We start from the raw sequence: 70,207 nt of genomic DNA on the forward strand, positions 1-70,207 counted from the left end.
GGAGGTCCACATATACACAGATTTTTTTTTTTAAGATTTTATTTATTTATTTATTTGACAAGAGAGAGAGGAAGCAAGAGAGGGAATACAAGCAGGGGGAGTGGGAGAGCAAGAGGGAGANGGAGGCTTCCTGCTGAGCAGGGAGCCCAATGCGGGGCTCTATCCCAGGACCCTGGGATCACGACTAGAGCTGAAGGCAGACGCTTAATGACTGAGCCACCCAGGCGCCCCATACACAGATTTTTTATGGTACTGTAAACATACTTACTTTTCCTTATGACTTTCTTAACATTTTCTTTTCTCTAGCTTGCTTTATTTTAAGAATACTGTATACAGTACATACAACATACAAAATATGCGGCAGTCAACTGTTTATGCTATTGGTAAAGCTTCCAGTCAACAGTAAACCGTTAGTACATTTGGCCCTTGAACAACATGGGGCTTAAGGGCACCAACGCTTGTGCAGTTGAAAATCAGCATATTAACTTTTGACTTCCCCAAAAGTTAACTACTAATAGTAGTAACTTTTAACTATGCACAAGTGGACCCATGCAGTTCAAACCCATGCCGTTCGAGCGTGAACTGTAATTAAGTTTTTGGGGAGTCAAAATTTATACACAGATTTTTGCCTGCAAGGGGGTCAGTGCCCCTAAGCCTCATGTTATTCAAGGGCCAACTACAATTGATAAGATCAACTTCATTACAATGAAAGCCTACAATTCAATGGACTATAGTACGTTCATAGGGTTTTGCAGTCATTTTAAGTTTAGGACATTTCCATCACCCACAGAAGAAATCCTGTCCCCATTAGCAGTCACCCCTCACTTCCCCATAGCCCTACACAACTGTTAATCTGCTCTCTGTCTCTATAGATTTGACTATTCTGGACATTTCATATAAATGGTATCATATGGCAGATGGTCTTTTGTGAATAGCTCCTTTCACCTAGCAGCATGTGTTCAAGTTTCATCCCTGTTGCAGCATGTATCAGTACTTCGTTCTTTTTATTGCCAAGTAATATTCTATCGTATGGACACGCCACATTTTATTTACCCCTTCATCATTTGATAGACATTTGGCCTGTTTCCACTTTTTGCCTATTATGAATAAAGCTGCTCTGACCATTGGTGTACACATTTGTGTGTGTGTGTGTGTGTGTGTGTGTGTGTGTGTGTGTATACATATGTTTTCGTTTTCCTTGGGCGTATACCTAGGGGTGGAATTGCTAGGTCATATGGTAACTGTTTAACATGAGGAACTGCCAAACTGTTTTCCATAGTGACTGTATGACTTTATGTTTATACCAGCAATACACAGGGTTCCAGTTTCTCCAGGTCCTCTCCAATACTTGTTTTTTTCCGTTTTTTTGTTTTTGTTCTGTAATAGTCATCCTAATAGGTGCAAAGTGGAATCTCATTGTGGTTTTGATTTTCATTTGCCTAGTGATTAGTGATGTTGAGCATCTCTTCATGTGCTTCTTGGTTATTTGTATATTTTATTTAGAAAAATATCTATTTAAACCCTTGCCCATTTTTTTTGTTTTTTAATATTACAATTTTATTAGATATTTCATTGAAGAGAGTATGTTTTTTAAATTAGCAGACTTTGTTAGAGAAGTTTTCGGCTTATTACAGAAAATTGAGGAGACTGCACAGTTTCCTCTCCCCTGGTCAGTTTCCATTTATTACTATTTGCATCAGTCTGGTGCATTTGTTACAACTGATGAGCCAATATTGATACATTATTATTAACTAAAGTCCATAGTTTACATTAGGGTTCACTGTGTTGTAAGTTCTATGAGTTTTGACAAATACACAATGTCATGTATCCAGCATTATAGCATCATGGAGAGTAGTTTTACTGCTCTAAAAATCCCTTGTGCCCCACCCCTTTGTCACTCCCTCTCTACTCCAAGCCCTTGGCAACCATTGATCATTTTACTATCTCTATAGTTTTACCCTTTCCAGAATGTCATTTAGTTGCAATCATATAGTTAGCCTTTGCAGACTGGCTTCTTTGACTAAGCAATATATATTTAAGTTTCCTCTATGTCCTTTCTTGGCTTCATAGTCATTTCTCTTTATTGCTAAGTAATATTCCATTGAATTGATACACCACAATTTATCCATTCACCTTTTGAGGGACATTTTGGTTGCTTCCAGTTTTTGGCAATTATAAATAAGCTGTTAAGAACATTTATGTGCAGGTTTTTGTGTGGACCTAGTTTTTGGCTCATTTGGGTAAATACTTAGAGGAGTGTGATTGCTGGATCATACAATAAGACTATATTTAGCTTTATAAGAAACTGCCAAACTCTCTTAAAGTGACTGTACCGTTTTGCATTCCCAACAAAAGATGAGGGTTCCTGTTGCCCTGCATTCCTGCCAGCATTTGGTATTGTCAGGTTTTGTTTGCTTGCTTGTTAGACGCTAGCCATTCTAATAACATGTAGTGCTAGCTCAGAGTTTGAATTTGCAGTTCCCAAATGACATATGGTGCTCGGCATCATTTCATGTGATTATTTGCCATCTGTATATCTTCATTGGTGAGGTGTCTGTTCAGACTTTCTGCCCATTTTTAAATTGGGTTATTATCCTTTTATTATTGAATGGCAAGAGTTATTTTTTATATTCTGGATTCCCGTGTCCCTTATCACATATGTGATTTGCAAATATTCTCTCCTGTTCCGTAGGTTGTCTTTTGATGGTAACATTTGCATCACCAAAGTTACTTTTGTGTGTTCCAATGGCTTTGTCTTTATTCTTATTGTTTGCAGGCAGAATATGCAAGGGCAGAAACAAAAGTAAGAGGAGGGGCAGTAGAAGGAGCCAGGAGAGGTGCCTGCGGAGAGGCATTGCCACAAAGCCCTGGGTGAAGAGAAGAAGGAAGAAAGAGGATTGAGGAAAAGGGGCACCTTTAGCTCTGGGAATACTCTGCCCAGGTTTCTGTGGTGGAGGCTGTTTGCTTCGTAGCCCTGTCTTTTCTCTGAGAAAGGTACATACACGTAAAAGGAGTTTTTGAGGTCCCTCTAAAGAAAGTACCAGTGTTCAATGTTCCTCCAGGGCAGGGACTCTATTTCCTTTATCTTTTCATCCCTCAGCACCTAATACAAAACCTGGCACAAAGACTTTCCATAAATGTTTGTTTACAGAGTGAAAGAGGTGAGAGACAATGCATCAGGCCGGAGGGGCGGGTTTATTAGTTGTCGAGCGTGTTTGAATGCAAGGAGTCTCAGTCCCAGCTAGGAAAAAGATGTCTCTGCGGACAACCTGGGAGGCAACTCAGTAATTTCTGATTCCCACTGTGTACAGGAGCTGATGGCTCCCAACACAGAGCTAGGGACCCGAGAACCTTCTGGGAGTGGAGACACTAAGCTGATGCCATCTCTGAGCTGTCCCTGGGAGAAGGAGCGAGGGGAGGAGAAAGGGGAGCGTGAGGAGGCGGAGCCTCCGGGCCGGCACCAGCCAGTGGAGGTTGGGAAGCCTCTTTCCCCTCCCTTGTTGCCTCCACCTGGCTCCTCCCCGCGTTCGCCAAGCTCCCCTCCCCCTTCCCCAAGGACAGTCCGCAAAGAAGCCGTGGCGGAGGAGAGCTAAGACTGAAAGGCAAGGGGGCCCTTGGGTAAAGACCCGGGGGGAAAGCCTAGAGAGAGGTGGGGATGACCGTGCTGGGAGGAGGCGGTGGGGAGGACTGGAAGGAGCGGACGGAAAAAGCAGAGGTGGTATGGCCGAAGAAGCTGGAGGGAAGGGGGGATGGGTAGGGCCGTCGTAAAGAACCCTAGCCCTTTGGCTCATCTCCCTCTGCTTGCACGCACAGCCCCCATCCCTGACAATCAGGGATGGGTGAGTGGAGCTCAGACCTCGTTGCCCTTGGCTGCCCGACTCCTTTCCTGGCACTCATCCAATTCAGATCGGTGCACCTCTGATGTTGCCTCCCTGTATGTCTCCCTCCCGCGTGCTTATCTACACACACGTGACTTTATATTTAGATTTTGTGTCTGTGTATTCTACCTATGTGTCACTGCGAATCTGTAAGGATGCTCGTAGATGAGTCTGCGTGCATGCCTGTATCCCGTGCCTCTGTAAGTGGTTTAGAGCCGCAGGAGAGGAATCTGAGCTGTGTCTGCAGGTCAGCACTCCTAACCTTCCCCTCGTTCTGGTGACTTCTCGTCCTCACTGAAGCCGCCAGGGGTCAAAGAACCCCGTGTGGGTTTGTAAGGGATGAGCTCCCAGAGTGAATGAGAGGAAAAAACTCAAGGGAAATGGGATCAGCACACTCATGTTTTGTTCTTCCGTTCCCAAATTTTTACCTTCCTATTTGCACCAGCTAGTTAGTCTTGCTTTTTTTGAGAACAGCGGACGTTTGGACACTAGGGAACACTCGAGTTAATAGGAGAGTGTCTCTATCCGGGTGTGTTTATTGTCTTCTTTTGCTGTTAGTCGTTACATGCTGTCTGAAGTCCTATTTGTATCTGTATGTGTTAGAAATAGAATAGGAAGCTATGTTTGTATCCAAGCATATTAAATAAAAGTTTCCATATGTCTGTGTGCATTTCGTATTGTTTGTCAGTTCCCTAATGCTTTCAACAAGGATTTATCGAACTGTTTTGTGCATAGACTTCACCACTGGCTTTGGTCAGCTGTGGGAGAGTTTTTAAAAACCGAACATGATCCCTCCCTGGAGGATTGTTCAGTCTAGTTAGGGAAAATGGCTTATAGCAATCATCTGTCCCGGGGTCTGCAAATGCTTTCTGTAAAAGGCCAGATAGGAAATATTTGAGCCTTTGCAGGCTCTCTGGTCTCTGTCACCATAATCTACTGTGTTGTGGTAGCACAGAAGCAGCCACAGGATGATGTATGAAAGAATGAGAGTGGATGGACGCTGAAAGTTGAATTTCATGTAATTTTCACACGTCATGAAATTGTTTTTTTAACCATTTACTTTCTTAGTTTGCCGCTGTATGAAACCATGAAAAGGGCTGGATTTGGTCTGTGTGCTCTATAGTTTGCTAACCCCTGATCTAGTCTGACATTATTTTCAATATATAAGAAGCAATTTAAATACCACATGGGGCACCTGAGTAGCTCAGCTGGTTAAGCAGCTGACTTTCGATTCCGGGCCCGGTCATGATCTCAGGGTCCTGGGATCAAGCCCTGAGATGGTCTCTGCCCTCAGCAGGGAGTCTGCTTCAGGATTCTCCTTCTCCCTCTGTCCCTTTCCATTGTGAGTATGCTCTCTCTCTCTATCAAATAAATGATAAAATTTAAAAATACCACATAAAGTAGTGATTAAATGCTAAATGAATGATCCAGTACCAGACAATGTGATGAGAGGAGGTCGAAAAAGAAACTCTTCTTGACCTGTGGTCATCAGTGAGGGCTTAATAGACTTAATATTAGTAAGGTTACAGTTAGGACTGGTCTTAAGTGATGGAGTGGGCTATCAAGGTATGGAAGGGCCAGTGTGGCCTCCTGGACGTGGGACGCAGTGTACCCAAGTACACACGTGGGGAGGGGCAAAGTAATGTTCAGGTGACGATGGAGCGGAAAATGCACAGGAGCGAGGGGTGAAGCCCTAGGCAAGGGCTAGATCCTGGCAGCTTTGACTGCCAGTCCAAGTCAGCACGGATTATGTGTGGTGTGTCTGAGAACCTGTGTCCCTTAGTACTACTGTGTGTGTCCGTACGTCTTCATGAGTGTCCCATTGCATGTATTTTATTGCCACGTATGCGGACTTGTGTGTTTATGTGACCTCTGTCTTTATCAGCAGCTCCCCGATTTTCCCAGGTTCACGGCAGAAACAGGAGCTGTGCTTAAAGGTCATCAGCTCCTGTTCAAGCGAATGCATCCTCTCTCCACGGAGGCCCCAGTGTCCGGGGACCTTCCCGTGGAGGTTTGTTTTGTGTCTCTGATAGAGTGGAGAAGGGAAACAAACAGAGGGAGAGCAGCTATGGTGGGCAGTTCGGGTGGAAAGAGGCAGCGAGGATCACAAAGAAGAGAAGGGCAAGGGAGGGTAGAAGGGAGCACAGGATTTGGTAACCATTTTAACTCTGAGAATAAGGAGGAGATACATTTAAAAATTTAGGTTTTAGCCTGGGTAACTGGGAGAATGATGATTCCATTGACATTTTAAGGATATAAAAGTGTGTCTTGCGCGTTCCTGTGAGAGAGAGAAAAAGCCTAGCAGACAAAAATAGGAAGGTGGTCACATGCCATGTGTCCATATCTATGCAAGTGTGGCGATGATTCTGTTCCTCTTCCCACCTGATAGCATGTGTGAGGCGCAAGGCCTGAAGATGAGTCAAGAGATGCTCGGGAGGCAGGGAGTCTGGGAGGACAGGAGAAGCCGTAGAATGTCTTTAACCGTTCCTGAGCCCGCACCACTGATTTGCGCAAGCTCACATGTGCACATAAAACCTCAGACTCCAGTTCCAGCTTAGGCCAGTTGTATGTGCCATACAACTGAACCCTAATCTTCACCGTAACCCAGCCCACCCCCGCTTTTCCACTTTGCTGGCTCTCGGTCTGTGCCCCGAACCTCCTCACTCCTGCTGTCTGCAGCAGCCCTTCCCTTCATCAGAGCAAGGAATCCTTGCGGCTAACTTAACTTTCCTTCCTCCTTTCTCATTTCTGTTCGGTCAACGGCCCTTCCTCTTGACCTTAGCTTGTTCTCCGAATAGGCTCCAATTGAGGTGGGAGGGATTAGGCAGGACCTCTGCAGTGTTGGGTTTGATTACTGTGACATTTCAGCTGGTCACTTTGTGGGGGTGTGGCCCTCTTCTGGAAGAAGTCCAAAGCAGCCAGGCTGTAAAGCCCAGACTTGGCGTAGTGAGAGAGCCTGACTGCAGTGGCTCTCACCAGTCTCACAGAGCCCTTTCCCGAGCACCTCGGTCTACTTGTGTCTTACCGGGTCATTCCCTTGAATTCTAGAGTGGATCATGACCCATGAAGAGCACCATGCAGCCAAAACCCTGGGGATCGGCAAAGCCATCGCCGTGTTAACCTCGGGCGGAGATGCCCAAGGTAAGGAGAAGGCCCTGCGGGGGTGGGGGTGGGGGACAAAAATCATGGCTGGTGGGCGCTCTGGAGTTTCCTGACTCCCTTCGCCTGTAGAGCAAGACTGTCCTCTTTCATGTCCTCCTGCTGTAGATTCACGCTGGCATCCTGGGCCTTCCCAAAAATCTCTGTCAGGTCTAAGTCCCCAAGTGCTTCTGGATATTGTTTGCTCCAATGTACTCACAACTTCATAAAACTTCTTTCCAGGTTTCTCTGAGGATTTGGGACCATTTGGGTCCTTTGGTACCTAAAAGACGGGTGTTTCCTCAAGCCACATTAGAAAGAGACCACAGAGATAAAATTGTTGAGAAAGCAGTAGATGGATTCCCTTCCAGCACCCTATAGTGGTGCGGAAAGGGAGGGACCCAGAATTGGGATGTGGTGGGTCCTAGAGCGTCTGATGTTTGTAGAGTTCCCACACTGACCAGGGTCCGGCACCTAGCTCCCACGGCGCATTTCCTTCTACTAGGCACAGTTCTGCTTCGTTCTCTGTTTTCTCTGGCCTTTTCTTCCCCTTCCATTCCTTCAGCCCCCGAACAAACAGGAACAGCAGCAGTTAATCCGTACAGACCCATGGGTGGTATGTGGGGGGGTGGGCAGAGAGCAAAGCCAGAGAGAACCCCTTTCTGGGTTGAGTCCCAGAAACCTGGAAGTCAAGAAAATCAGGTATGTGGAAAAATGAAGTGGGAGATAGAGAATGTGTGATTTTCCTTCCTCCTTTGATGGTCTTGTATATTCTAGTTCATAATACCTTAAAGAGAGGCAGAATCTCTTTGAGAGGGACACGAGGACATGGACACTGTGCTGGGACAAAGAGAGAAGGAAAGAGATTTCAGCTAGTCCCCCTTCGCTCTCCTCCGCTCGCCCTAGACTCCTAGACTTTGTGTTAAGCACCCACTTCGTGCAGAGCCCTGTCCTGTATGTTGTGAAGAAGTCGATCTCCTTGGGGAACTTGTAGTTTTAGGAGAGATAGCATCCGTTGCTAGAGTTCTATGTGAGGCTCCGAAATCACAGTAGTCAAGTGCGCCTTAAGCAAGTAGGACCCACTTACATAATGAAATGCTAGGCCTCAGTAGGATTAACCAGGGTAAAGTTCCCAGACAAGGTGGATTTCCAGAAACCGAACTCTTCATCAAATGAATTCTTGCTTCACCAGTGCCTGGTACATAGTAAGGGCTAAATAAACGTATTCCTAGTTAAATGCAAAGGGAATTATTGAGCACCTGTGTAGCAAGCAGGATGGTGGGCACTAAGGATACATCGATGAAAAGGTCACAGGTCACCTTTGCTCTTATGATCCTTCTCATTGGTGTGATTAGTAAATCTAGACTTTAAATATGCTTTTAAACTAACGTTTATTGAATTACACCTGTGGTATATATTATGAACAAGAGAATGCTAGAACAAAGACACTTAGGGAGGAGGGCAGAGAAGTGTGAGTTCAGGAATGGTGGCCAGATTAGGAATGCAGAGCCCTGCTTGAGGCTGACCTGGCTTCTCTTGCTTCTCTGTTCTCTCCTGGAAAGAACCCCATGCTACATGAACTCTGAGTGTTGACCCTAAAACCTTGGCAGGGTGGCCTGTGAAATTGGATTAAGTGTAGCAAGAGCCTGCTAAAAATCCGAGGGAGGTATATGAAGTTGGGAAATTATGAAAAAGAAGAGCTCTCTGGAGAGGGAAAGAGGTAAAAAGAGAGAGAGACAGAGAGAGAGAGAGAATGATCTAGGATTTAATTTGAGTCTAAGAGCAGCAGAGCCCTTCCAGCTTCTAATCCTGAGTAGCGAAACCCTCATTTTAGAGGGACTATCACCTGCTTTAAGGGACGATCGCCCTGCATGGAGGCAAGGGCTAGCATACGCTGATTTCTGAAGGGCCAGCTGGACCGCGGCCTGTGGGATCCTGTGACAGGCACAGTGTCCCCAGGCAAATATCCCACTGCGAGGCCACATAACATCACAGGTGCATGGGAGTAGTTGGTACAGGATGAAACTAAGAGAGGCAGGGAAGCAAAGTAGAAAACTCAAAGTAGAGCTGAGAGGTCCCAACTGAAGGAGCAGCTCAGAGATAGGCTTAATGATCTTTAGTTCTCCCAGGGAGAGGAGGGCATGGAAATGATTTTCCCCCAGAGGCTGTGGGCCACGTGGGAGAGTGAGGTCGGGCTCTGTAAAATCCAGAGAGGCCACAGCTCTGTCATTCCCTGGGTTCAACAAAGCTCATAACTTCTTAAAGTAGAAGGGAGGCCAGAAATCAGACAGCCTGAGTGCAGAAGCTGGACTGAGTTGATATGAATCCTAATTCCCACTTCAGCCCAGGAATGGCCCCAGCTCTGCTCAGTCATACCACGTTTGGCCTTATGACATTGGTATATTCTGCTGGAAAGGATCTCAGTCGTCTGCTCTAGCCCTCTGTCTTCAGATGGATGCCTGTTTATCCTGTTTGTAAAGGTTTTAAAGGTTTACAGGAACAGGGATTCCATGACCTTTTTGGATTGCTGTTCTAGGACTTGTAATTTTAATTACATATTCAGAAGTGTAATTCAGATCTAACATTTATTTCTCATGTTGGAATTAAAGGTTTTTTTTTTCCTATTTAAAGTTCAGTTAAGGTAGAAAGAAACTTTTTAACATCTGCTTTCAAAAAGGTAGTGACTAAGTCATTTATTAGTTTTTTCTGTCTCATGTCATAGGGACTCATCACCCATAGTTCTCCCCAAAGCCTCTTCCCTACAGGCTATAATTAGAAACTCAAAGTACGTGCCTTGATGTTCTCCAGAGCCCCTCCTGGCTGTACCCAGAATACCCCCTGGGTGGTGCCTGTAATCTTATCCTTCGTCTTGCTTCTAAGAAGTCAGACAGCTGCGAATACAGGGTTATTTAGGGCAACATGGAACAGCCAAGGAGAGCCTGGCCAGGACTGGTCTGGGGCCAGAATAGGCCAGCAATGTTAAGTAGGAGAGTACAAAGAATTACTCGGACTCCCTAGTATAAGTTACGCACACATCCCAGTCTGTGATTTCTAGGGAACGGGGGTTTGAGACACAGGTATAGGGGACAAAGGGGTCCTAAAACTTTGTTTCTAGGAAAACAGCTATCCAACTTAGAGGCAGCAAGGATGACCTCTGGAGGTTGATAGGATTGAGGTAAGAAGGTAAAGGGAGGAGAGAAGAGAATCTTCTTTTCTTGTGGGATTTTTCTTCTGCTCAGTGGATTTGGATATTTCCTACCTGCCATCTATTGTTTACTTTACACTTAAAACCTTTTAAGTCATTCGTTTTTCTTAAATCTTTTCTCCCCCACCCTTACTCAGGTTGGCAGTGGGGAACAGCATTCCAACCTATACATTTCAGAAGTATGTTTTTTCCTTATCTCTTAAGATAACAAATTCATACTCCAGGACTCCAGGTATCCCATAGAGAATCCCATAGGCCTTGTCAAAGTCTAGAAAATAAACAATAGTTTCATTTCTGTTCTGATCTTACTGACTTATTCCTCCTTCCTAAGTCACTGATGGCTTTTCGTTGACTCTGACTTTGTTCTTTTCATACATACAGGCTTTTCCTAAAGCTTCTGAGAAGCCTGCTCCCATCAAAGATTTTTCCGTTTTGATCCCTTCAATTTGAGGGTGTGAACCTAGACTTGTAGACTTCATGTGGCTTTGCCTCAGTGGGGGCGGAAGTGGGCTTTGACAGCAGTGCTCACCAGGGACCTCTTGTAGGCAAGCCCAGTCTTTCAATTCTTACCTGAGATCAGTTATCGGAAGCATTCGGCCCTGTTCCAGCTCTTGAAACTGTCCTCTTTGGCTTCCAAGATATCACTAAGACCTGGTTTTCCTTCTGTCTTTCTTGCTGCTCCTCCTCAGCCTCCTTCCTGGATCCCATTTTCCCCTGCCCGTTCCTTCAGTATTGGTTTTCCTCCGCGTTCCATTCCTTGCCTTTCCCATTCGAATTCTGTTAATTCTCTTGAGACAGCCTCTTCCAAGTCCATGTGGATGTCCCGCAAGAACTTCAAGCTCAGCATCTCCCAATATGAAGGTGTCATCTGCACCCCCACCTGCCCGACTCAAAACCCGCCTCCGCTCAGTTAATCACACCACCGTTGTACCCAGCGCCTGAGTCATTCCTGGGGCTTTTCCATCCTCCTCGCCAGCACCTTGAAATCTAACCACGTAGCTGTGCTTCTGCTTCCTAGGTGTCTCCTGTCTGGTGTTCTCTGTTTTTTCCCAAATGCCACCCTCCCGGTCCAGGCCCTCATCATTTTTGCCTCGGCTGCCAGGTAGCCATCTTATCCCAGCATCCTCCGCGTTGCTGCCACAGTGATCTTTCTGATACGCACAGAGCATCGTGTCTCTCCACCCTCAGAATTCTTCAAAGATTCTCCGTCATTTGCAACTTGTTTTTTCTAGGTCACAGACCCTTTTGAGTATCAAATGAAAGCTGTGGACCTTCTCCCAAAAGAAATTCCTGTGCCCAGAAAACTCTTCACACAGTTTCATGGGATTCATGGATTCCCTGAAACCACCACCCATGGGTCCCCAGTCAAACCCTGGCCTACAGAATAGGGGCCACAGTTCCTCGTGTGCCTGCCTACCTGTGTGGCTTCATCTCTCACCGCTGCTGTCTTCCTGTCTCACAGTTCTTCGTAGTACTGAATTTTGTAAAGATTTTGTTTACCTATTTGAGAGAGAGAGAGTGAGTGAGAGAGAGCATGAGCCAGGGGACGGGCAGAGAGAGAGGGGGGAGCAGACTCCCTGAGGAGCAAGGAGCCGGATGTGGGGCTCGATCCCAGGACTCTGGGATCATGACCTGAGCCAAACGCAGATGCTTAACCGACTGAGCCACCTACGTGCCCACCTAAGGTTGTTTCTTGACCCTCACCTTCAATTTGTGCTATTCTCCTGCCTAGAATGCTCTCCCCCAAAGTGTCCACCTGACAAAAAAGATTTATAAGGATATTGTCCTTTAGGTCTCAGGTCAGATGCTGTCCTTTCTGTATAACCTGTCCCGACTTCCTCCTGACAGCTGAGATGCTCCTTGTCGTTGTTCCCACTGTGCTTTGTACAGATCTCCTTCATACACATCCATGTTGTGACCATATTATATTCTTTGCAAGTCTTGAGGACCGTTACCAAGTCCTTTATCTTCGTACACCCAGACTGTATCATTCACTGCTGTTTCCCCAATCCCTATATAGCGCCTGGAGCATGGTAGGTATTCAGTAAATATTTGCTCAATGAGTGAATGGACCTTCGATTTGATTTGGTGCTTATAGCCATCTAATACCAACTTTTGTCAGCCTGCAAAACTCCCCCTCCCCCCCCAAAAAACCCCAGACATTCTGGTCTTTTTTATTCTATTCCATTCTGGGTAGTTTGGGATTTTGCAGTAGTTCATGATGGATTTTAGTCTGCTGCTGCAGATTTTTCTAATTACTGGTTTCTCTCGTGCTCACTGGTATATGATATTTCCCTAGGCAGGATTAGGGACCACAGGAATAGATTTTAGGTTGAAACAAAAAAACGGACTGGGGTATCTGAGGGAAGATGGTTAGAATGGTTCACAAGTAATTGATCTATCTTGGCTCTGAGATTCCTCGAGCATCCCTGGGAGCCCCTCCTCCCATTACAAGGTAGGAGGGGGTTACCGTGCTCAAGACCCAGGACTGACCCAGGACCGTCTTCCATCTCTCACCAGGGAGGCTCTGTTTCCTTGGCACAGTTATCAGTAGCATTGGTTCTAATGCAGAGGCCTTTATAGCTTCCGCCGGATGTTGCATGTTGTGCAGGGTAGTTCCTCCACAACACTCATGGGAGAGACGGGTCTCGTCATTGAGTAGCCACTGGAAAGGAATGATACTTCTATGGGAGAAAGGGAAAAGCCTCTCCTCTCTGTTTTATTCCCAATTACTTTTAGTCCTAATTGTTTCTCCCAGTGGGGAGACTGGCTCTGTGACCATGACGTCTTTGAACTTCAGTTTCCAAATCTGTAAAATGGAGGCAACTTCAGGGCTGTGGATGGGATTAAACGAGATGAGGTTTGACAAGCATTTAGCACTGTCTAACACTACAGTAAACATTCAAGATTATGATCCCCGGATTGCCCTGGCAAGGAAAGGTCTTAGGAAAGATGGGGTTTGAGGGGAAGGGAGAGGAATCGGGGATATCTGGAGCTACATAAACACTGAATGTGGTAATTCAGCGTTAGTGGGGAGGCTGGAAGACTTGGAGGAGAGGAGTGTTCTAGATTTGGAGAAAAGCCTAAGAAAAGGACTGAGTCGTGTCTTGTAGTCCAGGTTGCTTTTCTGAGGACTAACCTCTCCCTGTCATCTTTCCTCCCTCCTTGCAGGTATGAATGCTGCTGTCAGGGCTGTGGTTCGAGTTGGTATCTTTACTGGTGCCCGTGTCTTCTTTGTCCATGAGGTTGGTTCTCTACTTTGTTCTCTGCCATTCTTTCTCTGTTTTCTGCTCCTCCCTTCCCACTTCCTCTTTCTTCACCTCCCAGTTACATGCTATGTCTGACCTGTGTCGGCTCCCTGTCTCCATGACTGTCCCCCACCACTTTGGTCTCTGATAATGATGGTGGGACCTAGGGGTTTGCAGACTGGGTCGTCATGGTGCCTGTCCAATTTCAAGGGAGAAGTAACTCTCTCTTCCCCTTACCTCTATCAAGACAAAGAGAGAAGCTGAAATGAGTATTTCACAGAAAATTTGTCCAGAGATAGAGCCTTTGGAAGGAAGAGTCTCGTCAGATTTCTGTAGTTTCCCGAACCTTCTGAGGCTCTAACTCTTCTTCCCCTCTCTCCCTTCCCTCTCATTCTTTGTCTTCTCTTCTTTCTGTAAGGTTTACCTGCCTTTCCCCCAATTTTATCTTTTCAAGTCCCACTTCTATCCCGCCTTCCCTCCAACGCTTCTCTTTTCCCTCTACTGTTATCAAAGCCATCTGTTATCTAGTTCCCTGGGAGGCAGATTAGAGGACATGGGATGAGCCAGAAGCAAGAGGAATTAGGATGAAATATAGGAAGGACATCCGCCCTTTTGAGATTGTGAGAAACTAGAAGAGGGTATTGAAAAATTGACGTCTTCTTCCTTGGACTATGTTAAATATGACAGTGTCATGGGCATCCAGGAATCAGTAATGGGAGGAGGTGACTTGATTCTCAGAGAACTTCTTCCCAGGATCCTGTCTTAATCGTGGGGGTTTAGGGAGAACTGGACTCGTGGAGGCCGAATGGGTGTATTGTGCCCCACAGGGTTACCAAGGCCTGGTGGATGGCGGAGATCACATCAGGGAGGCCAGCTGGGAGAGCGTTTCGATGATGCTGCAGCTGGTACGTTCCTGAGGACTCCCGTCCCATGTTTGTCCTGTCTTTGTTGCCCCCCTGGTTTGTTGCACTCTGGTTTGGCCTCACGGTTGCCCAAGCCCCCCCCCCCATGTGAATCGACGTGAAGGGTTCTGTGACAAGAGAGGTGCCATGATTGCCCTTTACCCTTTGAGTTTGAAAACATCACCCTATGTTCCTAGGGTGGCTTGGGGACGGGAATGCGGTCACAGGACAGTTTGCTCTTTATAGAAAGGTCATAGGCAAGACTTGAGGAGCCGGTACGTAAGCAGGACCTGCTCTGGGGTCACGGGGAAGGTCTGGCCATGAAAATAGCCTTACCAGAGGACTGGAGCCAGACCCACAAGTAGAGCTGAAATCTGCCAGTCCTCATGTGATGGTGATAAGGTCACCTGAAACCAGAGTGTTTAAGGGAGGAAGGAGCAAATGCAGCATTTTACAGTTTCCAAAAACACCCTGAGATTATGCTGATTGTATCCACAACCCTTTGTGCTACTTTCTCTAAGTCATATACCTATTTTCTGATTTATTGAAAAATCTGCACATTACATTTATATCCGCATACTTTACCTCAATCCTCTACAAATCTATGAGAAGAAATTTTAATGTGCAGTGCTTTGCGGAAGGTTCTTTATAGGCAATAGTGCCTGCAGTAAAGTGGTCTGAGAATGAGCCAGAATTCTCCATCAGTACTCCCAAAAGCATGGATGCCAGTAGTTTATATGATTTGTGAAAACGCTAAGTATACTTACCTCTCTCGGGGTATCTATAAGCCCCTGGGAATACTCGGAGCTATTTTTCCTGTGAATACCTGGGCATTGTGTCTCCTTCCACTAACCACAGATCCTGAGGAGCAAAGAGGAAGGGATTGGCAGTGCCTGGTTACAATTAGAAATCAGTGAGTTCAAGAGGGAAAAAGTACTACCAAGCACATTGGGATGAACTCCTAAGAATAGTTTGGACGCAGTCTGATAAAGTCAGGTCGCTAGGGAGAATTTCCAGGACTGAAGCCAGTGCTATTTCTTACACTTCTAAGAACATGTGAAAGATGGAGACGATTCCAAAAGCCCACAGCATGTATGGATTCCTTTACTCTCCTCGAGGATAATCACTTTGATGACAAAGCCTTCAAGGAAATGGGTTGATCTTAGTCTTCAAAGAGGTGTAGCAGAATACAAGGACTAGCCCTCTGATAGCTCAGCCAGTATCATTTCTCTCTCCCTTAGAAAGAACGAATGCCTTTTAAGGATGTCAGAGCATTTCCTATAAGCCCCGTGGTTATGACAGCCCATCACAGTGTTGGAACAGGGGAAATCTTAGCACGTTGAGCCCAAATTTGGCTGTGTCCTCTGGGGAGCTGACTTCTACCTCTTCCCCACAGGGAGGCACAGTCATTGGAAGTGCCCGGTGCAAGGACTTCCGGGACCGAGAGGGGCGACTGCGAGCCGCCCACAACCTGGTGAAGCGTGGGATTACCAATCTGTGTGTCATTGGGGGTGATGGCAGCCTCACTGGGGCTGACACCTTCCGTTCTGAGTGGAGTGACTTATTGAGTGACCTCCAGAAAGCGGGTGAGACGTTGTTGTCGTAAGTATGGTTTGTGCCCGTGCACACACATCCCTCTCCTCCCGGTGGAGGCAGTCACTCCCAGACACAAATGGGCAGTCTTTGCCCTCCTTGTTCTGCCATTGCTTATGGTTCCCATTGGCTGCAGGTCCTTCTCTCCCCAGTCACCAGCACCTCACCCGATGGCCCCTGGTTTGCTTCTCTTTGTCAGGTAAGATCACAGAAGAGGAGGCTACAAAGTCCAGCTACCTGAACATCGTGGGCTTGGTGGGCTCAATTGACAATGACTTCTGTGGCACCGATATGACCATCGGCACTGATTCCGCCCTACACCGGATCATAGAGATCGTGGACGCCATCACCACTACTGCTCAGAGGTAAGGGGGCAGCATAGGAGGGTGGCAGCTGGGACCGGCTAAAGGGCTGGGGTCTAGAGAAGATGAACGCATTGGAGCTGTAGACTATAATGACCAGTTTTCTGGGGCCGGAACACTGTTTTTAGGGAAGAGTTATCCCTGGAGCCCTGAAATTGCACTGCCATCTAAATGCTGTAGCTTTGCCTCTTGTCACTGTCTAGCCCACTGTCCGTGTGTAGCTCTGAGGGCTTTAATACCCATGGGGTCTCCCAAATGATTCGTGTCCAACCTGAGACCAATCTGGGGAGCCCCAAACCTTAGCCACCCTTTCAGCCGTGTCATAGCGATCCTGGAGGCCACCGTTGCCACTGCTCAGAGAGTGTGAGAACAGGAGGACAGAAGGTAACAGTTTGCCAGGGTAATCCTAGGGGATTCCAGGCCAGTCGAGTCTTCACTTCTTCCCTTCCCTTCCCTTTCTCCTTGCCTTCCTGAGCCCCTGTGCTCCCTGGAACAGAGCCGCAGGACCAACACTTTTGTGTCACTGCTGTGTTTTAGCCACCCTGTGGCTGATGTGTTTCCCCTGGGTCTTCCTGGTCTCACAGGAAGCCTGCTGGAAGGTCTAGCAGCAGAAACGCATCTCCCGGGGACGTTACGTGGGCTGGATGTGGGTGGCGGCTTGATTCTGGCCATAGGGACACTAGGGCCATGTAAGCCCTTCGTCTCTCTCTTGCAGCCACCAGAGGACGTTTGTGTTAGAAGTGATGGGCCGGCACTGTGGGTAAGAGCCCATCTTGACTCATTGATTCTGTAGCTCCAGCAATAGCCTTCTCTTCCCCGGAGAGTCCAAAGAGGTCTCCCGGGGTAGCAGATCTGGACGTGTACATGCCCCTCTTGGCGTGGGCCCCTTTCCCTGCTTCCACCCCCACCCCCTACCTACCGACACGTGCTGGTGTGTGCCTATGTGTATGTGCCCAGGAGCACTCCAGTGTGACAGGACACACAGTGCTCTGAGACTAGAAGCCACTGTGGTAGGTGAGCGTGACTGGAAGGTGCTCCTCAGGGACAGACCCCCACTGAGAAGCTGTCGCAGCGGTGTTCTTACCCTCACCCCAAGAATGAAACCATGGATCCTCAGACCTTTCACCGACTATGGCGACAGGCAGACCTGCTGGGTCCGGGTGAGGCTGTTCGTGGAGTGTGGCTTCTAGCTTCTCCCTCTCATCTTAGATACCTGGCCCTTGTCACCTCCCTCTCCTGTGGGGCTGACTGGGTGTTTATTCCTGAATGTCCGCCAGATGATGACTGGGAGGAACATCTTTGTCGCCGGCTCAGCGAGGTACTGGTACTTTATTTTGCCCTTAAAAAAGCCCTCGCCTATTCCGTTGATGCTGCCCTTCCCATCCTTCCATCCGTTTCCCTCCAGTGACCGCTCTTCTCTTTGCTCTCGACCAGACAAGGACCCGTGGTTCTCGTCTCAACATCATCATTGTGGCTGAGGGTGCGATCGACAAGAACGGGAAACCAATCACCTCCGAGGACATCAAGAACGTTAGTAGGAATGAAGCCAGAGAGGCCTTGGCTACCATCCCCCGCCCCCGCCCCCTCCCGAGTGATTTCTGAGTCTCTCCTTAGTCCTTCTGCACATCTCTCCCAAAGTTTCCTGCCCCTGGGTTTCCAAGGAATCATGACAAGATAAGAGGCTAAGCCATTGGGGTTTATCTTAGTTTCTGCTTGTTTTCGGTCTTTGACTCTGTATCCCTCTCTCTGTCCCTCTTTTGGTCTCTTCAGCTGGTGGTAAAGCGTCTGGGATATGACACCCGGGTCACTGTCTTGGGGCATGTGCAGCGGGGTGGGACACCGTCAGCCTTTGACCGAATCCTGGTGAGTCATGGGGTCCTGGGGCTCTTGCGTCTTAGAACCCACAGCCTGCACAACTGTACTTCACCACGACAGGGGCGCACCCCACTGGCCATGCCGCCCGCCCCCAGCCTCTGGACGGCACCGGCCCTCGCCCCATTCCCGTACATTCACTAATTCTCTTCTGTTGCAAAAACCCATGGGAAACTCTATGCCCCCCAAATGGTGAGCTCCCAGATCTCTGCTTGGAGCATTAATAACATTATTAAGATCTAACCTCAGACACTCAGGTTGAACCCTCATCCTACTTTCACTGGAAGAGAGAAGCCATACTCTTCCTTATTTTATCAGTAAGAAGGGAATATTATTAAGCCTCAGTAACCTCCTTGATTACTACAGTGGACATGTTTCACTGGAACCAAATAGAATTCTAATGGCAAGAGGATGAGGAATCATCAAGCTTAGATGAAATCTGAGTAGGGAGGTAAAGCCTAGTAAGTTCTTGGCTATAGTCCTCAAATATGCGGCTCAACCCTGTGATCCGGAAGGGCCCCGAGTGCCCTGGCTCTCCAGGCCGAGTCCAGGTGGGGAGGCCTGAACCAGACTGTCTTTGCTCCCTGGGCTCCTGCAGGGCAGCAGGATGGGTGTGGAAGCCGTGATGGCGCTTTTGGAGGGGACTCCGGACACCCCCGCCTGTGTGGTGAGCCTCTCTGGTAACCAGGCTGTGCGCCTGCCCCTCATGGAGTGTGTCCAGGTGGTGAGTACTGACCTCAGCCCCCTTCTAACAGCCCCAAGCCTGCCTTTGAGCGGGCGCTTACGGGGAAAGAGACCCACTTCCAAGGCCGCGGGACAGGAGCAGATGGAAAGGCAGCACGGTGCAGTCAGTCAGACGGGGCAAGAGCACAGTAGGCTTTGCATAGGAGCGACACCTCTCTGAGCCTCAGCGTCCCCATCTGTACGTGTTCCTAAAGAACGTGAGAGAGGCTACGTCCTGCCGAGTAATGAGCCCCAGTATCGCATAATGGCCAACCTCAGATGCTTTCTCCGGGTCTTCTCTGGAAGAGGAATGCAGTCTCTCTCCAAGCATTATTAAAAGCGGGGATATTATTCAGGTCTGGCTGGCTAGCTTATATGTTTCTATGGTTTCTACCTTGAACGTGTTTCTCTGAACCACCGTGAGGTTTCTAACACTCACCCTGAGGGCTGTTAGAAGGAGTGGCGGGGCTGACGCAGTGCCTGGAAAATGTGGCGTGCTCAGGGAATGGCTTGTATGAGGGGACGGGTCCTCTGCTGCCGCGGAGCAGACATTGCGGCTGGGAGCTGAGGGGTCTGGCCGATTCTCAGGGCCGGTCTGCATGCCCGGGGCTGGCTCCTGGTCTCCTGGCCTGCTTCTCTCTGAGACTTGGGAGTCCCAGCACCTACAGCACAGACGAGCTCCAGCCTGGCTTGGAGCGGTGTCTCCAGAAGCCCCAAAGCTAAAGCACTAGCTCACGGAGAAGAAATCGGTGGCTGGGAAACACACGGCAGGGATTAGCCTTCCTTCCCGCCTGGGCTGTCTGCGCCATCTTCTTCTTTGACTCAGTTGAGACGCTGCTTTGTGGTTGTGGCCCCGGATGTGGAACAGAGGGAGAGCACTCCTCCACTCTGGCCATGTTCTAATAAGTAGAGCATTGAATCAGCATTGAATCAGCTCCTTCCTTTGGCTGCTCAGGACTCCCCAGATTAAGGAAAAACAAAGAGACTTCTTTCTGTGCCAGTTTGGGGAGCGCAGAACAGGTGGGGTGCCTGGTGGGCAGGGTCCAGTCGTAAGTGCAGAGACAGGCAGAGTCTCCCCATGGGGTAGAAATCCAGCCGCGTAGAGCCCTGCCCTGTAGTCATGACTCTCACTGTGCTCCTCCCTCAGACCAAGGATGTGACCAAGGCCATGAACGACAGGAGGTTCGATGAAGCCATGAAGCTGAGAGGCCGGTGAGGGAATGACCAGAAGCACACTAGCTACAGAAATCAGATACGGAATGAAGCAAAAAAAAAAAAAAAAAAAGGACATAGCTTCAGACCCAAAATAGGAGCTTCTGCCTCTTCCCCTTTTTATTGTCTCTGCAACAGTTTCTTCCTCGGGAGAATGGGTTGTGAGGTGACCAGGAGGCAGAGTACGTCCCAGGGATGCTCTCCCTGGGACTGGCCTTCCGTAGTGTGGTGTTCCTGTGTGTGGATTCCAGCTAGGTTTTCCATTTCTCTAGGCAAAGGGCAGCTTTTCCTGCTGAGCGCAGGGCCTGGGAGAAGAGCACTCAGAGAGGGTTGGATTAATCAGTGACCCCTTTTCAGCCCCTGCTTGGTCCCTGCTATGTCCCAGTTATCTCCTTCGAGGTTTGCCCGGTAGAACGTCACACCACGAGCAAAACTTCAGGCCCCTTGGCTGCTGGCCGTGGGGAGTGGCCTGGAGACACCCCGCTCTCTCTCTACTTTGTACAGGAGCTTCATGAACAACTGGGAGGTATACAAGCTTCTGGCTCATGTCAGACCCCCAGTCACAAAGGCACCGGTGAGTTCTCTGCCCTTGACCCTCTCCTTCTCTCAGCCCCATGTTCTTAGTGCGCCCTGGGTGTCTCAGAGCCAAGACCCACATCCAGTTTAGGACTGACAACGTAGCTTGCAAGGAATGGCAAAGAGGCTTATGTATTACTTCCCTTGGGCAGATCTGGGAATAACCACGTCTGAGTGTACTTAAGCCACTTCTTCCGTTGCAGTAGTGGTTCTCAATAGTCAGTGTATATCAGAATCACGTGGGCTGCTTATTAACATGCAGATTGCTGGATCCTTCCCTCAGAGAGGATTTAGGTCCGGGCAGGGGCCAGGAATACGAAGGTTTAACGGCTTAAGATCGGGTGGTCCAAGGATCATACTTTGGAAATGCTGCTCTGGAAGGTTTTATTCATTATGTAACGAACGATGTCTGGGGTCAGGGACAGCAGCTTCGCTTATTGATTTGTGATAAAGATTTTGCTTCCACAGTGAGGGAGCAGGCTGTGCCGGCATTCCTAGGGCAAGGGCTGTGTTGTCCAGAGGCACATGTCCTGATCCTAGGACCATGAGGGACTCGGAGTTGAGCTTCCCTTACTGACCTGTCCCCTTCTGCCGCGGTTTCTGCCCCCACCTCTGCCACGCTCCCTCTCCGCTTCCTTCTCCCCAGGGTAGCACGCACACGGTGGCCGTGATGAACGTGGGGGCCCCGGCCGCAGGCATGAATGCTGCCGTGCGCTCGACTGTGAGAATTGGCCTCATCCAAGGCAACCGGGTGCTGGTTGTGCATGACGGCTTCGAGGGCCTGGCCAAGGGTCAGGTATGGGGACTAAAAGGACAGAGGGCACATACTGTGGGGCCAAGGAGCAGTCATGGGGAGGATAAGTGTGGCAAGGGTGACCTGTCCGTTCTCCTTCCTGCTGCCCCCACCCCCTTCTGTCGTCTACCTTGCTTTCTCCTCTCAGGGTTTGAGCAGAAGTAAATAATTTGAGGGCAATATGAACAGGCAAGAGCCACTGAAACGAACCCTTTGCAGGCAACATACCTTATTTAATTCTGTATCCCAAAGCCCAGTGCGGTGCCTGGCATAAGTAGGCGCCTAATATTTGTGAATGAGCAATAAGGGTGGAGGAAGTTCGTTGAGGTGGGGAAAAAGCCGATGCCTGGCATTCCTCCTCCAACCCGGGGGTGTTGGGGTGGGCTCAGAACTCGGGAGGTGGTGTCAGTCCACGACGCAGACCTGTGTGACCTTTCCCTGCAGATCGAGGAAGCTGGCTGGAGCTATGTGGGGGGCTGGACTGGCCAAGGCGGTTCCAAACTTGGGACTAAAAGGTAAGGGGCATCATAGGAGCACCTCCCCCTCGTCACCCCTAAAGGTGTCCCTTGAATACGGGTGTCCGTTCATTAGGTCAGCTTCTACAGTGCTGTAGTCTAGAGCTTCGGTCCCCAAGCTCACAGTGGTCTCAGTGAGGCCAGGCATGCCCATCCAGACATCTTTTAGCAGCTCTGGCAATTTAAAGCCCCAGGGTGTACCCTTGAACAGTGCTGAGAGGTGGCATAGGGAAGGGAGTACAAGTCAAGAAATTATACATAAAGCACCTTCTAATTCTAGCTTTTCTCTCCCTCAATTTTTTCTCTTCTCCAAATTCCAAATTCCATCACCGCCTTGCCCACTCCTGCCCCACCCCGTTCAACCAGGACTCTCCCCAAGAAGAGCTTTGAGCAGATCAGTGCCAACATCACGAAGTTTAACATTCAGGGCCTTGTCATCATCGGGGGCTTTGAGGTGAGTGCCCTCCCGTTTCCTCCCCTCGGCCCCCCACCTTTCCCTCTCCCCTCACTGTGGCCCTTGCTGCCCTTCTCCTCAGGCTTACACAGGGGGCCTGGAACTGATGGAGGGCAGGAAGCTGTTTGACGAGCTGTGCATCCCGTTTGTGGTCATCCCCGCTACGGTCTCCAACAACGTCCCCGGCTCGGACTTCAGCGTGGGGGCTGACACAGCCCTCAACACTATCTGCACGGTGAGAGCCCACCACACCTCCCAGGCCTCTGGCCAGGACTGTGGTCCCTGGACTGCGTGTGCTCCTAGAAGGCGAGCTCCTTTTTTGGTACCAACCAAGCGAGTGCTTGAAAAGTGCTTCTCGAAGCGCAGGCCTTTACACAGGCCTTATTCGACCGCACATACGGTCATCCTCACCTGGGAGTCTCCAACCTAGAAAGGCGCCAGTACTCTGCATACCAAATGGTGTCTCCTTCCTGAGGGCCCATGGCCTAATTTCCCCACCCTGATAACAGAAAGGATGAGTACAGCTTCCTTCCGAGATGAGGAGTTCCGTAGCCTGGTTGGCCAATGTGCCTGCCATCCCTGAAGGCGAGAACTTGATGAGGCCGAGGGGCCCAGCTGGTCTGGGGAGGAGAGCATTCCAGAGCTGGGTTGTTGCAAGGGCCAGAGAAGTGACAAGAAGCAGACCCCGGACCCTGTCTTTCTAACTATGACGCGCCGTCTTTGCAGACGTGTGACCGCATCAAGCAGTCGGCAGCAGGCACCAAGCGTCGGGTGTTCATCATTGAGACGATGGGTGGCTACTGCGGCTACCTGGCCACCATGGCGGGGCTGGCAGCCGGGGCTGATGCTGCCTACATTTTTGAGGAGCCCTTCACCATTCGGGACCTGCAGGTAGATGGCCACCCCGAGCCTGTAATGTAGCTCTCCCTTGTGCCCGTCTGTCCTCACTGCCCCCACAGCAACCTGAGCTGTGAGAGCTCAAGACAAGGACAGCTGCTTGGTCTGTGGGCCCCGTGAGGAGGCGGGAGCGGGCAGCACGCAGCCGTTTTCCAACATGACCTCACACATGCCCTCAGCTCCTGTTGTCGGGAGCATCTGTTTTAAAGGATGGCATGTTGGTAAGCCCTTCCCATGTGTTTTTACATTTTGTCTTCAAAACAGACGCGCAAGGGAGATATTATCTCCACGTTACAGACGAGAAAGATTTAGAGAGGTTAAAAGTCTTTTCTGAACTTGTAAGTAGGTGGTTTAACTACAGAGAAAGCCAGTCTTCCTACTGCATCACACCACCCCTCTGGACTTCCCTTGCTACCAGACTCTTCCACTCCCTGGTTCATTCCTTGTCACTTCTGGGGCTGGGGTGGGGTGGGTGACTTAGACACCTGTTCACAGAGGGACTGTATGATCCTAATTTTCCAAGATCTCAGTTCACTGGAGGAAAGAAAGGCCACAAAGTGGAGGGGCAGCAGGCTGAGGGAACCCCTAATCCAAGAACCCAGCCGACCCCTGCCAGGAATGGAGGGTGGGAGTCTTCCTCCTTGACTCCAACTCAAAGCCCAGATGAAGGAACTGGTTCCTTCCAGGTGAATCACCGCTGCACACACAAGCAAACCATTTAAAGACTGACGCTGAGAGCAAGAGTCAGCCCTCTGAGGGAAGGGAACCAGAAACCCCTGGAAAAGGGACAGGGGGAGCGGGGGAGAGGCGAAACTGGCAGTTGCCGCAGCTGTGTCTGACTTGCCCTCCTCCAGCCCTGCCTGTCTCGTGTGCTGTCTTTGATTACATTGCAGTCTGCACTGAACTTCTTAAAAGGATTAAACACAGGATTGTAAACAACTCTCTTCCATGTCCCTCTCCCCTTCTGGAGAGGCCTGGTGGGGAACAAGAGAGCTGTGCACCTGCCCAGCTTTATCCACTCCCTGCTAGGCTTAGGATTTACTCTGTTGTTTTCAGGCGAATGTTGAACATCTGGTGCAAAAGATGAGAACAACTGTGAAGAGGGGCTTGGTGTTAAGGTACCTCATCCACGGCTTGTTCCTAAGTGAAGAGAAAAATTAGTTAGGCTCTGGCTCGAGCCCACGGAATGAATCCGTTTGGGACACACTGAGGAGTTTGGATACAGAGGGAGAGAACCTGAGCCATGGGAGGAGACAGAAAAAGGAAGAACAAAGCTTACAAAAGCAGAAAAGGGTTGGGAGGGAAGGGGAGACAACCAAAGTCACAGGCTTTTGGTCTCTACTTGGCAGGAATGAGAAGTGCAATGAGAATTATACCACTGACTTCATTTTCAACCTGTACTCTGAGGAGGGGAAGGGCATCTTTGACAGCAGGAAGAATGTGCTTGGCCACATGCAGCAGGTAGGGAAGACACCCCTGTCATGCCCTTTACCAGATGGCCATTCCCCCAATAGCCACTGGGTCTCCTGCTGGCCTCCAATCTGCTAGAGGCCATCACTGCCACGATACAGCATGAGGCTGCAATCTTGTACTGTCCTAGGGTCTAAATATCTTTACTCTGGAAATGGCCTTAGAGATGATGTGGTCCATCCTCTTCATTAGGGAAGGGTTTCTCAGCCTCGGCACCATGGCTATTTGGGGCTGGGTAAGTCTTTGTTGCGGGGGGCTGTTCTGTGAACAGTGGGATGCTTTAGTAACATCCCCAGACTCTACCCACTAGAGGCCAGCAGCACCTCCTTCCTGAGTTGTAGCAACTAAAAAAATGCCTTCAGGCATTGCCACACGTCGCCGGGGAGGCAAAATCATCTCCAGTGGAGAACCACTAGTTCAGATGAAGAAAACGAGGCTGAGAGGAGAAACAGTTTTTTTCAGGACCACTCATCAAGCCTGGGCGAAAGCCAGTGCTCTTCCCACAACCTGGGGAATGAGTGCAGGCACCTTGCTGGTGTTGGGCTCCATCCCCATGAACTGGGGTTTCCGGGGGAAACGAATTCCTTTCTACCATCCACATTCCATCCCTCTCTCCAGTGGGCCTCACTCACAGATGATACTAGTAGTCTTAGGCCGCCCCATCCCCAGTGTCTCCAGCTGATCCTGCTTAAGTACAGACCTTTGACCTTTTGTCTACCCACATATAAATTCCTGATATCTCAAGTTTGAATGAGTTTGCTTATTAGCCGCTGCAGGAATGGGGTACAGTTGGATAAAGTGTGACGATCTATTCCCCACTTTCCACCTACTTTTGCTTAGTTCCGACAAAATCTACGTGATGTTTTACATTATTGTGAGGTGCTACCAAGGACATCCATATTGGTTCACAAGGAACACCTCTGCATCCCTGACGATGGTGACTGACAAAAGGTGCTAGGCTGAAGAGGGGCAGGGAAGTGACTGAGTGGCCAGTCAGACTAGAAGTAACAGGATCTGGCAGCTGCGGAGCTAGAAGAGGCAGTTGTGAGACCAGTTACCCCCTTATCTAGTTAGTTCCTCTTACGCCTGATAAATGGCCGAATGTGCTGTGCCAGCTCACCCTGGTTCTCAGGATTTCCATTCAGAGTTAGACTTCTGGATTCCTGTTTCTGGCTGTAAACCTGGGGCCCCTTCTCTCCTTTTTCTCTGTATGTTCAGATTATCTCTGCCACTTCATTAGAGTCTTTCCCTCTGTAATTTTAAGACTCTTTTTTCAGGGTGGAAGCCCAACTCCATTTGACAGGAACTTTGCCACTAAGATGGGCGCCAAGGCTATGAACTGGATGTCTGGGAAAATCAAAGAGAGTTACCGTAATGGTAGGTGGGGTAAGAGGGTAAGCCCCCTCCATAGAGGTTGGTTCCCCGTTATTGAGGCTTACTGACCGTCCTTTATTGCAGGGAGGATCTTTGCCAATACGCCAGACTCGGGCTGTGTTCTGGGGATGCGTAAGAGGGCTCTGGTCTTCCAACCAGTGACTGAGCTGAAGGACCAGACGGATTTTGAGTGAGTACATCTACTTCCCTGGTAGTTTCAGGATCTCCTCTTCCCAACCCGTTTGCTGTCTTCAATCCTTTTATCTTAGGACTAATACCTGTAGTTGTACCTATTTCAGATCTTAGCCCTTGCCCTAAAATCCAGCCTCTTCTACTCAACTTCTTTCCATCGGCTTTTGATAGAAGTCAGTTGGGGTGCTAAAAGGTGAAATCTCATTTCTCTGTAGGCACCGCATCCCCAAGGAACAGTGGTGGCTGAAGCTGAGGCCCATCCTCAAAATCCTAGCCAAGTATGAGATTGACTTGGACACCTCAGAGCATGCCCACCTGGAGCATATCAGTCGGAAGCGATCTGGAGAAACTTCTATCTAACCCTCTTTGGAGTGAGGGTCATGGATTGTCTCATGGTCAGCTCACCCCCTGATAGATCCAAGTCCACGTATTCCCAAGTGTTTTAGTGCATTTTTCTTTAGGTTTCCTTTTATTCTGCAACTGTAGCCATGACCAGCTCTGGCCAGGGAGCTGGGGCAGTAGGCAGTGAGTAGAAGCTCCTTTTAGGTAGAATTTATCATAACTTCTACCCCAGCTTCATCTGTCACACAAGACTGGGCTCCTCTAGTGCACTGCTAGATTTCAGCTACTCGGTTAGACTTTTCCTGAAAATAAGCTTTATTTATTTCTTTGTGATAACAAAGTCTTGGTTCCTCTACTACTTTTACTGCAGTGACAAGCAATAGCTACACTAATAAATGCCAACTGGTCACTGCAATTTTGGTTCTCCTGTTGTCACTTGCACAAGTAGATGTCATGCTGTCAACCCTAAGGACCAGACTCTGTGCAGACACCTGGAAAAATGCAGCCCATACGATCACCCCACGTACTTCTCTCCACCTCCTGGCTTGTTTCCCACAGCAGCTCTTGGCTCTGTACATAAAGTCCTAGAACATCGTACACTGGTCCTTACCCTCACTCCACACCAGTCCCTCCCGCGTCCTCTGCAGCCATAGGATGCACCGGTCTCTCCTAAGCATGAAGTTGTGTTTCACCTTTTGCTCATATACCTATTTCCCAGGGGTGCTGCTTTCCAGCCATCCCATGATCTCTGCTCCTCTTCAGATAACTCAGGGTTCTTCCTTCTCAACTCTTCCCCTGTACTCCTTCCTAGATGAAAGGCAGTCTCCATTTGTGGGGAGACACGCACATTTTGAAAGCCTGGAAAGAGACAGAAATCAGTTGGGGTGGACCTGGGCTTGGTGGGTTGGCTGAAATACTGCTTTTGAAAGTTGTCAGTTCTTATTCCGCTCAGTTTGTGTTCTGTGCCATCACAACAGCTGCTTCGTCCTCATTAGCCAAGTGACCACGTCCTGCAGTTGGTCTTTAGGAGCCTCCAAATTGACAGGATGGTGCCCTGTTGAGGCCAGGTTTAAGCAAGACCCTGGCTCTGAGCACACGCATCCATGTCCCTCCCAACCCAGTTTCCTCACTTGCTTGATGAAGCAGGAAGAGGTTCAAGGTTTTACCAGTGGTGGAGGTCAGATTAGAGCTAATATATCACTTTTGCTCGCTGTCCCAAGTATTACCTCTATACCCTGAAAACAGTTCTAAACAGTAACTGAGGCGGCTTGTCGGGAGTCCAGAATTACAGCAGCCAAATGCTCTTTGTGCAGTTCTTTACGGGGACGAGAAATTAACAATAACTATCAAGCACTGTTATCACTGCATCCTCAAACCAGCTTATGAGGAGGAGTGACAGCCCATTTCAGAGTTACGGCCAACAGGACTCCCAGGGATTAAATAACGTGGAGAAAACAGGAACAGTAGAAATCGCCAAACTTGCTTTTGGAAGTGTTTATTTCTTTTTTTTCAAGTGAGCAAAAAAACCACCAACAGCAAAAGGGCAAAAGCAGACATAGTTTTTCAAATTAGCTGTGTCAGCAGATTCCAGTCATTTTTATTTGTGGTTCCCAATCAGTTAAAAAAAAAAAAGTTTTTCAGATTTGCATCTGGGTCATCCAAGATCAATAACAACTTGCTCTAGTTTAGGAACATGAAAAGGAAGAGTATTGTTGACTAAGTATGGTTCACTAAAGCAGTTCTTCTTTGAGTAGGTGGGCTGTCTCAAAAGCAGCTCTTATAAGGCTCTTCCCCCGCACCCTCTGCTCCCCCGATGCCTTGTACAGATCAGTAAAAAGCAAAGTTTCCAAAACAACTGAAAGGAAAATAACTCCCAACTCTGAGCAGAGTGAGCTGCTGTAGGGAAATGAAGACCTGTGGGAAAAGGCAGCCCAGCCCATCTCGTCCCCTGCTGGAGTAAACACCTTCACTGAAGGTGTGCAAACCCCTGCTAAGCCCGCTGGAGCAAACTGGCTTTCACGAAGAGAAAGAACTGCATTAGGAGAAAAGTTCTTAGGACACTGAGTTCTTAGGACTGCTCAGAACCTGCTCTCTCTTCTATGTGGAAAGCAGCAAGACAATGTTATTTTTGAAATAACGCTGCGGAACTGTAACCCTCAGGCACACCCATGGAAAAGAGGCAAAGACTGCTGTTTCCTTTGATGGTGAGAGAGGGGGCCAGTCCCTTCTGCACGCTCCATGACGTGCCACTCTAGGGAACCATCCATATCATCCAGCCCAACTGTGCATCTGCACACCATTGGAGGTTGTAGTATCTTCATCTTTGGGACACATCCGTTAGCTGGAATTTTCTTAAACTTCTTCACTGACCAGTTACAATGCTTCCAGAGGGATTCTTCGGAAATAGTAATCATGTTCCCAAAGGAAAAGTAAACACACATTCTTTAAATGCTCTTCATCTTCTTAGAGAATTTAGTTGCACTGCTGACTTTTTCCCTAAAGGGGAGGGGAGGGGGAGACCTCTTCTTTTGCAGGGTGCAATATAAAAAGTCAAGTAAGCAATAAACAGAAAACAAAAGTGAGGGATTTTTTTTTGTTTGGTTGCTTGGTTTGGGGAAGGGAGATGGTGTGGAGGTTACTGTTGTGACATGTTGCCTCTAAATACAAACCACACAACAGGAACGACTGCTTTTCCTGTTTTCCCAAAGAGACTACTGCAGGGGAAACCTCCCCCAGAGTTGCCTGAGTGACGGTGCAAACGTCTCCTCCAGACTATTCCACAAGTAACAGGTATTCCTTCAGAGAAGCTGGCAGTGGAAGGCCCTTCACTGCGTCTGGCAGATACTGGAGTCCTAAACTCCGGCGCACGGCATAGCGAGAGAGTGTTTTTAGAGTTCCTGGGGCTGAGCACAGGACAGTCAGTTTTTCACACAGCTGCTGGTCTCTGGCCACTTCTCGTGGCATGGTGCCATTCTTCCTTAATTCAAAGTGTCCGACAGCTCTGTGCAGGAGCTCAAAGCAAGAGTCTTCTTTCTCTGTTCCCAGTCCCCTGACTAGCAGAGCCACCAGGCGGGAGATGGGCGTCTGGCCTTTTAGGTTGATGACTCTGACCTCCGCACCATAATCAAGAAGGATGCTGACGCTCTCAAGATTTCCCTTCATGGCGGCCCAGCTGAGCGGGGTATCATTGTTATAATCCAGGGCATTGACAGAGGCCCCACTCTCTAGGAGGGCCCGCACACACTCGGCATTGTTCTTAAAGGCTGCCCAGTGAAGTGGGGTGTCTCGGTTGCCATCCAGTGCATTGGGGTTTGCCCCATACTCCAGGAGGACCTCCACACAAGCCTCATCTTTCTCAGCTGCATAGTGGAGGGCTGTTCGATTGTAACCATCCAGGGCATTCACCTGTGAAGAGGGAGGAACTGTATTACAGTAGCTAGACCACTGAGAGGAAGATGGGCGGGCAAAAGCAGGTTGTATGTGTTTATCCATGACCTTTGCTATGTCATGTTCTGAATATGAGCATCAACAATCAATTCCCAGGGAGTCTTGGTGATCAAGAGGAGATATGACAGGAGCTTAGGAGCAAATAGGAAGCGAACGGTCTCAAAACAACCAGCACTCTATTCTGTGCATTGATTAGCTGGCCAGCTTTATTAGGTTTCTGCTATGTTCTCGTTTATTATTCATTAGGATCTCTACCATGGGGGAAGGGGTAAAGAAAGAGAAGATGAAGTCTAAATCCTCCTAACTACTCTGGAAGACATTTATTGGAAAGTAGCTTGAATATATTAGCCAGAATAAAGGTTTTGGATTATCCCAACTCACTATCCTGTGGCTAATGGCAACCAGACTGAAAAATGAAGCCAAACTCTGCCCATGTAGTTTGCCGTGTTCTTTAGCCATAGAGAGAAGCTCAAACTGTGAATCCAATCAGCCCCCTTGCAAATAAACGCTGTGCAGTCACAAGAGAACCTTGATAAAAGCATGTAAAAGGAAGAACACAGGTCTTCCATTACTGGAAAAAAAGCTGACTTGCTAAAAATCAACATTACCTATAATTTCTGAAGGCTACAAAGACTACAAAACCCAAATTTCTAACTAGCATATTATCTTCCCCTCAAGATGCAATAAAAATACCCTGGAATATTTAACTGAGTTCAACTTTCTACTTAGCTAAAAAGTTTCTTCCCCCAGGGTATTTTCACCATTGACATTAATCACTGGCTTTCATTTCAGGATCACTCACAAGAGTGATGGGATAGATAACGACAAGTAGAGAACCGCATGGCTGTGTGGAGAGGATGGTGCTGGGGGCTGCCCCCTTAGCCTTACTGACCAAAGTGTCTGCGGCCTGCACACCAGCTTCATGGCATGTCTGATTCCAATTAGCGCCTCAGCATATGCAACTTCCAGGTCGCTTATAGTCAAAACTGCTTATTTACTTATTTAACAAGCACTTCTTCAGCAATTACTACATGCCAGTGTACTAAACACTTGACAACCTTATGAAGAAGATACCATTATCACCTCCATTTTACAGACAGGGAAAGCAAGGCAAAGAAAAATTAACTTGTTTGAAGTCACAGAGCTGGAAGTGACAGAGCTGGGATTCAAACCTATGAAGTCTGGCTCCAGAGTACATTCTTTTAATCATTCACTACACTATGCTGCTTCCTGCTAATGCCAATATAAATTAATCTATGTTTCTTATATTAAGATACATTAAAAAGAAGATAGGAACAAGACACAATAAATGGAAAAGAATTAGTGGGGAGAAATAGCACCAGTAGCCCAATCCTGAGGAATGGATTACCTAATGAAATCTCCCGGTAACGGTGGTATTAAAAGTGCATGTCTGTTAGAGGGTGTCAATGGTTTCCATGTATTCACTTGAGGGGCCTCTGCACTTAGAGCTCCTGGACAGTCAACAGGCAACGAGAGGACTGAACGGAAAGGTAAACAACCCCAGAAGGAAGCCTGGGAGAGAAAGGGGAAATAAAACTCCCTCTTCCTGGAGCCACGGACAACTTAAGAAAGAAAGGCAAAGGAATGAAATCTTTTGGATCATTGCATAGATTTACCATTCCACTGTGCTTTAATATTGGCTATGCCAATGTTACCACAGGCTAGAAGGTGGGAAGAGATGGGAGAAGAGACAAATTTTAAGGAAATGTGAAGCTCAAGCTTTAGTGGATCATTAATGTGACAGTGTTAAAAGCTTTACCTCTGCTCCTTTTTCCAGGAGTAACTCCACACAGTCAGCGTCTGACACCATGCAGGCACAGTGCAGGGGCTTCAGTGTGCCATGGGTACAGTTCACATCTGCTCCCTATGGGCAGAAGGAAACTTCGGTCAGTGTGCTCAGCTCTGGCTCACTGCGCAGGACAAGACTCAGAACTGAGTCCAGGAGGAAAGGGCTCTAGCTCTGACCGTACTGTAAACATACTACTGGTCCGAGTTTCCATTCCTATTTCTCAAATAATATCCAAACCAAGGGAATACACTGAAGATGAAGGAAAGCAACTATCAATTCCTTAGATCAAGTTATTAAGTTTTTCTACAAGGTTAACTTGCCAGATGGTCATCTGAACATCACTGAGGACATAACCTCATGTGAAAAAGCAGCGGGAAACTTAGCATCAGGCAGAAAAGCTGGAAAAACAATCCACTTCCTATTACCATCATGCTCTGAAAAAGTCAGGAAAGCGAGTCTGTTAGACTGAAACCAGGAGAACTGGCATGCTCTTTCTGCCATTCAACAGATGACCATAATTACTAGTAAGGTCATCTTAAGGTTAAGTTTTTGTTTATAAACATCTTCAAAGTAGCCCCTTAGCATTGGCATTCTCTGCTATCTAGCCCCTGCTGGTACTTCTGTTTCAAGTCGGACGAAAGGAGATGGGGATTCTACAGGCAGACCAAAGTCACTGAATGACTCAGCAGCAGAGCTAGAATTAGAATGTGACAAACTTCCTACTGCTGAATCCTCTGGTACCGCTTTTGCTGAGAACAATTTAACGCAGTACGACTATTTTTTCTCAAACCTGCACCACCCAACTTCGAAGCAGCAACAGAGCTCCAGGTGGTAAATAAGGATTCCACAGTTGTTGAAAAGAACGTACAAAAGTAAGCATCTGGATGCATTTTCTAGTAATCAAAAAATTATCCTGTAACTTCTCAACAGGAATAATATTCAGAAAAAGATATCAAAGACCAAAGACTGTCTAGAATACTAGTCATATAACAATTGTTGACTAGCAGTGGTTAGACATGTAAGATGTTTTAAGTCAAAAATTACCATGCACTTTAGGGGTTGACATTCCTTATAGAACTAGAAGTGGTAGCTGTTGTCAAGACAGATGGCAAGTGATACCTCTCCGTGTAATTACTATAAACCACAAGGATCTGAAAACCACTTCTGCTTTGCTCGTCTCCTTCCTCCCTTAGTAAAACATGTGGAGAAGACTTTGAGCTTGCTGGATCCCATATGTACCATATCCAGACAGAGATTTTACAAAGAATGTGAGACTAGGGTTATCTAGAACATACTTCATGAAGAAAATATCGGATGCACAAAGTGAAAGGGAGCAGGAAAGAGAAGCAAAACACAAGGAAAATGTATTTTCATGGTCGAGCTCATACATGTAAGAGGACTGTAAAAACTCCTTGTGATCTTGTGCTGAGTCTATGCTACAAATCTGTAATCTGTTACGATTCCCCAGGAGCTTTCCCACTTCACCTCCCACAGGACTCTCCGTCAATCCAGCACACTCACCCCTCTGATGAGGTCCTCTACATTATCATGTGGGAAGGAGCGAATGGCAGCGATTGTTCGGATTAAGCGCTCTGAGAGAGAGTATTTGCTCTGAATGCTCTGCATAATATACCACATACTGGAACTCATCAAGGCTCAGAGTATGTTCACATGCTCCAAACTGCCTGAAACAAAGAAGTTTTAGGCATACACAATATCACTGAGCATACCTGTCCCTAGGATTAGGAGTTCTCTGAGGCCTTCCCAATAGTAAAAGTAGCTTTCAAAGAGATCAATGATTAATATTTTTTCTGAATTATAAAGAAACAGATTGTAATAGTTGTTTAGGGAGCTGGGTAAACCTGGATGAAAATGCTCTGACCCTTGGCACCTCAATTCTACGCTCTGAACTAGTCTGGAACAAGATTTCCCCAAGAGCCCCCAAGACCCTCACGGAGCTCTGTGTTTACAAACCAGATTAGGCAAGGAAGGGGATTTTTTTTTTTAAGGCTGAAGATGCCACAAAACATTCTTTCCCTCCTCCGGACTCTGTGGTCTTTACTATCACCATCCTATCACTTTAGCTTACTTGTTATATTTGGCCCTGCAGTATAGTTAAGTTCATGTTGTTTCTCCTCTAAATTGAAATCAATTAGAAGGTAAGGTCCCTGTCTTCTATTTTTTTGTTCATGTAAGACCAGCCACAGAATCCCACAAAAAGCAGGTATTTAATAAATACTGGTTGATTGACTAAAGGCTATAGAAGTGATCGATACCTGTGTGAAGAGAGGGAAAAGGCTATGGAAGAAATACATCTATATTAACAATGACGAGGCATCTGTGAAACAGGTTAAAATGTCTTCAGCAAAGAAAAAAATGGGAATTATTTGAGGTGATATTCTAAAATAAAAATCTCAAAAGTATAATTAGTCATGTATATAAATTAGGAAAAATTGCAAAGTTCATACCAATGATGCGTATTTGTGGTTGTAGGAAAACAAGCAGATTTAAGAGTGCAAAATGAATTAAAATTTTTAATAATTGGCCATTCATGAAAACTAAGAAATAGATTTGGGTAAATATATGTTCAAACCACAATATGACAGAGAGTTCTAGCATGGAAGAAAATAATGCAATATACTTAAATTTAACTGAAAAAAGTTTTGGCTGCATAAGAGCCATATACTAGTTGGGGAACATTTAAAATTAAAGCAAACAAGGTGGAGCATTTTCATGAAAAAGCATATATCAAAAACTGTTGAGAAAATATAGTATGCAGTATCAGCTCTCTAGGCGGAACTGCTTAGGAATATGTGTTCTAATTGAGCTCTAAGTTCCTTGAGGGTAAATATAGTGTTATTTTCAATAGTTCCTGGCACATGGCAAGTTCTCAATATTTGTTGAATTAATATAAAGATTTTTACTTTAAATCCTAAAAAATTGACAACTTGCATAATTAAATACGTTATGCATATGATGACCAGTAAGGTAAAAAAAGTAAAATTATTTTGGTCATTTCACACTACATAATTTTTGCTTTTTGTAATGGAGTATCCCCTAATGCATTATGTAATATATTATCAATTTGAGTGGTTTCTATTTTGCTAATCAGTAGCCATTTATCTGTTTAAACTATATATAGTATTAATTAATAGAATGCAAGTTAACAATGTTCAATTCATAAGTATCAATGATTCATATTGGGCATTCTTCTCCCCTATGTTATTATGAAACAAATAAGCTTACACACTTGTTTATGTCTCTCTGAAATTTTCTAGATAGTTTAGACTTGGCATGTGTTTTAATCTAACAGCCACTAAATGTAGAGACAGGGGTCTGTATCTTATACTTCGTTACAAGGGAAAAGGAGAAAAAAGCAGAGATGCATTTGAACCAGAGATTCCAAGAATGGGGGCAGAAGACAGATCGTCAAAAGTGGAAGGCTTAGACTGAACTGGTTCTGTTAACTGTTTCCGGACCACGGTAATCTGAAGAAACTAAACCCTGAAATCATTTTCGGAGCACTGTTGGGACTCCAGGCTAAGAACTCCTAACTCAGGACATGACCAGTGGTTCTCTGCTGTTGCATCGAAGCTCCTGGTGTAGAGTGGAACTTCGGGGCACACTGATAACATGCACTGTGGGGATGCGTCAAGGAAATGTAAACTTGACCTATCTCCAGACAGCAGCCCTTGGCGCCGTTTGACCCCAAGTGGCCCCTTTCCTCTACTGGAACTGAAAGCCCTCTCTCCCCCAGTTTTCTTTGACTTGGTATCCAGAGAAAACACAAAGGGGTTTTCTATTGCGATGCTAGAAGCAAAGTGGGAGAGAGGCGACATTCAACACCTTTGGTGCTAGTGAGGCCTCGGCTTCCGCCCAGGCAGCGAGACCCTCAGCCCAGCCAGAGAAGCCCCCCAACCCCACCACACCTGCTGGGGCGAGGTGGAGAGGGGGCGGCTCGCGGCAGCTGCGTCTTGCCGAGGCAAAGAGCCGAAGGGAAAGGGCACGAAATGCGAGGACGTGTGGTGTCACTTCCCTCACGGGATTCCCCAAAGATCGCAGCAACGCCGGCAGGTCTCCCAGAGTGGGGGGTGAAAGAAGGTCGCGCAATCTACGCCGGTGGAGCCCCGAAGGCTAACCAACCCCCGCCTTGATTCCCCCAAGGCCGGAAACCATGTCTCTGCCTCGAGGACTAACGAAACCCGAGCTGGGAATGGAGAAAGAGTTACTGGGTGTAGTGCCACGGGTTAAGGAACCTGGCTGCAGGCATTCCCTCAGCTAGGTACGCACTCACCAAACCGCGGGGCTGAGCTGGGTGGTGAAAGCCGCTGTCAAGGCGTGACCCGGAAGCAGAAGTTGTCGTCTCCAGCGGGACCTCTGTTTACAGGATGTGAAGGGTGACTGGGACGGGTGCCTGCGCACCGGCCAATGGCTGCAGGCGGGGTGCGCCTGCGCAGACTCCTGAGGCGGCTTCCGTCCTACCCAGGTAGTTAACAGATCACTCTCTTTGCCCGCCGGAGGCTTTGCGCGCAGGCGCAGTATAGCGCTCTCGGCCGCAGCCCGGGAATTCGGGTCCGCAGCGGTAGGCAAAAAGCTCACCCGGCCGGGCTCTTGGGCCGACTCTATGGGGCCGCGCCTGCTTGGACCAGGCCTGTAGTGGGTCCTTCCGTGCCCTACGCTGCCTCCCATTGTCTCCAACTGAGATAGGGACTGCGCACCTCATTTCGAGATTTCTAAACTCGCTACACTGGCTCAGTTGCTTAGGAGAATAAACTGTTAGCTAGAAGTGTTTTGGGGAAATAAAAGAGACTTCCATCATTATTCATAATATTGGAACGCATATATGCTCTTCTGAACCCTCCTGGATACTGTCCACTCTCCCTCAAAGGGAACTATAAATCACCCAAGAGGTGTAGTAGCCCAAATGTCGAACACTGAAAACGATGTACATGCTGACAGAACCCTTCCCACCCTGAGAGATGCTGACACCTCTCAGGGAGGTACTTTCCATGCAAAGCATAAACATTCGAAGCCAGCAGCACGTAGTCGTGCAGGTAAAGAGTGGAGCAGCCTACACAAGACGACTGTCAGTGCTGAGATCTACCCGGCAGCCTGTTTAACCAAAAACGTCCGACACCTACTCCCCAAATCGCATTCTAAGCAACATAATCGAATGAGTTTTAGAGGAAAGCAGGGCCCAGGCAGTTCATGAACATCATTGAGGCGATGATCAACTGGAAAAGCTCATGCCTTTTCTGAAGAGCGAGCCTCCTCTGAGTTCCAAACTCAAAAGATTTTTGCCATGCAGGAATGTGTCCCCCACCTCCTGCCACTCTATGGTGAGTCCAATTTTTCAAAAGAAGCTGAAATCCAGATTTTTAGAAAAGTGAATCCTCCCCAATTTCAAATATTGGCAACATTTAAAAAAAAAGAATCATTTTGAAAGCCGGCAACATTCAGCCTGTAAGCCACCAATTCTGTACTCTGGATTAAAGGCTGCTTTGGCCATTGGCAGCTCTATGGAAGAAGGGCTTAGGGACAGCCCTCTGATTGGGATGGAGTCTGGGGAGTAGACTTGAAGCTGTAGCTACATATTAACTACATTGCTTTTAATTCATAGATTTACTTAGGAAAGGTTGAAGAAATCTGAATGATATGTGGAGACTAGACAACTATCCCCCCTACCCCAACTACTGTAAGGCATTTGATCAAATTCAGTGAATGCAAACAGTTTGATCGTGTGCCCATTGCTTCTAAACCAGAAATCTATATTATTCCCTAGGGCCCTAGAGAATGTTAAACCTTCAAACACAAGGGCAAGAGATACCTGTGTTGGTGCTGATCCAAAATGGGGAAGTTCATCCTGTGAATCTAAGTCCTTCCTGGCCACCAGAAGGGAAGATCATAGATAAATCAAGTCACTACATGTCTTGTCAGACCTAACCTTGTTTCGGTCACCCCTGTGTGTGAACTGTGTGACTCACATTAATACCTGAATGGTATATTCTCCCTGGAATCCCCTTGAATCCTATATGGCTGAGGAATTAATGAGGTGAGAGGCAGATGTGTAATAAAGTCCACTGCATGATACAGTGGGCCAAGGTGTGCTAGGTCTCTCTCTGTCTAGACCCAGTAAGATGATGCTCTGCTTGGCACCACCCACAGCTTTCTCTAAGTGGAGCATAAGCTTCAGACAACTGACCTATTGAGGGGTTGGTGACTGCCTCTCTGGCCTTCATTTTATTAAGTCTAGCTCTAGTGAGTCTACCACTCTGTCTTGGAAAATATCACTGCACAAAAGAAGAAGGTCCCCACGTGTCCACAGCAGAAATGATAGGGTCAAAGGATGCAGCAAATGAAAATAGTGCACCTATTTTCCCTGCCTTGGCAGCTTTTGTTCAATGTCGTATGCCACCCAAGTGGAAAGAGAAACCAGAGTACAGAAGTACAGAAGATCTAGCTTTTGTCTTGGCTCTGAGATTGATAGTTACTTCATCCCATTTCTTTGGGCATAAGTTTTCTCATTTGAAAAGTGAGAGCATGGGCTCAAATAATCTCTGAATATCCTTCTATTTCTATAATATTTCTATAATTCTGAATCTATTTAATTCCTAAGCAAGAATTCCTGCTCCCAAAATTTTTACTCTCTCATCAGATAAGAACAACTTTATGGCTATCATAATACTACTGTATTAATGGGACCTGTGAAGCCTTAATTATAAGATGCCAAAGTCTACAAAGTTTCCATTCCATTTTTGCTTCTTCTGGTGCCTCCTTTCTAAAGCAAGGTTAAGACAGTGCCGATTCCAAGCTTCAATTTTTAAATGTTATTTGTATTACATAAATGTTCAAGCATACTGGAAAAAACTAGAGAATGAACTCCTTCTATCCCTCATCCATATTTAACATATTAACATTTTGTCAAATGTTTTAAATCTATTTTTTCTTTGTTGTTTTGTACAGCTTTAGGGTTTCTGAATAAGCTATTCAGACAATATCCACAGTTCCCACAGTCTGGGCAGAATTATTTTCTAAGAAGTTTTGATTTGACATCCTATACGTTTCTAAAAACTTGAGCTATCTCATGTTTATCCGTTTCTTCCTTGAAAAACTATGAATTTTTCCCTGGGTTCTCTATTTTCTCAAAAGTTCTTGACTGGTAAATGTTAGGGTGTATAAAATCTGGGAGACTCCTGACATCTTATAAATAAAGAATGATTAGTCTCCCAGTGAGACTCCCATAGGCCATCTATACAGATTATTTCATAGTGTCTGAAAAATCTACTGCACAATCAAAAGGGCTTCAGATCCATTAATTCACACATTTATCAAACATTTACTGGCACCTACTTTGTTCCAGGCTCTGTGCTTACAGCGCAGGGCAGACAGTGATGGAGAAACACATTCTGTTATTATCAAGGTTAGAGATGGATTTGCAAACAGTCAGTTGCCATTCAGGATAATTATTTCAACAAAGTTTTTACATACAAAGTCAATGTTGAAGAACAGTTCTACTTCACAGTGAGATCAAGAGAATAGAGAGAGAAAGGGCTGTTGAAGGGGTTTCTTGAGGAGCAATTTGTTATGGTGTTCAGTTCCCACTCCCTTCCCACCCAGAGGGAGAGTTAGTGCTGGTGCTGCATCCTTATCCTCGAGCCCAGAGAGGGGCTTCTGTGGGACCAGAGAGGTTGGCAATTGTTTCCCATCGTTGTAAAACACAGAGAACTATACCAGCACTTGCCTATAATTTAAAGGCAGTAGCCACAAAGCAGAGGTGGATGCTTTGGGATCCCAGAACTCCCAGATCCGATAGGGATGACGAATGGATAAATGTTTCCTAGGACCAGATGTGGGCCATATAGAAGACAGTCAGCATGGTGTTGCCTTTGGTTTATTCAAAAGGACTGTCTAGAGGTGTGGAGGGATCCAGTGACCAGAAACTAGAGATGAACAAATATAGGAATCCTAGAATACACAGAGGTTGTCACAGGCAACCACCTGAATCTGTTTAGGCCAAAAGGACTGAAGTGAGAGGTCTCTGATGATAGGATCTCCAAAGAACCTTTAAAAGCACCCTACAAGAAAAAGTCAACTTACATCATCTGCCAGACCCAGGCAGTACAGATCTATCATATGTCCTCAGGGCACCTAGGACACTTTTACACAGCAGGTCAAACAGCAGTTAGCTAGTGGGGGGAGGAGATAAGTTAAAGAAAAAGATGAAGGCAGGCAGCCACCAGCTACAAGAGGCCTTATGTGAGGGAGGGGGAGGAGGAGAAGTCTTAAACTAGTGCCTTAGAATGAGGACTGAAGTATTTGATTACCATCTTGGACTGGAAACATTCTAATTACCAAATCAAGACTCTCTTTCTTGACTTAGAATGACACACTTAAAGGATTGTCAGTTACCAAAGAATGAAACAAAAAGTCAGGGAATCTGCCTAATTTTCCACTCAGGGAAAATTATAGGGGAAGATCATCCCCTCCATATATCTCTATATCTCTATATCTATCTATCTATCTATCTATCTATCTATCTATCTATCTATCTACCTATCTATCATCCCCTCCATATCTATCTATGTATCTATCTATGTATCTATGTATCTATGTATCTATCTATCTATCTATCTCCGTACCCAGCATGGAGCCTAATGCAGGGCTTGAACTCATGATCCTGAGATCAAGACCTAAGCTGGAATCAAGAGTTGGACACTTAACTGACTGAGCCACCCAGGTTCCCTGCCCCTGGGAAATTTTAAAAGATGGTAAAAGCCAAAAACTAAAATGGTATTTTGATTACATCCCATGAATTTTGCATTCGACATTCCAGTCCCATGTCTATACATTTTAGTTTGTTATTTGAGATCATCATGCTTTGATATAAGTGAGTTGTTTTTTGCTTGTTTTAAATATGTTGTGTCTCTCATAAGACTTTAAGGTCATTATTTTTTCTTCTCTCCTCTGCTAATTTCAGTTCTGCTCTCAAGAAGTGTTCATTAGACAGTGCTGACTGACAGTACAGCTAGTGTTCCTATTTTCAGACCTTGGCACGGACCTGAACTAGAAATTTGATAATGCTGGTTCGCTTGTAATGATTGCTGCCATTACTGTTCAACATGTATTAGTGTCCAGGATCCGGGTAGATGCCATTGAGGTGTCCCAGCTTACAGATCTGGGTGTCTTGCTTTTTGAGCTTTGTGGCTACCTCACAGCCACAGGCTTTTGTGAAACTCCTTTTTTGGAGTGAAAAACTCCTATCTTCACCTGCTGGTTCCAAACCCTTTCCTGATTTTGAGTGCAACCCTCTAGAGTGACCAGGTACTAGAGAAGAGGAATTCTGTCTTGCAACCTCTGTAAGTGGTAACCTGAAGCCTTTCCCAACAGTTCTCTGGCTTCTGGCCAGAACTTATCAATTACTTTTCTGTCTAAAAAGCACTCATCTTTCTTCTGGGGCCACTTAGCTAATGTTGATGCAAAGTTTTCCTGACACCCGTCCTAGAGAAAGGTGACTTAAGAAGTGTTTCCTTCCAAATGAACTCTTCTCTGGTCACCAAAGAGGGGGGGAAAGAACCAAAAGGAGGTTTGTGATACCCTAAGAGTGAAATAGAGAGAGGGGATCAGTCAAAATTAACAAAGTAGGATGAAAAAATAAGATCTAAGTGTAAGACTAGTTAGGAAAATTAGCTTTGCTTCATTAATATAATAGTGTATTTTCTCTCTACTTTGAATTTCTTCAATTTTTAGGGTTATTGTTTATTGCCTGTCCCTTATTAGAAACAACATAATATGCAAACACTGTAGGGACCAAGTTTCCAGTTCTGATATTAGTTCTAGTAACTTTGCCTGTCTAAGCAAGTTCCATTATCTAAGCACCAATTTACTGATATGTACAACCTGATGAGAGTAACAACACTTACCCCAAGAGTTAGTTTCACAAAACTTAGATCACATTGGTGAAAACTGGTTTTGTAAGCTATATAAATGTTGGTTCTTACCTATGTCATCTTTGTAATATTTTGTATTTGTCTGGTCCTCCCAGTTACACCATAAGCACCTCGAAGGCAGAGATTTCGATTTCCGCACTCACCCTCCCTCCCCCATAGCACAGTCCCAAACACACAGTAGGTATTGGATACATGCAAATGGAATTGAACTAAAGTGAACCGACCTCCCAAACAGGAATAGTGGAATGCCTCTAGGTACTGGTCCTTGACCCTGACAAAGAAGTGAGAAGTTACATTTAAAAGGAAATTTGAAAAGGAGCTTTGGAAATAGAGCAAAGGAAAAGAAAAAAAGTTCAGAGAAATATAAGCCTTGTGAAGCTTTTTCTACACTTAAACTTTGTCCTAGAGAAAGTAGTTCAGCAGAGAAAAGAACAGTATTAGTGTGCAGCAGGGGTAGTCTCCCAAGATGTGTCATCAGGATTAAACAAGGACTTCTTTCAGAAACTGCTCAAAGGCAGACACGCTCCCAATATTCAAACTCTATTCCTTTTCTTTTTCCTTTTAACTTTCGCCAAGGCTCATGGAAATCTATGAATCGCCACTTCTTGAAAGTTAGCTTTTCGTCAATATTTTATTATTTTTCAGCCTTTAGGTTACCAATATTTTCCAAAATCAGAATAATTTTAAAACATTTTGAGACTTTGTAGAGAAAGAATGCCTAAAGGATTTTTTGGGGGGGAATGCAGTAAAAATACAAATAACAATGTTAATAATAGTATTTAAATTACATGTACATAGATACTGTTTTTCCTAGAACGTGGGCAGTTACAGCTAAATCACCTCGCAAACCAAGGCTGAAATAGACAAACTCTAGCAGGAGGGATTTCAATATTGTTCAAGGAAGGGAAATTAACAGAAGAAATGCTCACTTTTCTGGTACCACTGGGTGGTCTAGACTGATGTGGAGAGTTCTACTAGCAAGGAATGACTGGATTCTCTGAATCAATTTCAGGGACTTGAAGCCATCTAACTGTTAATTTGAGAATTTTGTGCTCTCTTGAGGCCCATGCTATTTTTAGCAGGAGAAAGTCTCCCCCTAGAGGGGAAACAGAGAATTTGTTCCTCAGGCTTCTTGCTCAGAATTCAGTAACTTGTTCTTTGTTCGTTCACTCATCATTAATCCATTCATTCAGTAAATATTTATTAAATTCTGTTACTGTGCTGTTCCTTATGATAGATGCTGAAGATACAGCTGAAAATAAGATCAACATGGTCCCTGCCTCCAGGAAAATTGTAGTTAGTGTCAGAAATAAACATTAGGTAAAGAATCACAAAAATAATCACAGTAGTGATAAGTTCTATAAAGGAAAGGTATGAAGGATAATACGACCATTCAATAGAGAGCCTCAATAAGACTGGGAGGTAAAGGAAAACTGCCCTGAGCACGGATTTGGAAAACGAATAGATATAACCAGATCAAAGCTGTCTATCAGAGGTGTGGGGAGTGGGCCCTCCAGCAAATGGTCAAGAGTACTCGAAGACTCTTGGAGGGAAGAGGCTTAGGAAGTTGGAAGAAGAGTATGAGGCCAGAATGATAAGGAAGCAAAGGGCACAAGTTAAGGCTGGAAAGGTATAGATGCTCCAGATCAGCCAGGGTCTTCGTGGACATATTAAGGATTCTAAACTTTATTCCAAAAGAAGAAGAAGCTATTGATAGGTTTTATACAAGTGACACAATCACATCTGTGTTTTTGAAGGATCACTTTGACTTTCTGATGAATGGATTATAGAAGGAGCAGAGTAAAGATTTAAATAGGAAAGATAGCAATTAAGGGATCTAGGCAAGAAGAGATAGGGACTTGGACTAGGGTGGTGGCCACATAAAGGGAAAGAAGTGAGTGAATTTGAAATATTTTAGGTCAGAATTGATAGGGCTTAGTGACTGACTACAAACTGAAGATGAGGGGGTATAGTTTGCTAATAATGACTCTTAGATTTTTCCTGTATGCTCCTAGATGAATTACAAAGGTAAGAACTTGAGAGGAAGCGCACGTGCGTGCGTGTGTGTGTTGGGGGGGGAATCTGATCAAAGATCCGTTTTTAAAATATTTATTAAGGCTCGTACTAAATGTCAGGCATTGTGGTTGGCACTAGACACTGGAAATTAAAAAGTGGAGGCAATACAGGATTCCTGTCCATAAGAAACTTTTGACTAATGGAAGGTAATGATAACATTAATGAGTTATTTCAATATTATTCAGCTATGCAGGAATAAATGTCATCCAGTAGAAGCCCAGAAAAGAGACAACTTAGCACAAACTGGGGGCTCAGAGAAAAATTTTTAAAGAAGATGATAACTGAACAAAAACTTGAAGGATTAGAAAAAGTAAATAAGGTAAAGAAAGGTGGAAGTTTTTTTCTTCAGGAAAAAGAAGGAATAGATTACTTAGACCAGCCATCTGCTGAAAAAAATTAAAATATTGAATAGAATATTTTTTAAAAATCTCCCTAAAAATTATCCAAGATGTTTCAAATAGGTTTCTTTAAAGACAACTTCAAAAAGCCTTTAATGAGGGGCGCCTGGGTGGTGCAGTCGTTAAGCGTCTGCCTTCAGCTCAGGGCGTGATCCCCGTGCTCTGGGATCGAGCCCCACATCAGGCTCCTCCGCTATGAGCCTGCTTCTTCCTCTCCCACTCCCCCTGCTTGCGTTCCCTCTCTCGCTGGCTGTCTCTGTCAAATAAATAAATAAAATCTTTAAAAAAAAGTCTTTAATGAAATAAATACAACCTTGAAACCAAAATCTGATAAAGATTGTACAAAAGAGAAAGCTACAGATGAATCTCATTCACGAATATCAATGCAAAAATCCCAAATAAAATATTAGCAAATAGAATCAAACAACATGATATGTCATGACCAAGTGAAAATTGCTTTAGGAATTTAAAGATGGTTCAATGTTAGAAAATACATTAATATATTTATTAATATTATTATATATAAGAAGAAAGGTCTTGCAATTATCTCCATAGATTCTGGAAAAATATCTAAGAAGATTCAAGATGTATTCCTAATAAAAATAATTTTCAAAAGAGGGATAGAAGAGTATTTTCCTAATATCATAAAGCATCTTGCTTACCAATATCTTACTATTTTTATGGGAAAACACTGGAGGCATTCTTGCTAATGTCTGAAACAAAACAATGATGTCCACTCTATTACTATAATATCTAACATGGTGTTGGAGGTATTTGCCACAGCACTGATACAGAGAAAGCAATTAGATGTATGAGAATTGTAGAAAATATAATCATGTGTCTAGAAAATGAAAGTAAAGCAATGGGAAAACGACTGAAAATAAAAAGATAATTCAGTAAGGTAGAAGGATATAAAAGCAATTGACAGAAGTCAGAAGGCTTCATACATACAGGAAAACTTTATAATACTTCCCCAAAACACAAAAGTAAACTTGAACAGATGGAAGACATACCTTAAGTTAATTTGTAAATTTAATATAATTTCTATAAAAATTCTAACAAGTTTTTTGTTTGTTTTTTAGTTAAATTGATTTTTTTTTTTCAGTTTGTATTTTTTATTTGAGAGAGAGAGAACGCTCTCTCACCAGCTGAGGGGATGGGCAGAGGCAGACTCCCCACTGAGCAGGGAGCCCAAAGCAGGCTCCACACAGGGCTCAATCCCAGGACCCAGGACCCTGAAGGGAGATGCTTAACCAACTGAGCCACTCAGGCGCCCCTAGATAAATTGATTCTTAAGTTCATATCGAAAAAACGAAACAAGACTTTCCAGGAAAAACCCTGAAAAGAAGAGCAATGGGGAGGGGCCAGTCTTACCAAACATTTAAAATACTATAAAGCCTTCACAATTAAAAGTGTATAACTGGTACATGACTAGATAGTTACACTAATGAAACATAATAGGAATCCAGTAGATAATTTAATATATGATAAAGATATTGCAAAACAATGAAGAAATGGACTTTTAATAAAGGTTGCTGAGACAACTGGGTACCATTTGAACATAGGTAAGATTGGATTCATAGCTTATACTGCACACCATGATAAACTCTGCATGGATTAGTTAATTAAACATAACAAAAATGGAAACCCTAAAAATAAAAAAGAAAACATGGGTAGATTTCTGTATAATCATCACACATGGGAGTGGTGAGGAAAGCATTTCTGTGACTTGAAATCTAGAATCAATAAAAGACAACTTCTATTACATAAACATTTTTTGAAATTGCATGACCCAGATACCACAACTAAGGCCAAAGACAAATGATTCACTGGACAAAATATTTGCGACTTAAACCACAGGAAAAAGTTAATCTCCTTAATATAAAAAGAGAGCCTAGAAATAAAAAGATAAATTCAGTGGAAAAATGAGTATAAGACATAAACATAGTTAAAAATTCATGCCCTTAAAGTAGTAAAACATACTCAACTCGTTAAAAATGAAACCAAAAAAAGAAGCAAATTACATTACATTGAGATAGCATTTCTTACTGTGTTGGCAAAAATCCAAAAGTTTGAGAGCACATTGTTGCCAAAGGTCTGGTAAAAGAGATATACTGATAAGGACCAGTGGAAGTTTAAAATGATATAGCCCTCAAGGAGGGAAATTTGGTGCTATCTAGCAAAATTACAGATAGAGGCAGTCACCTTTAACCCAGTAAGAACATTTTCTAGGAATCTATCCTAAAAGTACATTTGCACAAATTCAGAATGATATATGCACAAGGTTATTCAATGTGGCATTATTTTTAATGGCAAAAGACTATAAATATCCCAAATGCCATTAAGAGAGAGGAACTGAATAGTTAAATAAATTATAGTACACAGTGGATGTAGTCATACAGACATAGGAATATTTCTTTGCATTGCTATAGAATGATTGTCATAATAATATTATGTGAGGCAAGGTGCAGAGCAGTGTATGTGGTAGCTACTTTTTGTACAAAATTAGACATTAAAGAATAATCCAGAAACTAATAAAAATGGTTATTTGTAGGAGGTGGGGATGGGGAACAAGGATCAGTGGGTAGGATTGGAAGAGAGTCCTCTAAGTATACCTTTTTTTGTAGTTTTAACTTTAGAATCATGTAAACTATTTTACATTTTGAAAAAGTAAATTAAATCAAAAAGAGAAAAAAAGAGCTGTCCCTAAAATTGAAAACAAATTAAATAAACCTAAACGTGTGATTGGTAACACACCCCCCCCCCAAAAAAAAAGATTTATTTCACATGACTTTTGAACACAGGACTTTGTCATTTCTTAGTGGGATATATCCTAATAACAAAACAAACTTTTACGAAGAATCTTAAACTTCATTCTGTAGTTTTATTGTTAATACCAATACTGGTATTGTGAAACATTTTATGTATATTATAGGATAAAGCAAATAAGTTCAGTGTAAGAAGTGATAAAAATGTAAAATCAAATAAGTGAAAAATCAAGTGTTCAAATTAAATATGCAAGCTAGAGGTATTCTGAAGAAGGCAATCATCTCACTGAAGAATATGAACAAGCTGAATGATGTGGAGCTATGGATGAATCTTTGAATGAGGAATCATAGAAGACTGTTCTTCAGTGCCCAAGGCTGATGATTCCCCAGACAACTTCTGTGAAGCTGATGACATATAATATCCTGATACTGAATATGTAAATTGTTCTTAATTCTTGAACATTACACAGTTAAAAGGGACCAGATGCTTAGAAGATAGGGGATATCATCATCTATGACGAAAACTGTTTCAAGTCACAATTTAAAACCTTTAAATATTTTAGCTTCTGTTCAAGGGAAGTGTGAAGAGAACATTTTTCACAGATGGTCTCCATGTACAAAAAAGGGGAGGCGGCATTTAACAAACTATTCTCTGGACAGCCTGCAAGCATTAATGTGCCTCTGAGTAAAAGATAGTCTTCACACTATACCTGTTTGGAAAAGAAATGAGGATGTGCATTACAGAATTTCACCAGCGCGTTTGATGGCATTTTCAAGAACTTGTATTTTCTCTACTTAAAAGAATTAAGGCCTTTATCTAAAGTGCTACCATTCTCTGAGCACCCAGATTTTCAAGTGTTTAGTGAAAATGAAGTTTAAGATTCAGAAGACAATGTTACTCTTGGAAATACTTCATAAAGTTAAGTAATTTCTCTTACATTTTTATAAGAATTATTATTACTTTTTGCTTGGAATAAAAAAAGAAGCTAACTAAAGGCAGACTTTAGGCTGCATTATAGAAATGTTTAAAAAATTATGGGTTGTATTTGTTGGTTTAAATGTCAACTGTGGGAAAATATTCAGATTCAGGGTTTGGGTACTGCTTTGAAGGCCTTTTATTCAGAGAAATTGATAGCAAATATAGCAGAAAGTGGGCCCACTTAGAATTCCATCTAACCAGACAAGAAATAGTATCATTGTTTATTGTAATTGAAAGAATTTCTACAAGTGTGAAAGAAATGGAAAGCTTCAGGACCTTGTTGCAAAATATTCATTAAAGAAATGAGTTGAGGGGTGTCTGGGTGGCTCAGTCTGTTAGGCATCTGCCTTCAGCCCAGGTTATGATCTCGGGGTCCTGGGATTGAGCCCCGCATCGGGCTCCCTGCTCAGTGGGGAATCTGCTCCTCTCTCTCCCTCCCCCCCATGCTCTGTCTGTCTGTCTCTCATAAATAAATAAATAAATAAATAAATAAATAAATAAATAAATAAAATCTTTAAAAAGAAGAAAAAAAATGAGTTTAAATGTACCTGTCTCTGGACATGTCCATGGAGGCCAAAGAGTGGAATAGTAAGACAGTTTGAAGTCAAACCTCTTACATAAAGTCACTTCTTATTAAAGGAGAATTATATTGTTTAAGTAAATAGTTTTATTCTGTGACTTATTGAATTTAAATATGTAAAATATTATTGTGAGTCAAGTAATATCTTGATAACATGGCACAAATTTTAAAGTTTAATACTGAACAAAATCATGATTATCAAATTTAAAATATTTTTAAATTTTCACAGGAGGAAAGATAGCAAATTATAGACTGTAGAAGAAAAGATTAGAGAACTTGAAGACCTAGAAATAGGAACTTGTAAAAATGAAGTACAGAGAGAAAAAAGGCTGAAAAAGAAAGGATCAGGGCTAAAATGATCTATGAAATATACCCAGCAGCTTAACACACATGCAACTGAAGTTTCAGGAGTTGGGAAGCTAAAAATATATTCAAAAATAAGTGGCTAAAAAATTTCCAAATTTGAAGCTCATGAAATCTAGGCAGAATAAACAAAGAAAACATGCCAAGGCATGTCCTAATCAAACTGCTAAAATCCAAGGGTAAAAAAAAAAAATTTCTAAAAGTAGCCAGATAAAAAAGACGTATTACACATAGAGCAAGGATTGGCAAACTATGGCCCATGGGACAATGGCCCACCGGCTTGTTTAGGTAAATCAAGTTAGTTGGAACACAGCCCCACTCATTTATGTATTAGCTAGGGCTGCCTAGTGCTCCATTGGCAGAGTTGAGTAGTTGCAACAGTCTAAAAGGCTTTTATGGTTTGCAAAGCCTAGAAGATTTATTATCTGGCCCTTTCCAGAAAACTTTACCATTCTGTTATAGAGGAACAAAGAAAATAATGCCAGCAGATTTCTTATAAAAGCTATGCAAGGCAGAAGACAAGGTCAACCCAGAAGTTTTTGCTTAGCAAAAATATCTTTCAAAAACAAAGGGAAAATAAAGACTATTTTAAACAAACAAAAGACGAAATGTTAAAAGGAAGCTCTTCAGGCAGAAGAAAAAAAAACATGAAAATTTGGATCAACACAAAGGAATAGTGAGTGTGAGAAGTGGTAAAATGTAGATAAAATATAAAAATATTTTTCCTACGTATTAGTCTCTTGAAAAGATAAACAACTAAAGTAAAAATAAAAAAAACGCACTTGAGATTTTAGCATATGTAGAAGTAATATATACCATAACAAAAACACAAAGGATTTAAGGGAGGAAATGAAAAATGTTACACTATTTGAAAGTGGGCTGTGATAAACTGAAGTGTATATTATAAACTCTCTAGCTCCACTGTCCAATACGGTAGCTACTTGCTATATGTAGCTATTTAAATTAAAATTAAAATTTGAGAAAATTAAAAATTTAGTTCCTTAGTCATACTAGCCCCACTTAAAATATTCAGTATCCATATGTGGATAGTGGCCACCATACTGAGCAGTGCAAATTAGAACAATTCCATCATCACAGAAAATTCTTTTGGAAAGAACTGTTCTAAAGCAATACTAACACCAACAGGGCAAAAGAAAGAAAAGAGAAAAGAGGAAGAGCTAATAAGTCAGTACTGGAGGTAAAATGGAATCATTTTAAAATTCAATTAATGTAAACACTGGAATGGAAATAAGGAAAAGAAACAGAACAGATGGGACAAACAAAACAAATAGCAATATGATAGATTGAAAACCAATCTTACCAATAATTATAATAAATGTAAGTAGTCTAAATATCCCAATTAAATGATAGAGATGGTCAGGTTAGATAAAAAGTAAGACCCAAGCATATTCTAAATATAAAGGCATGAATATGACAGAAGGAGAAAAGTGGAGAAGATATGCCAGGCAAACACTAATTTAAAAAAAGCTGAAATCGGGGCGCCTGGGTGGCACAGCGGTTAAGCGTCTGCCTTCGGCTCAGGGCGTGATCCCGGCGTTCTGGGATCGAGCCCCACATCAGGCTCCTCTGCTGGGAGCCTGCTTCTTCCTCTCCCACTCCCCCTGCTTGTGTTCCCTCTCTCGCTGGCTGTCTCTGTCTCTGTCAAATAAATAAATAAAATCTTTAAAAAAAATAAAAATAAAAATAAAAAAAGCTGAAATGGCTTCATTAACATCTGACTAAATAAATATTAGAGTAATGGATATTACCAGGAATAAGGAAAAGTCATTTCATACTGATAAAGTGGTCAATTCAGCAAAAGGACATAATAATCCTAAATTGTCAAACACCTAATAAAGAGTTTCAAAATATAGGAAGCAAAATCTAACAGAAATGAGAAATAGATAAATCTACAAATACAGTTTAAATCCAAATATTAATCTTATTGATATTAAATATTAGACTAAATGCTTCAGACAAAAGACAAAGGCTGCCAAAATGGATAAAAAGCAAAAATCTGACTATATGCTATCAACCAGAAATATATTAAAACTTAAGGAAACAGGCTGAAAGTAGATGGATGGAAAGGGATACATCATGCACCCCATTCAAAAGAAAGCAGGTGCAGCTATATTAATGTCAGTCAAAATTTAAGACAAAAGCATAATTGTGAAGAAGAAGATCACCGAATAATGCAGATGATTCAATTAACTAGAAGTTATGACAATTAAAAAATTAGATTACACTTATAGCATCAGAATATATAAAAAAATTATTAGAAAGATAAATTCACAAATATAGTAGATTATAATAACCCCTTGTTACTAATTTTTATGTAGGTAGAAAAATCACAGATATAGAAAATTTTTATAAACAGCTTATACATTTGTTTAAAAATTTGTACTAATGGATATATCTAAAACTTGCAACCAACAAATGCGAAAGACATATTCTTTCATTATATATATGTAATGATTATAAATAAAAACTTGCCTATTAGGCAAATTTCAACAAATTTTGAAAAGTTGATATTGAACAGGAGGTATTCTTCAACTACAATGAATTTAAGGTATTAATCAATAACAAAAAGACAATCAGAAAATTCTCATGTTTGGAAATTAAGAAATATGTATTTATTCAACGAATATTTAATGCCTGCTTACTATGAGCCAGGCACTGTTCTAGGCACTGGGATTATATCAGAGAGAAGGTAATAATTAGAAGTCTCACATACCAAGTGTTGGAGAGAATATGGAGTAACGAGAACTTCTGTCGTGCTAATGGAGTATAAATTATTACAACCACTTTTGAAAGCAATTTGGTATTTTCTAGTGGAGCTGAAGATAAGCATACCCTATGATCAGCAAGTCCATCCATATGTATAAACTTTAGAAAACTACTTTAGAAAAGCTTGTTATGTGTACCATGACACATTTACTAGAATATTCATAGCAGTATTTGCTAGTAATAGCCTAAATCTGAAAACGACTGAACTGTCTATCAACAGTAGAATGCAACTGTAAATACAGATATTTATGCATTGCAGTATGTTCATATAACAGAATACAGTAGAACAATGAAAATGAATGAAGCACAGGTACCTCCCAAAACACTGATGACTTTTACAAATTTAATGTTGTGAAAAAGAAGCAGGACATAAAACACTAAAAAATAAATTGTGTGATTCCATTCATATAAAGTTCAAGAGAATAAAGTCCTTGTGATTCCATCCATATAATGTTCAAAAACAGGCAAAAGCACACTATATTGTTTAGGGATGTGTAAATATGTGATAAACTATATAGAAAAGTGAAAAATTATTATCATGACTATCAAGATAGTGGGTACCCATAGGAAGGAAAGAGTTTGACTCCAGCGTGGCAGTGGGGGACTTTCGGGAGGGGAGGGAAGATGATTGCAGTATCTGTTTCCTAGATAGTGATCTATTGCCTTTGTTCATTAAATTGTACATGTATATTTACTTGTATGTATTTGTGTTATATTTCACAACAGATAAAGGTCCAAAAATAAAGGGGAAAAAAAAACCCAAGAAAGGCATTAAACATAGAGGACAGTGTGAATAAATGTAGGGTGGCATGAAAGTGTGCTGGGTGCATGGAAACTACAAGCAGATTTATGCATCTGGAAGGTAAAAAGTGGAGCAGAAAGTGGTGAAAAAAAATGAGGTTGGAAGCTATGGAAGCCTTTGGAACATTTAAGCTGGGCTGTGATAAGGCTCAAATCTGAATTTTAGGTAGATTCCTCTAACTGCTATGGGGGAGAAGGATGCACAGGGAGCAGAGAGAAGGGAAGGAGCAGAGGAAAGGCTGAGAGAAAGGAGCTATTACAATCCTCTGGGCATGAGATAGCAAGGGCCTGAAGTATAGTACTGCTTATAGAAATGGAGAGGAGGGGGGCGCCTGGGTGGCACAGGGGTTAAGCGTCTGCCTTCAGCTCAGGGCTTGATCCCGGCGTTCTGGGATCAAGCCCCACATCAGGCGCCTCCGCTATGAGCCTGCTTCTTCCTCTCCCACTCCCCCTGCTTGTGTTCCCTCTCTCGCTGGCTGTCTCTATCTCTGTTGAATAAATAAGTAAAATCTTAAAAAAAAAAAAAAAGAAATGGAGAGGAGGAAATGGATTAGAGAAGTATCTGTGTACATTCTTGTAATTTTCCTATTTTGAAAAACACAGTCACTTCAGGGCTCTTCTACCTTTGGGTTTGTGGTTAAAACGTGGATAGTATGGTGCCAAAATATGACAGAGCTAGTCTCAAGCATATATAAATCTATTTCTTTCCAAGCTAAACTCAGACAAGTAAGACTCTCCCAGTTTTCAAGTTCTCTGAGCAATTGAGGTTCCTTCATCTCAGATATCCATCACTCTCAAGAAGCCCTTTAGGTAGTATAGACATTTTAACAATGTTTGTACTTCCGATCCATGAGCATGGAATGTTTTTCCATTTCTTTGTGTCATCTCCTATTTCTTTCATTAGTGTTTTATAGTTTTCAGAGTACAGGTCTTTCACCTATTTGGTTAGGTTTATTCCTGGGTATCTTATGGGTTTTGGTGCAATTGTAAATGGGGTCAATTCCTTGATTTCTCTTTCTGCTGCTTCATTGTTGGCATATAGAAATGCAACTGATTTCTGTACATTGATTTTGTATCCTGCGACCTTAGTGAATTCATGTGTCAGTTCTAGCAATTTTTTTGGTGGAGTCTTTTGGGTTTCCTATACAGAGGATCATGTTGTCTGCAAATAGTGGAAGTTTGACTCCTGCCTTGCCAATTTGGATGCTTTTATTTCTTTTTGTTGTCTGACTGATGAAGCTAGGACTTCCAGTACTATGTTAAATGATAGTCATGACAGTGGACATTCCTGTCTTATTCCTGACAATGGAGGAAAAGCTATCAGTTTTTCTTCAATGAGGATGATATTAGCTGTGGGTCTTTCATACATGGCCTTTATGATGTTGAAGTATGTTCCCTCTAGCCCTACTTTGTTGATGACTTTTATAAAAAATGGATGCTGTACTTTGTCAAATGATTTTTATCGCATCTATTGAGAGGATCATATGGTTCTTATCCTTTTATTAATGTACTGTATCATGTTGATTGATTTGCAAATATTGAACCACCCTTAAGGTCAAGGAATAAATCACACTTGATTGTGGTGAATAGTTCTTTTAATGTACTTTTGGATTTGATTTGCTAGAATCTCGTTGAGAATTTTTGCATCCATGTTCATCAGGGATATTGGCTTATAATTCCCCCCTTTAGTGGGATCCTTGTCTGGTTTTGGAATCAAGGTAATCCTAGCCTCATAGAATCTACACATTTAATGCAATCCCTATCAAACTACCACCAGCATTTTTCACAGAGCTAGAACAAACAATCCAAAAATGTGTATGGAACCACAAAAGACCCTGAATAGCCAAAGCAATCTTGAAAAAGAAAAGCAAAGCTGGAGACATCACAATTCTGGACTTCAAGGTATATTACAAAGCTGTAGGCATCAAATATGGTACTCACACAAAAACAGACTCAGATACTGGAACAGAATAGAGAACCCAGAAATGGGCCCACAGATATATGGTCAACTAATCTTCAACAAAGCAGGAAAGAATATCCTGGGGAAAAGACAGTCTATTCAATAAATAGTGTTGAGAAAACTGGACAGCAACATGCAGAAGAATGAAAATGGACCACTTTCTTACACCATACACAAAAATAGACTCAAAATGGATGAAAGACCTAAATGTGAGACAGGAAACCATCAAAATCCTAGAGGAGAACACAGGTAGCAACCTCTTTGATCTTGGCTGTAGCAATTTCTTACTAGACAGGAGGCACAGGAAACAAAAGCAAAAATGAACTATTGGGACCACTCTTCAAGATAAAAAGCTTCTGCACAGCAAAGGAAACAATCAACAAAACTAAAAGGCAAGCTACAGAATGGGAGAAGATATTTGCAAATGACATATCAGATAAAGGGTTAGTATCCAAAATCTATAAAGAATTTATCAAACTCAACACCCCAAAAATAGATAATCCAGTTAAGAAATGGGCAGAAGACATGAATAGACATTTTTCCAAAGAAGACATACAGATAACTACCAGACACATGAAAAGATACTCAACATCACTCACCAGGGAAATACAAATCAAAACCATGATGAGATACTACCTCACACCTATCAGAATGGCTAAAAAAATTAATAACACAGGAAACAACAGATGTTGGTGAGGATGTAGACAAAGGGGAACCCCATTACACTGTTGGGGGGAATGCAAACTGGTGCAGCCACTCTGGAAAACATAATGGAGGCTCCTTAAAAAGTTAAAAATAGAACTACCCTAGGACCCAACAATTGCATTAGTAGGTATTTACTCAAAGGGTACAAAAATACTGATTTGAAGGGGCACATGCATCCTGATGTTTATAGCATCATTATCAACAATAGCCAATTTATGGAAAGACGCCAAATGTCCATTGACTGATGAAAGGATAAAGATGATGTGGTCTATATATACAATGGAATATTAGCCAACAAAAAGAATGTAATCTTGCTATTTGCAACAACATGGATGGAGCTAGAGTGTATTATGCTAAGCAAAATTAGTCAGAGAAAGACAAATACCACATGATTTCACTCATATGTGGAAACAAAACAAGATGAACACATTGGGGAAGGAAAAAAAAAAGAGGGAGGCAAACCATAAGAGACTCTTAACCATAGAGAACAAACTGAGGGTTGCTGGAGGGGCTGGGGGGATGGGCCAAATGGGTGATGGAGATTAAGGAGGACACTTGTGATGAGCACTGGGTGTTACACATAAGTGATGAATCACTAAATTCTACTTCTAAAACCAATAATACCCTATATGTGAACTAGCTAGAATTTAAGTAAAAACTTGAAACATGGAAAAAAAAAAAAGAAGCAGCCCTTTAAAAATTTGACTTACATGCATCATCCACCTTTTGCCCTCACAGTGCATCAGGGAATGATGCTGCTGTCTATCCTCTGTGCTATCCTTCTTTTTGCCTTTCTTTCTCTCTCACATCTCTGTTGATTATTTCCTTTCTTTCATTAGACGTTAGATTCAAATTATACCCCAGCATCACCTCCATGCTCCATCTCTAAAGAACCTTTCTCCATAATCACTGTTTCCAATGAAGAGAATTTTCCCCCAAACACTAATAAAAGTCCAAAAGTGTGAAGCAGAGGGGACTCAGGTCTCACAGACCTCATTACAATTAAACACCAGGAATTCCAATGTTCTAATCATGTGAAATTGTGGGCAGTTTATTATCTATCACACCTGGAGGGGCCTTGGATGGTACTCACTGTTCTGCAGAGCTGCAAAAGCCACTAATGCCATTGGTAAGAGGGAACTGATTTTTTTTCATTGTTTACATTCAGGTTTTTTTTCTTTTATCAACATATAATTTATTATTTGTTTCAGGGGTACAGTCTTAAACAGTCTTAAACAATTCACAGCACTCACGATAGCACATACCCTCCCCATTGTCCATCACCCAGCCACCCCATCCCTCCCACCCCCCTCCACTCCAGCAACCCTCAGTTTGTTTCCTGAGATTAAGAGTCTCTTATGGTTTGTCTCCCTCTCTGGCTTCGTCTTGTTTCATTTTTTCCTCTCTTCCCCTACGATCCTCCGCCTTGTTTCTCAAATTGCACATATCAGTGAGATCATATGCTAATTATCTTTCTCTGATTGACTTATTTCGCTTAGCCTGATACCCTCTAGTTCCATCCATGTCATTGCAAATGGCAAGATATTCATCTGTTGCTGGACATCTAGGCTCTTTCCACAGTTTGCCTATTGTGGACATTGCTGCTATTAACATTGGGGTGCATGTGTACCTTCAGATCATTACATTTGTATCTTTTGGGTAGATACCCAGTAGTGCAATTGCTGGGTCACAACGTAGCTCTATTTCCAAGTTTTTGAGGAAACTCCGTACTGTTCTCCAGAGTGGCTGCACCAGCTTGCATTCCCACTAACAGTGTAGGAGTGTTCCCCTTTCTCCAAATCCTCGCCAATATGTCATTTCCTGACCTTTTAATTTTAGCCATTCTGACTGGTGTGAGGTGGTATCTCATTGTAGTTTTGGTTGGTATTTCCCTGATGCTGAGTGATGTTGAGCATTTTTTCCATGTATCTGTTGGCCACGTGGATGTCTTCTTTGGAGAAATGCCTGTTCATGTCTTCTGCCCATTTCTTGATTGGATTATTTATTTTTTGGGTGTTGAGTTTGGCAAGTTCTTTATAGATTTTGGACACTAGCCCTTTATCTGATATGTCATTTGCAAATATCTTCTCCCATTCTGTCAGTTGTCTTTGGTTTTGTTGACTGTTTACTTTGCTGTGCAAAAGCCTTTTATCTCGATGAAGTCCCAATAGTTCATTTTTGCCCTTGTCTTTGCCCTTGTCTTTGGCGATGTGTCTAGGAAGAAGTTGCTGCAGCTGAGGTCGAAGAGGTTGCTGCCTGCATTATCTTCAAGGATTTTGATGGATGTCTGTCTCATATTTAGGTCTTTCATCCATTTTGAGTCTATTTTTGTGTGTGGTCAAGGAAATGGTCCGGTTTCATTCTTTGCATGTGGTTGTCCCATTTTCCCAACACCATTTGTTGAAGAGACTGTCCTTTTTCCATTGGACATTCTTTCCTGCTTTTTTGATGATTAGTTGACCATAGAGTTGAGGATCCATTTCTGGGCTCTCTATTCTGTTCCATTGATGTATGTGTCTGTTTTTGTGCGAGTACCATACTGTCTTGATGATTACAGCTTTGTAATAGAGCCTGAAGTCTGGAAATGTGATGCCCCAGCTTTGCTTTTCTTTTTCAACAATCCTCTGACTATTTGGGTTCTTTTCGGGTTCCATACAAATTTTAGGATTATTTGTTCCATTTCTGTGAAAAAAGTTGATAATATTTTGATAGGGATTGCATTAAATGTGTAGATTGCTCTAGCTAGCATAGACATTTTCACAATATTTGTTCTTCCACTCCATGAGCACGGAATGTTTTCTTTGTGTCTTCCTCAATCTCTTTCATGAGCATTCTATAGTTTTCTGAGTACAGATTCTTTGCCTCTTTGGTCAGATTTATTCCTAGGTATCTTATGGTTTTGGGTGCAATTGTAAATGGGATCGACTCCTTAATTTCTCTTTCTTCTTTCTCATTGTTGGTGTATAGAAATGCAACTGATTTCTGTGCATTGATTTTATATCCTGCCACTTTACTGAATTCCTGTATGAGTTCTAGCAGTTTTGGGGTGGAATCTTTTGGGTTTTCCACATAAAGTATCATATCATCTGCAAAGAGTGAGAGTTTGACTTCTTCTTTGTCAATTAGGATGCCTTCTATTTCTTTTTTGTTGTCTAATTGCTGAAGTTAGGACTTCTAGTACTATGTTGAATAGCAGTGGTGATAGTGGACATCCCTGCCATGTTCTTGACCTTAGGGGAAAAGCTCTCAGTTCTTCCCCATTGAGAATGATATTTGCTGTGGGTTTTTCAGAGATGGCTTTTATGATATTGAGGTATGTACCCTCTATCCCTACACTGTGGAGAGTTTTAATCAAGAAAGGATGCTGTACTTTGTCAAACGCTTTTTCTGCATCTATTGAGAGGATCATATGGTTCTTTTTTTTTTTTTTAAAGATTTTATTTATTTGACAGAGATAGAGACAGCCAGCGAGAGAGGGAACACAAGCAGGGGGAGTGGGAGAGGAAGAAGCAGGCCCATAGCAGAAGAGCCCGATGTGGGGCTCGATCCCAGATCGCCGGGATCACGCCCTGAGCCGAAGGCAGACGCTTAACCGCTGTGCCACCCAGGCGCCCCGAGAAGATCATATGGTTCTTGTCTTTCTTTTATTAATGTAGTGTATCACATTGATTGATTTGTGCATGTTGAACCACTCTTGCAGCCCAGGAATAAACCCCACTTGGTTGTGGTGAATAATCCTTTTAATGTACCAAACATTTAAAGAAGAATTAATACCTCTTCTTCTGAAATGGTTCCAAAAAATAGAAATGGAAGGAAAACTTCCAAACTCACTTTATGAGGCCAGTATTACCTTGATCCCCAAACCAGACAAAGACCCCATCAAAACGGAGGATTACAGACCAATATCCCTGATGAACATGGATGCAAAAATTCTCACCAAGATACTAGCCAATAGGATCCAACAGGGAGTTGGTTTTTAATAATATAAGAAGCAACTGGGAGCAGGTGTGTGATATTGTGATGGATGAGCTGGGATGAATAGGAGAATGGATATGTGACTCAGGATCACACTTTGAGGTGAACCGAGTCCCAGTTCAGTGCATTCATTCTGGCAATCACCAGTCAAGTCACAGAAAATTGCCCTCTGCTTCTTAGAGACCCAGACAACACTGTTGAGAATAGCAAGGTCTTATGAAATAGTTCTACTAAGGTTGTTTATAGACTAACCTCAATTTCTGGAATATTGTTTTTCTGATCCATGTTTAATGTTTTTTTGAAGATTTTATTTGTTTTGATATAAAGAGAGCATGAGTGGGGGAGGAGCAGAGGGAGAGGGAGAAGCAGGCTCTCCGCCAAGCAGGGAACCTGATGCTGGGCTGGACTAGGGACTTCAGGGACTCCAGGATCATGACCTGAGCTGAAGGCAGATGCTTAACTGACTTAGCCACCCAGGTGCCCCTGATGTTTGGTTTTAATTTGGTTTTACTATCCTAGAAAGACTTATGCTTGGATCTCCTTTGCTATGTATCTGATCAATATGGAAAATTTTTGTTTTTGTTTGGTTTGGTTTTAGAACTGAAGTAGAGAAGGCACAAGCAAGGGACAGAAAGCAAAAGTCAGTTTTATTACAGTAAAAAGTACCCTGAGCTAAAATTGCCCTAAATTATTAATCTACCAGCTCAGGAACTCAAAGGGAAGAGAAACACTAGCTTTTAAAGCACAGTAAACTTTCTTTTTTTTTTTTTTAAAGATTTTATTTATTTATGTAACAGAGAGACAGCCAGCGAGAGAGGGAACACAGCAGGCGAGTGAGAGAGGAAGAAGCAGGCTCCCAGCCGAGGAGCTCGATCCCGGAATACCGGGATCACGCCCTGAGCCGAAGGCAGACGCTTTAACGACTGCGCTACCCAGGCGCCCCGCACAGTAAACTTTCTATTCATAATACCCTTCTCATCTACCAATCTTATAACCAGTAGCAGGGTATTTTTTATTTGAGCCTGTCTCTAGTAGATTAAGAATATAAATCAGGAGTTCTCCCTGACATACAGGATGGGGATACAGGCTTGACATAATCACATTCTCAAACAACATTGAGGGGAGGGGAGAGCATGCAGTTCTCTGACCTTGACTTCTGACTAAAACTTAGCTCCACTACCTTTGAGACTTTGATGGGGAAAGTGGTAGAATATACCACTGGGAGTTCAACTGGGTGGGCAGGTTTCATTTGGTTCTTGTCTTTCTTTTATTAATATAGTGTATCACATTGATTGATTTGTGCATGTTGAACCGCCCTTGCAGCCCAGGAATAAACCCCATTTCAAAGCCATAAGCACTTTCCTGTTTTGCAAGAGGTAGATACTTCCGTGTGTCTTATAGGAAGTATTCCTTTGTTAAAAGAAAAAGCCACTAAAAGGGTTATTCGTGTGAACATAAGCTATAAATCACTAAAGTAGATGGATGAAACCAAAGAAGCTATGCTGCTCTCCAAGATAAGGCAGAGTTGGAGCTCTTCAGGCTACATGTTCTTAAGGGAGATGTTTCTTTTCCTAGATATAGATTCAGGCTTCATTCATTCATCTATTCAACAAATATTTATTGAGCACCTACTATGTGCCAAGCACTAATCTAGGAGCTGGAGATATCACAGTGAACAAAACCAAACCTCTGCCCTAATGGATCTTATACCGTATTTGACAGTGAAAGACAACAAACAAATGAACAAACAAATAAAATATAGTATAACAGATGTTAACTGCTGTGGAGAAGAGTAAAGCAAGTAAAGGGACTGGAAAGTTCTGGAGTAAAGGGGATCCTTGTGCATTAAAGAAAACAAAGCAGGCATTGTGCCTATAAATTGTGAACTTATGGTTGACCACAGAAGATGGAACTGTTTTCATATAAGGCTTTTTATTTTTTTTTTAATTTTTAAAAAGATTTTATTTATTTGACAGAGAGAGACACCAAGAGGGGGAACACAAGCAGGGGGAGTGTGAGAGAAAGAAGCAGGCTTCCCACTGAGCAGGGAGCCCAATGAGGGGCTTGATTCCAGGACCACGAGATCATGACCTGAGCCAAAGGCAGCCGCTTAGTGGCTGAGCCACCCAGGCGTCCCTCATGTAAGACTTCAAAACAGGGGCTCCTGGATCTGGGTGAAAAAGTTGGGGAAAAGACCCTTCTCCTCACTTCTGCCTAAGATCCAGCACTGCTGAAGTACTTTGAAGATATGGATCGCCTTTTGGGGACCCAGTCTGTGCAACCATCATGAATACTAGTGTAGCCCCCATTTGTGTGTATTGACTAGAAGCGTAGCGCACTCTCACAGTGGCTGATAAACTGTAGCTGGCAGCGCCTTGCTTATCCTTGGGATAACACCTCATAGCAAAAGGGAAGTGGTAAAAACTACTTTTGGTAGTATTTTTAGGGTGTCTAAGAGGTATGGAGAGAACGTAACTAGATATATTAGTAAGAGTAAGCCCTACAAAATTTTGTATGAATTATCTAGAATACCTCAGACTTCCTCAAGATATGACAGGTGAGAAAAGGCCTGGAAGTTTGCATAAGTCAGTATAAAGGAACACTGAATTTCTAAAAAATCCTCTAAATGAAAGGGCAGACATACCAGAGTCCGTACCCTGCCCAGATACTTGGACACAATTTCCTCCAAATAGGACCGATACTGTGGGAGAGGCAATTTGCCAAGCAAAATTGTCCCATGGCACCCAAAATTCAGAGTGTTCTCCGGTGCTAAAGCATTATCAGTGCCGGATGAGGGCTGTGACTTGGGGCCAAACCAGTCCCTGAGCTGTTGACAACTTTCTGGGGGCAGAAAATATATAAAAAGGATGGGGGCACCTGGGTGGCACAGCGGTTAAGCGTCTGCCTTCGGCTCAGGGCGTGACCCCAGCGTTATGGGATCGAGCCCCACATCAGGCTCCTCTGCTATGAGCCTGCTTCTTCCTCTCCCACTCCCCCTGCTTGTGTTCCCTCTCTCGCTGGCTGTCTCTATCTCTGTCAAATAAATAAATAAATAAATAAATAAATAAATAAATAAATAAATCTTTGGAAAAAAAATAAAAAAGGATGGAAGGTCCATGAGGCCCTGTATCAAGCATCATGGTTGGCTCCAGAGCTCCAAATGACAGTCTGTGGCCAACTACCCAGCAAGCCTTGGGCTGGAGCTAGCCCTGTCCAAGCGGCACAAGATAAATGACTGAATGTACAGTGAAGGGAAAGGCCTCTGCAAGTGTTGACACAAAAGCAGTTGTTGCAGTGGCTAATGTGGAAAGGGGAGATAGAGTGAACGCCAGCACAACAGGTTTAATTGGAATGACAGGTGATTTTCAGTGGAAATTCAGACTGCATAAGAAGGAATTCTCGCTTTGAATAAAGTTAATACGGAAGAGAAAGAAGTGTGTGTGTGTGGTGGGGGAGATGCCTTTTCTAAGTCTCCTAAAAATAGTTTGAGGGCACAGAGCAAGCAACTGAAAGTCTTGCTCAGGCTTAGGTAAGGGTGTGTGTGTGTGTGTGTGTGTGTGTGTGTGTGTGTGTGTGTGTGTGTGTGTGTGTGTGTGTGTGTGACCTCATGGCCATGTCTATGACAATAGAGCTCTTGAGACTTTGGACATTTGGACACCCTCTCCAGCCAGAGGCTCATAATGCAAACTACCATGTCCATGTCTCTGTATAAGAGTAGAGGAAATGAGGGGCACCTGGGTGGCTCAGTCGGTTAAGCATCTGCCTTCGGCTCAGGTCATGGTCCCGGGGTCCTGGGATCCAGCCCCACGTGGGGCTTCCTGCTCAGCAGGAGAATCTGCTTCTCCCTCTCCCTATGCCCCTGCTCCTGTGTGCTCTGTCTTGCTTACTCTTTCTCTCTCAAATAAATAAATAAAACCTTTAAAAAACAGAGTAGAGGAAATGAGCAAAACAGTCTGTCTGTAATACCAGACAAACCACCCTTCCATGATGAAACTATTTAGTCTTTGTGACAGATCAAACCTACAAGAATGAGTACACTCAGTCTTTCTTGCCCTCTAGGAAGAGACCCCTGTCATTGAGAGCTTGTGCTCTGGGTACCTGTACAGAATGGAGGGCAAAATCAAAGGAGCTGAAACAAGGACAAGGAGTTCCTTCTCACAGAAGAGAAAAAGAATACATCCAAGAGGTGAAGTAAGCAGGGGAGTGAGAAAGCAAGGGCCAGGCTTGAGAGAAAGTTTGGGGGTGTCTGCAGAGAAAGGAGAGGGAATGGGAGCTACAACTATGTCAGGATGTGTGAGATGAGTAGAGAAGGAGGGAAGAAAAGTTTAAGATGTTTTGCTCTGTGCTGAGAATGCAAATTCCTTTAGAGTTTTCCCAGAGACTATAATAAAAATATAAAGTGCTTTTTCGTTATTTTTCGCTGTTGGATATGTTTCTTTTGAATGTGATATCATGCTGAGATGGGCCCCCAAGGCGACTCAATGCCATAAAAGCTACGTCTGGAGAGTACTGTCTGGTATCGCGGACCTTAGGTATAGCAGTCAGCTGTGCCTTGATTTTGGTCATCACTCCTGATCTGGGTCAGGAGAGCCTCTTCATCATGGCTGTTGGATTTATAGTTCAAAAAGTACACTAGCTAAATAAAAGACAGACTGGAGATAAACTGGACGCCAGATAGAGGAAAATGGCAGAAACTACCAAGAATCACAATTCTAGTGAGAATGTGATATTTGGAACTAGGTGTACCTGACGGAGACCTGTATCTATGTACCATGGAGTCTCTTCCCCCCGTTGGCTCATGAGACTGGAATGAAGGAAAAGAACTAGGGTGGTTCCCTGAGGATAAGAGAAAGGCAGGAAGCAGAAGGGGTTATTTTTTTCTTGCTATATGGCATACATAATACGTGTGAATACTCTAATGACATAGAGTACTCATTCAGCCCCCTTTTGCTTGGAAATGGATCCATCCATTCAACAAACCCTAGGGCACTGGTGTCCAGAGGTCTCAGCCTTGAAACCCGGCCAGCCAATATAGGCTTCTTTGTTCTCTGTATCTGTCCCCCTTATTTTTCAGCAGCTAGACCCTTCTATTTTTCCTAGTTCCATTTTCACACAGAATTCCTAAAATGATCTGGTTCTGAATCTGATGCACCAAATATCTCCGCCTCACATTTTCAAGTCCTGCCACTAGTCTACTCCCCCAGTTCCCACCTACCCTTGGCTCTCAAATGTCTGACCTGGAACTTGACTGGATCAGCCACACCCCTTGATCTCTGCACCTGTTTCCCATGTTCTTTCGTGCTTCTCCAATAATTTCCCTTCCCTCTAGGCTCAGACCTCCTGTACTCTCAACAGACTTCATGCCAGCACCTCTGGGCAGCATGATGTAATCTTATGCTGAAAGCCTTGACATACATGGTATCCTCAACAATAGTGGCAAAAAGCCCTGTATGATGACATAACCCAGCTCCTACTATATGGGGACTATGTTTAATGTAAGAATAAGACTAAGATGGGAGGCCCTATATGAGGGACAGGGTCATCTTTATAGGTAGAAGGCAGGGACCCACCTGAAGGCTGAGAAAACTGGCAAGATGAAATCATCCATGTGGAGTGCTGGTCAGGAATGTGAAGTAACAGACCCAGGCAAAACCCCTCTAAGTCATGCCTTTTCTGGCTATATCAGCACTCTCCAGAGAAGGATGAACAGCAGGGTTGAATCCACATGCCCTGAGAACATGCTTGCTATAATATGTTCAGAAACTTATGCTGTGTAAGCTCAGCTCTGTGTGTGTGTGTGTGTGTGTGTGTGTGTGTGTGTGCATGTGTGTCTTGTCTCTGTTTCTAGTTTTCCTATATTTATCTGGTAAAGTCTTTTTATAAATACCAGCCCACTTTAGCTACGCTTAGGAAAACCAAGGAAAAGCATTTCTGTCTTCTCCTAAGCTTTAGGAATAACCATGGGGAACAGGGTGGAGGTAGGAGTGATAACCGTGAGAGCTCCACAAGCTTGTAGAATGAAGAAAGGGATGAGCAAGCAAATAGGACTGAATCGTGTTTTAGAAGATATTATACTGTAGGGTTTTTAATTTGTTCATATATTTATTTTGGGAAATCAAATTTGTAATGGCTGCATAATACTTTATTATATCAGCGATGCCTTAAGTTAAATTTTCTGCTGTTTAGGTTATTTCCCCACTTATTTCTTTTTTTTTTTTTTAAAGATTTTTTATTTATTTATTTGACAGATAGAGACAGCCAGCGAGAGAGGGAACACAAGCAGGGGGAGTGGGAGAGGAAGAAGCAGGCTCATAGCGGAGGAGCCTGACGTGGGGCTCGAACCCGGAACGCCGGGATCACGCCCTGAGCCGAAGGCAGACGCTTTAACCTCTGTGCCACCCAGGCGCCCCTCCCCACTTATTTCTATTTTAATAATAGTAAATAGGCATAAGCCAGTTCTTCAGTGCTACAAATGTTTCTCTGGGCTAGCCCCACTCTTCCTTACTAGAGTAGGCAACCAGGGAAATCCCAAGGTAACATGTTGGCTATTGCTGAACCATTAGCATACAAAACATTCACCCATACCTAGCTTTTTCCCATCTTGAAGTGATACAGTTTGTTTCTCCTCCTTAGATTTATTTCTCCATATGAAATTCATTTTTCGTTTGTGACCACTTGGCTTCTCCCATTTACTAGGGTCATTACTAGTTAGTATGCTGCTGCCCAGATGCTTTTGCTTCTCAATCTCAAGTCCTCCATAAATATATTAAATTCAAATTTTCTTCCTCTTCTCCTTTCCCACTCCACTCCTCAAACAGGGAAAGGAGTTGTCACAAAGGTTGAGGCACTCAGAGTGTGTCTGTACATGGACACACGGCCTGTGGAGGGCAAACTGCCCTCACACACACTGTCCCCACCCATCCCTTCCATACACTGCCAACAGTTTACCCTTTCGCCTGTGAGCTGATGCAGAGTGTTATTCAGAGTTAGAAATAATATCATAGATTATCCAGCCCAATCCCCTAACAGATCAGGAAAATTATTTATCCAAGGTGTCTGAATTAAAAGGCAGAAACAAAATTGAATTCAGGTCCCTTAACAGCAGCTGTGTGTGGGCTGGAGAGTTCTGGCTGAAGGAATGGGGGCATAGTGGTTCCTGTTAAAGTATTCATTCAATAAATACATGCAGCTTTTACTGACTACGTGCCGGGCACTATTTTAGGTGCCGGGGATTCCGTGATTGAGGGCGTGGAGACAAAAACCTCTGCCCTTATGGAGCTTCCGTTCTTAAAACTTAAGTACTTTGCTTCATCATCATGGAAAAACTCCCAGTGCCCAGGGTAGGAACGGTTGAGTCTCATCTCACACGGAAGGGAATCCCATCCTTTCTCGGCTTCTGTGCTATCTACCGCGAGAGGGCTGATATACTGCAGAAGCCGAAGGGAGAGGCGGAAACCTCGTTAGTGCCCGCCCACCCTCTGCACCGCGGAGGCCGGGCGGGGCCTGCTCCAGGGCGCCGCTGCGCCCCAGCTCAAATCTGGGATTATTAGCGTCGGTCTCTCCACCCTCTCTGCTTTCCTGCGGACGGCTGGAGGACAGAGTAGCAAGACCCGGCTTTAGCGCCATCATCTGAGAAAGGATTGCGGGTGGGTGAAAAATCCTTCCAAGGCAGTTGCGCTCAGGGTCTAGTACCCAGACTTGGGGAGGGACGATCTCTCCCTGACCTGGAGGTTTATGCAGCAAACTGCTCTCTCATGCTTCCCTATTAAGCATCGCAGCCACACGCTCTTTCCACTCAGCTGAGGCCACTGCAGCGTCCCCTCCCCTGCTGCCCCACCCGCTAGTTCAGACTCTAGAGCCCCACTGCAGCTTCGCAACCATCCTTCCTTTTCCTCTCCACTTCCTGGTTGCCATGGAGACACACGTCATTTACGTGCTGTGCGTCGCCTTGGAAACAGAGGAGCATCCGCGGCGCCGCTGGGAGACCCGCCCCTGCCACTCCAACCACACTCGCGGGCGCTGCCCGTTAATGGCTGGGGGTAGTCCCGAGCGGTACCCACTGCTGGCCTCCACCCGGGCCCCTCCGCGAGCGCTTCTGTGACCCAGAGAACCCTCGGGCACTTGCAGCTCGTGGCGCCCGGAGGGCGGCGCTGACACGGGCGCAATTCAGGAGGCGAGGCAGGTCTGGGCGCTTTCGCCCCGGGGCAAGCCGGAGAGTCGCCGGCCTGGGACTCTCGCCGAGTCCTCGTCCCGTCGGCTCTTCCCGGCCTCCCCCGATCCTGCCCGCGCCCTCCGCCCGGGACTCATCTCCTCACGTCGGCTCCCCGCCCCTCTCGGGAGCCTCCTCTTCCCTCGGCTCCTCCCCGCCCCTCCGGGGACCTCTCCCCTATCCCCGTCCCTCCCCCCACCCCGGAGGCCGGGCTGGACCGGACCCAGAGTCGCCAACGCCCGCTTCTGCCATTCAATGGAGGACGGTCCGCTGGAGATCATGACCAAGGACGGCGGCGACATGCCGGCACCTCTGGAGGTGTCCACCGTGCCGGCCGTGGGGGACGTGATCTCCGGGGAGTACAACGGCGGCATGAAGGAACTGATGGAGCACCTGAAGGCCCAGCTGCAGGCCCTGTTTGAGGACGTGAGGGCCATGCGGGGGGCCCTGGACGAGCAGGCCTCGCACATCCAGGTGCTCTCGGACGACGTGTGCGCCAACCAGCGGGCCATCGTCTCCATGTGCCAGATTATGACCACGGCGCCTCGCCAGGGCGGTCTGGGCGTGGTCGGCGGCAAGGGGAGCTTCCCGGGTGCCCCCCAAGAGCCGGAGACCCCTTCGCCTGGAATCGGGGACAGCGGTTTGCTGGGTCGCGATCCTGAGGACGAGGACGACGATGAAGAAGAGGAGAAGGAGATGCCCAGCTCCGCCACACCCACTAGTCACTGTGAGCGCCCCGAGAGCCCCTGTGCCGGTCTCCTTGGGGGGGACGGGCCACTTGTGGAGCCCCTCGATCTGCCCGACATTACCCTGCTGCAGCTGGAGGGCGAGGCCTCTCTGTGAGGGGACTCCGAGGGGGCACTACTTTCCCGGGCAGGCTTTGGGTTTCCGAGTGCATGACGCGAGGGGACTGAACGGTGCGGTGCAGCATGCTTCACTCTGACCGCTGCTCTTGTGGGTCAGGCAGAGAGACTCCCTCGAGAAACGATTTATAGGGTGAAGGACTTTGGGAGCATCAAGAATTCTTTCTGCCTAACCAAGGGAGACATAGCAAACTGCGGAAAGGTGAGGTTCCGGGAGAGGAAGCGCCCATCTCTGGACTCCCATCCACCCCCTACCCTGCCCATTCCCCCTCCCCAGCCAACAGGAGAACCCCTGAATTGTGTAAATAAAATTCTGCTTTTTCTATTCTGAAAAAGGACTTATCTAGGACTATGGCAAATAATCTCTAAAGATTTACCTAGAAATTAAGGAATTGGGGGTATTCTGTTCTGGCAACAGAAAATTTACCCTTCTGCTGAAATCCAAGATATTCAGTGCTCTGCAGAAGCCTCTCCCCCTCACAGATCTCTGCGGCTGCTGATTGGTAAAGGAAGCTTGAGGAGGGAACTGCAGCCCTAGGAATCTGGGTGAATGGGGTTCCAAGGGCCCCTGGGCTGGGAGGAGCTGGCTATGAATGTGCATGAAGACATAATAGCTCAACCTCTAGGATTTTTGCATGCAGAGCGGATCTTGCCTTGTCACTGACTTCATCTGGGATTGCTTTATCCACTCACTGGGGCTTAGAGAACAAAGAGCCCAGTACACAGGCAGAGACTTGGGGATGCTCAGCAGCAGCCCAGATTTAGGGGACGTTTGAGGGACTCTTGGGGGCCGCAGCCAAAAACTGTCTCTCTCCTGGCTACACCTGCTTAACTTCAGTTCCTTTTCCTGTCAATTTGTCCCTGCCCGCCTCTCGGTGTTGCCTCCATAATGTCTTGTGTGTGTTATGTGTGTCGACTTGTGTAGTAGTGTGTGAGCCCTGAGGGGCAGGGCTTGTGGCTCTGGTGTCAGGTTCAGGGGGCTTCAGACCCTTCTGTGAGCCCCAGGCTATCATGGCGCTTTCCCCTCTCCTTTCCTCTTTCCCCCCACAACCAGGGCATGGAGCATGTGGCTGTCCTGAGGTTCTTAACTGATGTGCCTCCCTCCCACCTCCTCAAGTAGTGACTTTGTGTGCCCTTTCTTCTCCGCTGTGTATTTCTTCTCAATGCTTTCCTTGGTGTTAACCTTAATAAAGAGGCGTCATCTCCCCTCCTTGCTGACTGGTACTAGGGGGATGTCAGGGTGGGGCTTCTGGGCCCACTACATGGACCAGGGCTTAGGGGAAACTGCAGGGACCATGCCTTCCCTCCTCTCTCCTTGGCTCCAGTTCCAGGGAGTTGACTGACCGTGCCCTGGTCAGGACACACATTGCCAACTCTACCTACTTTCCCTTCCATCCCAGACCTTGAACTCCAGCTGGATGGGGGGGAAGGAGAGTGTATGTGTTGAGTCTTCCAAACTAACACGGGTTTTTAGTAGCAGAACTCCAGATGTGCAAGTGGCTTCTTTTCAGTGAAGTGCCTGCTCCCTGAGAGATGACTTCCAAATGTGGGCCCTGGAATGGCAGGCATGACACCTGTTCCATGGGAGGGTGAGGGATGGGTGTTGTGGGTATTGTTCAGGAGGGACTGCCCGGGATCTCTGGGAGTAGAGTGACACATCACAAAAGAAACCACAGTAACTGCCTCAGGCCTCTAGTGGAGAATGCCGGTAAGGTATTCCCTGTGGAGCTTAGACTGACATCAGCTCTAGTCTGCTCGCTTGGGCCGTGGAATTTCCCAAGGCTGCCCTTGGG

The 70,207-nt window shown here is 44.5% G+C and overlaps 3 protein-coding genes and 1 pseudogene across 7 annotated transcripts; 3 read left to right on the plus strand and 1 right to left on the minus strand.

Moving 5' to 3' along the window:
* Positions 1 to 6,922: 6,922 nt before the first annotated feature.
* On the plus strand, positions 6,923 to 27,161 carry PFKM (phosphofructokinase, muscle). The gene is made up of 22 exons (XM_040642385.1): positions 6,923 to 7,019; positions 13,393 to 13,466; positions 14,297 to 14,374; positions 15,768 to 15,957; positions 16,164 to 16,329; positions 17,042 to 17,086; positions 17,536 to 17,644; positions 17,761 to 17,856; positions 18,097 to 18,189; positions 18,797 to 18,922; positions 20,069 to 20,133; positions 20,638 to 20,707; positions 21,356 to 21,505; positions 21,947 to 22,017; positions 22,384 to 22,471; positions 22,554 to 22,706; positions 23,198 to 23,362; positions 24,425 to 24,486; positions 24,718 to 24,829; positions 26,116 to 26,215; positions 26,297 to 26,402; positions 26,620 to 27,161. The coding sequence occupies exons 1-22, from the start codon at positions 6,935 to 6,937 to the stop codon at positions 26,762 to 26,764; spliced, it is 2,349 nt and encodes a 782-aa protein (XP_040498319.1). The 5' UTR covers positions 6,923 to 6,934; the 3' UTR covers positions 26,765 to 27,161.
* A 1,064-nt stretch (positions 27,162 to 28,225) lies between these two features.
* Positions 28,226 to 36,418, minus strand: ASB8 (ankyrin repeat and SOCS box containing 8). 5 transcript variants are annotated; one of them, XM_008704508.2, is made up of 4 exons: positions 36,298 to 36,410; positions 33,525 to 33,684; positions 31,974 to 32,078; positions 28,226 to 30,151 (listed from the first exon to the last, which is right to left on the minus strand). In XM_008704508.2, the coding sequence occupies exons 2-4, from the start codon at positions 33,651 to 33,653 to the stop codon at positions 29,519 to 29,521; spliced, it is 867 nt and encodes a 288-aa protein (XP_008702730.1). In that variant the 5' UTR covers positions 33,654 to 33,684; positions 36,298 to 36,410; the 3' UTR covers positions 28,226 to 29,518. The 5 variants fall into 5 exon arrangements, with proteins under 5 accessions (XP_008702730.1, XP_040498320.1, XP_008702731.1 ...); XM_040642386.1 differs by having other exon boundaries at positions 33,525 to 33,688; positions 36,298 to 36,380; XM_008704509.2 differs by lacking the exon at positions 36,298 to 36,410 and adding an exon at positions 35,933 to 36,207 and having other exon boundaries at positions 33,525 to 33,688.
* A 7,882-nt stretch (positions 36,419 to 44,300) lies between these two features.
* Positions 44,301 to 48,493, plus strand: LOC103675598 (annotated as a pseudogene).
* Positions 48,494 to 66,835: 18,342 nt separating this feature from the next.
* Positions 66,836 to 68,749, plus strand: CCDC184 (coiled-coil domain containing 184). The gene has a single exon (XM_008704720.2). It carries the CDS (start codon positions 67,807 to 67,809, stop codon positions 68,392 to 68,394), a length of 588 nt encoding a protein of 195 aa, XP_008702942.2. The 5' UTR covers positions 66,836 to 67,806; the 3' UTR covers positions 68,395 to 68,749.
* Positions 68,750 to 70,207: the final 1,458 nt, after the last annotated feature.

The sequence above is a fragment of the Ursus maritimus genome, unplaced genomic scaffold, assembly GCF_017311325.1.
Source record: "Ursus maritimus isolate PB19 unplaced genomic scaffold, ASM1731132v1 scaffold_26, whole genome shotgun sequence".
NCBI classification, from domain to species: domain Eukaryota; kingdom Metazoa; phylum Chordata; class Mammalia; order Carnivora; family Ursidae; genus Ursus; species Ursus maritimus.

What these genes read in the sequence shown, in the direction of transcription:
- ASB8 (XM_008704508.2), bottom strand. Translation starts at nt 33,653, where the DNA reads ATGAGTTCCAGTATGTGGTATATTATGCAGAGCATTCAGAGCAAATAC. An exon ending in TAGAGGACCTCATCAGAGGG is followed by an intron (nt 32,079 to 33,524) that starts GTGAGTGTGCTG and finishes TTCTGCCCATAG; the next exon opens with GGAGCAGATGTGAACTGTAC. An exon ending in TCCTGGAAAAAGGAGCAGAG is followed by an intron (nt 30,152 to 31,973) that starts GTAAAGCTTTTA and finishes CCCTCTTCACAG; the next exon opens with GTGAATGCCCTGGATGGTTA.
- CCDC184 (XM_008704720.2), top strand. Translation starts at nt 67,807, where the DNA reads ATGGAGGACGGTCCGCTGGAGATCATGACCAAGGACGGCGGCGACATG.
- PFKM (XM_040642385.1), top strand. Translation starts at nt 6,935, where the DNA reads ATGACCCATGAAGAGCACCATGCAGCCAAAACCCTGGGGATCGGCAAA. An exon ending in TCACCATTCGGGACCTGCAG is followed by an intron (nt 23,363 to 24,424) that starts GTAGATGGCCAC and finishes TGTTGTTTTCAG; the next exon opens with GCGAATGTTGAACATCTGGT. An exon ending in CAAAGAGAGTTACCGTAATG is followed by an intron (nt 26,216 to 26,296) that starts GTAGGTGGGGTA and finishes CCTTTATTGCAG; the next exon opens with GGAGGATCTTTGCCAATACG.